The sequence below is a fragment of the Balaenoptera ricei genome, chromosome 12, assembly GCF_028023285.1.
Source record: "Balaenoptera ricei isolate mBalRic1 chromosome 12, mBalRic1.hap2, whole genome shotgun sequence".
NCBI lineage: Eukaryota > Metazoa > Chordata > Mammalia > Artiodactyla > Balaenopteridae > Balaenoptera > Balaenoptera ricei.
In genome coordinates this window covers 44,692,390-44,751,209 of record NC_082650.1, presented here as the reverse complement: position 1 = coordinate 44,751,209, position 58,820 = coordinate 44,692,390, and the positions used below count along the sequence as shown (strand labels likewise).

The 58,820-nt window shown below is 38.9% G+C and overlaps 3 protein-coding genes across 3 annotated transcripts; 2 read left to right on the top strand and 1 right to left on the bottom strand.

Moving 5' to 3' along the window:
- Window positions 1-694: 694 nt before the first annotated feature.
- Window positions 695-28,265, bottom strand: TRAPPC3L (trafficking protein particle complex subunit 3L). The gene is given in 5 exon segments (XM_059941625.1): window positions 695-814; window positions 3,676-3,861; window positions 10,762-10,783; window positions 23,883-23,980; window positions 28,224-28,265. Coding segments are annotated over 5 exon segments (468 nt in total).
- On the top strand, window positions 6,095-11,251 carry CALHM5 (calcium homeostasis modulator family member 5). Its single transcript, XM_059941980.1, has 2 exons — window positions 6,095-6,634; window positions 10,100-11,251. The coding sequence occupies exons 1-2, from the start codon at window positions 6,095-6,097 to the stop codon at window positions 10,505-10,507; spliced, it is 948 nt and encodes a 315-aa protein (XP_059797963.1). The 3' UTR covers window positions 10,508-11,251.
- Window positions 28,266-37,437: 9,172 nt separating the features above from the next.
- CALHM4 (calcium homeostasis modulator family member 4) lies at window positions 37,438-40,891 on the top strand. The gene is made up of 3 exons (XM_059941979.1): window positions 37,438-37,521; window positions 37,819-38,289; window positions 40,505-40,891. The coding sequence occupies exons 1-3, from the start codon at window positions 37,438-37,440 to the stop codon at window positions 40,889-40,891; spliced, it is 942 nt and encodes a 313-aa protein (XP_059797962.1).
- The last annotated feature ends 17,929 nt before the right edge of the window (window positions 40,892-58,820 follow it).

The window sequence follows — 58,820 nt, the reverse complement described above, 5'->3', positions numbered from 1 at the left end:
CCTGACCATCAGTAATATTTCCTGAGAAAAGGAAGGAATTTGGTTATTACCAGCTATCTAAAAATTAAATGAATTAAAATTAAATGCTACTTTAAAATATTTCAGAATTAGCATTCAAATAAATAGCTTGCCTTGATGATTACAAATCAAGAGTGGCTTCAGGAGGCCGAAGCTATAACCCAAGCCTATATATGAGAAAAGTCATATCTACAGCTTCTCAAAAATATGGAAAATTGTTACAAATGGTACTGTTCCTATAGAGAATGCAATATACAGTATCTAGAAACTGTCTTTATATAGTGACATTGATATTGTATAATTTCATCCATTTTTCCAGTAAGAAGGGATAAGTACAGCAACTGTGTAGGTCGTATACTTTTTTTCATTACCATAAGAAAATGAAAAAAACAGACTCTCTTAGGATGGATTATGAAATATGTAGAATTCATGCTTACTATTTTACAAGGAGTTATTTGTATATGAAATCTTGCGGACTCGAGATTGAAAACGTGTGATTTACAAGCAAAGAAAAAAACAGCTTTAAATCTTAGTGCCCTGCATTTCAAATTTCTGGCTGATTTATAAGTCTTTTAAATCCCATGCTATTAAACAATTCAAAACTCTTATGGCTATATATGTTTAGCTAATATTAACCGCTCAACCAGCCAGCCCGTGGCATTTTGCATGCTATTCTTCATTTTTTCCGTCTGTATTTTTCCTCATCCAGCTTTTTCAGAAATGTTATTCCTATTCCTGTCACACTGTCGCCTTTTAGTCTGTCTTGCAAGAATGTAACATCAGCAGCCAAATGAACCTAGGAAAGACAAAAAGAAAAAAAAACAAAACAGGCCTGAGTCATTCAGGTTTTAAAAAAAACAACCTCTAATTTTTTCTGTCTTTATTTTCAGTTTGATTTACCCCATAAAGAGCTGACTTTCCTTACAAAATGATAAAAAAAGAGCTTTTTCTGTGGATGAAGGGCCCTTTACTGTGTGTCCTCCGTTGATGATCTGGCTGTGGTCAGCTCTGTGTGTGAGTCTGCAAAGAGAGGGGTGGTCCTGGACATGCTCAACCTGGTTGATTCTGGGGCAAGCCCAGGATGTGGGCCCCTTTTTACTCACAGTACAGGTCTAAAGTAAGGCTCCATCTCAGGAAGAATACAAATTCCCAACTCAAAGATAGCCTTGACTCAATGTGCCTTGCCAAGCAGAACTTCCAAGGATAAATGGCTTCTTAAAATGATTCTTCTCCAATTGACTTGCTATACATCCCTCTGTCATTAGCTCAGTAACATAATCACTTGTCCTAACAACATTTAGCAATTACTTATGGCTTTGAGAGCTGTGAAAAAACACCAGCTAAATAAATTATAAGTATAAAATTAAAAATCGAAATTATAGACATGACTATTTGATACCCAGGCCTTCTTTTCCACGATAAAGCATTTCTCATTTCCCAGACATTGAAGCAAACCCTAGGGCTTGCTTCTCTCTTCATTAAAATATACTCACACAAGAGCAGCATATTGCTGACCTACCCTCAATAGAGTACCTGTTCAGCTATTTTAAGTTACTGGGATAAATAAGATATAAGCAAAAGTACCTAGTAAAAAATACCTAGTAGTTAAATTATGACAAAGACACAAAAGATTTTATGGGGAAAAAATGAGAGTGAATTTAGCTTCCATATTTCAAAGTGCACTGTACATATGAACTACCATATGACCCAGCAATCCCACTACTGGGCATATACCCTGAGAAAACCATAATTCAAAAAGAGTCATGTACCACAATGTTCATTGCAGCTCTATTTACAATAGCCAGGACGTGGAAGCAACCTAAGTGTCCATCGAAAGATGAATGGATAAAGAAGATGTGACACATATATAAAATGGAATATTACTCAGCCATAAAAAGAAACGAAATTGAGTTATTTGTAGTGAGGTGGATGGGCCTAGAGTCTGTCATACAGAGTGAAGTAAGTCAGAAAGAGAAAAACAAATACACTATGCTAACATATATATATGGAATCTAAAAAAAAAAAAAAAAAAAAAGGTTCCAAAGAACCTAGGGGCAGGACAGGAATAGAGAAGCAGATGTAGAGAATGGACTTGAGGACACAGGGAGGAGAAAAGGTAAGCTGGGACGAGTGAGAGAGTGGCATGGACCTATATACACTACCAAATGTAAAATAGATAGCTAGTGGGAAGCAGCCGCATAGCACAGGGAGATCAGCTCAGTGCTTTGGGGCCACCTAGAGGGGTGAGATAGGGAGAGTGGGAGGGAGACGCAAGAGGGAGGGAATATGGGGATATATGTATATGTATAGCTGATTATACAGCAGCAACTAACACAACGATGTAAAGCAATTATACTCCAATAAAAATGTTAAAAAAAATACCTAGTAAAAGCAAATAATAAGTGAAAAGGCCTCGGTCTAGTAGGCAGTTAATTAATATTTATTGAGTCTTATCTGACTCACTCCCCTCTCTCACTAAGAATTCCCTGGCCAACCAGCCTGCATTTGTTAAACCGAAGACTTTGGTGCACCAAGTTATCTGCTCCTGTAGCATGCAAAAGCCATGCTTTTGTGATGCTCACCATCCAATAGAAGGATGTACAGTGCACTTTGAAATATGGAAGCTAAATTCACTCTCATTTTTTCCCCATAAGATCTTTTTTGTCTTTGTCATAATTTAACTGAAAATCAGTTAAAATAACAAAAAGACTACATTGAAATTATTTGGATATTTGGGACCACATGAAGTCTGATACATATTTGTCATTCAGCACATATAATCAACTGTTACCCATGAAAGCTGGAGACTTCTTTATCCTATTTCGGACCTGATTTTTTTTTCCCAATCTACATGTGAATCACACTGAACTAATTCAACTTCCTTGTCCCTTGAACGAAATATTATTTTTGTGCCTTTGGACAAGGTCCTCCTTTTACCTGGAATATTATTTTCCCCTTACCCCAAGACCTTCACCTAACTGCTTTTTATCTTTCAGATGTCAGCTCAGAGTTTCCCTAGGAAAGCTTCCCTGCCCACCTCCCACCCCACTCCACCCCACCCCACCCCACCCCAGGTCCTCCCGTGGCCCTAAGTCATTTGACTTCTCTACTGGACAGAAGATTCTTGAAGGGCGATAACTGTGTTTCGTTCATCTGTGTGTGCTCAGTGCCTCTTAACAGATGCCGATCACTGTCTTAGATAAATCAATGAATAATTCAGGTGTGGAAGCCAGCCTCCAAAATGGCCCACAGTGACCCCGCCTCCTATCATTCAGGTAGTCCCCTCCAGCGTTGCCCCAGAGTTGACAGCACCTGTTGTGATTAGATCTACAAAGAGACCTATGCGGCAAAGAACTTCATGAAGCCTCTAACCGACTGCGAGAAAGACACTGAAGCCACGTGAGTGAGCTTGGAAGTAGATTCCCAGCCTTAGTCAAGCCTTCAGAGACTGTAGCCCTGACCAACCGCTTGATTGCATGTGCATTAAGCTGTGAAAGGCTTTGAATCACAGCCACCTAGCAAAGCTGCTACCAGATTTCTGATCCTCAGAAACTGTGTGAGATAATAAATATTTGTTGTTTTAAGAGGCTACATTTGGGGGTAGTTACACAGCACTAGATAATGAATATACCTGGCAAAATAGAGTCTGTGCCTTACCATTTCCAGGGTCCCTCTGATAATCCCACAGAGTAAATTGCAGTAGCACAGAGAAGATCGCCCAGCAGGGAGCTCTTCCACCAACTCCACCAGAGGATTCTTGTCTGGAATCAGGGAAAATTCATTTCTGCTTGAATTGTTACAGGTCACACTTGGTGTAATTCCCAAGTACATCTTGAAAGCAACCTAGTAAACAGGAAAAAATTTACAAAACTTGGTCTAGAACAAAGAACTGTTAGTAACACACCCAAATACCTTTTCCCAGGCACAATGGTTAAGCTCGTGGAGTTTGGAGTCAGAAAGCCTGGGTTCACACTCAGCTTTGAAATTTACTGACCCTCTGACTTGTGCAAGTCTTCAACCCTTTTATTTTCATGGAGTATCCTAAAGGACAAGTTTTCTGTGGAAACAATATGGTTTATGAAACTCAGAGTTAAGGCATCATTTTTGAAAAAATCTTTTTCAAAAGTGAATATCCTTTAGGAGGGTAAGAAATAAAAATATTACTAATCACCAGCATACTAGCGTAATGTTTGTCACATGAGCCTAGTAAAGGATAAGATCCTGAATTAGAAGGGACCCAAGACACACCTGCCACAACAGGAAGGCGACAGAGCAGAGGGCAGAGGGTGCCATGGGAAGATTAAACCCAAGGGTGTGTTTTGGGAAGTGGAGGGAGCTGTGACACCAAGGATGACAAGTCTCTGAGAAGGAACAAGGGTTAGTGGTGGGAGGCACATAAGTGAGTCATAAAGCAGCTTCTCAAAAAAGTCTGCTGTTTTAAAGAGCTGAAAGAAATCTACAATGTAGAGACAGAGGAAGCCTTGGAGACTGTTTCTTGCATACCTCCAGTTTCTCAAATGAGTAAACTGGGACTCAGAGAAGTAAAATGACATGGTTAAGGTTACATTGTAACTTAGTTCCCTGGCTTCTAGTGCAAGGGACTTCCTTGTCACAACACATACAGGCCTGGAATCTGAAGTTCATTCATGGAAATTTGTCAGCTTGACTGTTGTTGTCTTTCAAGTGCCTTAATTAATTTAATTTTAAAATTAAAAGCAATGTAGGACAGATATGGAGACAATTTCCTTAAATTATTTATAATTAGAAGTACTAAAAGTTTCACCATTCATTCATTCATTCAATAGTACTCACTGAGCACTGCCTGTCTAGTACAGCGCCTGGCACACTGTGGAGTGGAGTGTGGCGTTCGATAACTATTTGAAAAAAGAATTATTGAGTAAGCATCCGTTCTGTGTTTGACATCATATTTATGCCCAGAATACAAAATGCAATAAGATGTAGTTCCTGTTTTATAAGAGCTCACAGTTAAAGAGGAGCTATAGATATTAAAAAAATAACTGCAATACTATGATAAGCTCTGCAAGTACAATGTTATATATTAGGTAGCCACTCTTGAAATAGTCACAGAATAAGAAGTTTCTACCCTGTTTATGAATATTGAGTGAAAGTTTGCCAGGGGAACAAGGTCAGGTGTGTGTGTGTGTGTGTGTGTGTGTGCGTGTGGGATATTCCAGATAGAAGGAACATGTCAAGGGCATGAAATACCATGGTGAGGTTCAGCGGAAGTTGGCATCTATCAATTTGTGGGCAACAGGGAGCCCCAAAGGTGTGAGTAGGCTAGGGAGGAACTGGTTTTCTGTTTTAGAGGGATCTCCTTCATGTCAGCATAGAGGATGGATTTAGGGTTGAGAATGGGGGTGGGCATGAGGTCACAGGCAGAGATACCAATCAAGAGGTTACTATGAAAGTCTAGGAAAGAAATGATTAGGACCCTTCTCACTTTGTCTTTCATTCAAAACTCAAACTCTCCCTGAACTTTTCCATGTAAATTTCAAATAGCCCAACTCCTAAAATTTGTCAATGTCATTTGTCACTAGTCAGTTAAAGAGGATGTAAAATGAATCTTCCAGATCTGAAGTCAAAGTGCAAAAGTCTTAAGTAACCAGAGAAAAATACCATCATGAAACTCTAGGCTAGGAGGCTTGATTTGGCTCCCAATCAATTGGCTGACACCCTATTTCTGCTAATGTTGATTCCTCTGGTTGGAAAATTCCTAGACTATTATTATCTGTGGAGTTGCAATTTCTTTCTGAGTCTCAATCCAAGCCACATGGAAATAACATAAAAATTGAGGCTGTTCACTTTGAATTTACTCTAATTCTCTGTGTTTTGGCTCTAGTTTCATGGCCTAATATCCACCAGTAGGAGGCATTATCTGAACGCTGTTGGGGAATATTCATTCCTAGGGAATGACATTGTTTCCTTATCTGGCTGAATTCAGTCTGAGAAGGAGGACTGTTGCTTCTGACGAAGAAAGAGCTCCACCCTCGGCCACTGCCACAGCTGCTCTGCCAATAAATAAGAGCAAAACGTTTTCCCTTTGTGTATCTCCAACATGGATGCTTTTCAGGGGATTTTAAAATTCATCCTCAACCAGAAAACTGTTATTGGCTACAGCTTTTTGGCTCTGCTGACTGTGGGAGGTGAGCGTCTCTTTTCACTCGTGGCTTTTAAGTGTCCCTGCAGCACTGAGAATGTGGTGTACGGATTGGTTTTCCTTTTTGCTCCCGCCTGGGTGTTACTGATCCTGGGATTCTTTCTGAACAACAGGTCATGGAGACTCTTCACAGGCTGCTGTGTGAATCCCAGGAAAATCTTCCCCAGGGGCCACAGCTGCCGCTTCTTCTACGTCCTCGGTCAGATCACTCTGAGTTCATTGGTGGCTCCAGTGATGTGGCTTTCTGTGGCTTTGCTCAATGGGACTTTTTATGAATGTGCCATGAGTGGGACCAAAAGTTCAAGACTCCTGGGGCTGATTTGCAAGGGCAAGCCCAAAGAGTGCTGGGATGAACTTCACAAAGTACCTTGCGGCAAAATCAGCATGACCCCTACGGACAACGAAGAACTGAAACTGTCCCTGCAAGCCCAGTCTCAGGTAAGAAAGGACAAACATGACTTTTTTCTTTTTTTCCCCAGAGTGAGCTTGAAGTATTCTCTCTGTACTCTGTTGAGCCAGGGCTGAGTCTGAATCCTCCTAAAACATTTTGAAACTAAGTGGAAATTGGAACACGGGGCAGCATTAAGACAATCTGAGGAAAAGCTTTTCAGTGGTTGCTTGACTAGTAAAATTGCTGATTGGAGTGTCTTTTTCATTGCTGAAAAGAAATTCTCCTCTGAGTTATACATATGTAAATACTTATGTACTTTAAAACAATCTCTCTGGGTTGATTTTGTAAATAATGCATGACACTAACTCATAATAGAGTGTTAATGGCAGAGTAATTAGAAATGACTGCCGTCTATTAATTATTTTCAAACTGGTTTCTCAGAAAAACACACACGTCTATTGAAATACAGCTGAACGAAATGAGATAATACTTTTCAAAGTTGCACATAATATAATTAGTGTAGAGATTCCCTTGCATGATTTCTGGCAACTGCTATCTCTATGTATAAATACTGTCAAGATGGAGAAGAAAGAACTTCCTGTATAAAGTGGGTGTTGGCAGTCTCTAAATAGCCTTCAGTGAAACGGGACCATATTCTCCAGGGAGGTTTCGTCCTGTACTCTGTGCTCTACAGCTAAAAAAGTTCTTACATTACTTTAGAAGCTCAAGATTTGGGGCACTGTTTTATTTAACAGCAGGAAATTGTAGCTTTACCTAACTGACGCAAGGAAGTAGCTTGTCATCCTTCCAGGTACGTGAGCACGAATCCAGATGTGAGCCTGGCCCTGGCCTCAGGAAAAGACTGAATTCCTACTTGTGAGGAGCAGGAATGACATTCCCCAAATCAAAACAAGCAATAAGAGTAGATAAACAGATCCACACTTTGTCAGGAATGCTATTTGTTTAAGAATAAATGTGCTGAAAATAGTGTAATTTTACTTTTTTTCAGCATAGACTCGCCTTTTCAACAACACATGAAGGCAAAATCTTTTTCTAAAATCATACTTTCCAAAACCGCTTGGCAATATAGTCATACTCTCTTCATAAACTGATAAGCCTGAATATGCTCCCCAAACAAAATCTTTTGTTTCATGCATAAAGTGCATCTTAGATAAAAACACGCCAGGCTCCCAAACGTCTTCCTTCTTTGGTTGAAGGAAGGTATTAACTACAAGTGTTATGATACAATGAGTGATTTATGATTTGTGTCCTCAGGCACCAGGCTCCATTCAGGTAGATCCAAACACTTGTCGCTGTGTGAACTTTTCTTCTCTAAACAGAGGCATAAGGAAATCATGCACATCCTCCCATAGCTTAGCCTGGGCACGCTGACCTGTTTACTTTTCAGAGGAATGAGAAGGGCCTGGGGCTGATTCCTAGGAGAAGAGGCATAAGAGATGTGGACAAAGGGAGCTGTGTCACAGCAGGTGCTGACCACAGTGTTTCCCACAGGCAGGAGCGACAAAGAGTCCAGACCAACAGCTGGGTATGCGGCTGGGGGTAAAAGGCGCCGCGTCCATGGGTGCAGCAGAGAGACGGAATCCAGCTGGGTGGCTTGCTATTCTTCGGGAAGGTAGGGTAGAGCAGTGGCAAGAACTCCGTCTTGGAGTTCGCTCTCCTTGGGTTTGAGTACTGATTCTACCACTTACCAGCTATGCGGCCCAGAGCTACTGGTTTGACCCCTCAGAGTCCCAGTTTCCTCATAGTTTCCTCCTGCCTTGGAGGGGTGCTGGAAGGTCTAGTAGGTGATGGACGTAAATGGATATAAAGCTGCTGGCACGGAGTAAGTGTTCTAAACTTAGCAGAAAAACGCCAGGGTTTGAGGGAGGAGACTCGTGCAGAATGGGACATCTTGAGGGCTGGGGTGGGAGCATCCACCATGTCTAGGTAGACCCCGGGTACCATGAATTAGGGAAGAACAGAGGGCTCAGCGCTCAGGGCTCAGCGCTCAGGTGAGAGCGAGTGGAAGGTAAGGTCATGCAATGGGGGGAGGGGGAGTCTGAAGCTGATCAAACAGCTGATGACACGGCAGAATTGGTTCAGATACTGAGGTGAGATGGCCTACTGGCCTACAGGAGAACCGGCTGTGTGGACAAAGAAAGGTAGAGGTTAAAGAAAAGAGGAAGATCCGACCACAAGTGACTAAAGTAAATGTGAGGACTTTCACACGATGGGAGCTGTGCTTCATTTGTTAAATCACGTCAGAAAGATATCCTGTGTTCAGCAATGCTTTTACATAGACATGGATACGTTTGAAAAATAGCAGCATGTGACAATGGCTGATACTTTCTGAGTCACGTGTATCTCTACATCATCTCATTTTAATGCCCCAAATTACCCTCTGAGGTAGGTAAGCCCCACTTTACAACTGAGAAACCTGAGGCATGGAGAATAGCCACAGAAAGGAGAAAGCTGAGATTTAAACCCAACTAGTGGCAACCCAGAGTTAGCATTCATATGAGGTCTGAGACCCTGTACAATGACCTCCATAGTCTGGAGTTGGAATTTGGGAAACACTGGTTTAAAGCATTGGAGCATATCTGTGGTTCTGTTACGGTCTGAATGGGTTCATTTGCAGATTGTTTCTGTGTTCAAATAGGTCCATCCGCTGAGAAATACTAAGGGCCATTTAACTAAAATGTCAAGAGAAACTTTGAAAGAGCTTTGTTAGCTGTCCACATATGAAATTAATTCCAATTGTGAAAAATATAATTAGAACAACAAAAAGTTTAGAAGATAAGTTGAGCTGCTTAGACTTCTGTTTTTAAAGTTCAGGAAAAACCCCCAGCAGAACCAGTTCGTATTCAGAGAGGAATTTGTTTTTTCCAATTACCAAAATTCAGAACCAGCAAATCCTGAAGGTTTGCAATGACTCTATTTTTTTTTCTTGGCTTTTATGCAGGCTTCCGATTCTTAGAGCTTCAGTTTCCTTATTGTGTTACGTTTGTCTCACTTTATCCTGGATAATGAGCGATGATACTTCTCTCAGGGAGGGTCTGCTGCTCTCTGCAAACAATGTAACAAGGGAAAAATCAGTCACGGGCCATGAAGATGCACGTATCAACGCCTGAAAGCACTCCGCTAAGGAGCTGGTCATTTGCTCAAATGACCACGTTTACTCATGTACAGAATTCTTTCCTCTAATAGCTAGTACTATTTGAGGGCTTGGTTTTTCCAGTTCTTGGATAATCTATATTTTTGCTCATTTCCATTTGCCTGCCTTCTGGGTCTTTCTTTGCATACCAGCAATGGTGGGTAGGATAGAGAATAGAGGTTAGGTAAACCCTAACTTTATTTGACTGTAAAAAAAAAACCCTGTCGTTAGTAATTGAGATGAAGGATTTCAACTGAGGTCTGGTATTAAATTAGCCATACACTTCCCAATAACACTACCCCGGCTCCCTGAGAAGTGGCTTTGCTTTTGAGGTCCTCAGTATCTCTTTCTTTCTAAGATTCTAGGATGGTTCCTGATTTGTTCAGCATCTTTCTTCTCTCTGCTCACCACTTGTTATGCTCGCTGCCGATCAAAAGTTAGCTACCTTCAGCTGAGTTTTTGGAAGACGTATGCACAAAAGGAGAAGGAGCAGTTGGAAAATACATTCCTGGACTATGCCAAAAGGCTGAGTGAGAGGAACCTGAAATGCTTCTTCGAAAACAAGAGGCCAGAGGTCTTCTCCATGCCTACCTTTGCGGCCTGGGAGTCTGCTTCAGAGCTGCATTCTTTCCACCCAAACCAGCAACACTACAGCGTCCTCCACAGGGTGGTGGAGGATGGTCTGGAACTTCGCCCTGAGGATGATGAGACTACAATGGTGCTTGCGGATGCTGTTCAAAATGTGCAGCTCGCCCACCATCACTGACTCGTGGCGTCTAGACATCTTCCTACTGCGTCAACAGCTACCCGAGCATCTCTGCGTTTTCTCACATTTAGTGTTTCTTTATAAGACAATAACACAAAGGGAAGCAGCTTTGCAGCTCCCAGCTACAGACAGTGTCATGTGCTCAAACTGATGCTGAGTGACCGGCCAAGGATGGTGACAGAGGTGCTGTCGCATTTGTTGGGGGTTGGGCTCAGGGGCTTCAAGTTCTAAGATTTTAAGATCGACAGTGAGACTCATGCAAGAAGGTCTGCCACTCTGTGTAAATATGGTCATGGCATCCGGGGGTAGCAGTGGTGACTTGTGAGTGAGTGTGGTACTCTTAACAGACTTCTGTACAGTGGGATCTGCAGTGTAGTTGGTAGAAATCCTCACTCAGTAAATCTATCCTACTGCCTTTCAAGGATGTGTGAAATTCTATCATTTGAAATTCATTTCCTTGGAATCTGAAGACACCGGTTCTCAAAATAACACATTAAAAGAATATGATGCCTAAAATTCAGAGCTCTTCACATGTTTCCACTCTGCACTGAAAGTAGACCCTTACGGTCAGGGCTGTATTATGACTTTTGTGGGCTCTAGGCACTTTTACCTTCATGAACCCATTTCTACATTAAAAAATACACATGTACACATACACACAAGCACACATATACATATATATATATATATATTTATGACTGTATTGTTATAGACATATATTAATATTACATGTTAAAACTTTTTTTCAACCTTGAAGTTCATTTATTTCCTTGTGACTTTATAAGAAATTAAAAACACTTTTGTGGGCATTTACAGAATGCAAATTTTGCATTCTATTATGTAATATATCCACATTAGTTTAACTATATAGGTATATTAATTCCCTCTAAATCTCTGAGTGGGATTGATATTTAAGGGAGAGGCACCATGTTTTACGCTGTGGCTCACATCTTATACCACAGAGAGTCCTTGCCTCCTAGCTGGAGAATCCTGGGGATGAACTCCTTATTACCATGGAACATTATCCCAAATTGGGGAAAGGATCCTATAGGTATAAGACCTGAAACATAACCTTGGGAACTTGGAGGTGCAGAGCCAGGTTGTGTGTGTGTGTTTGTGTGTGTGTAGATGGGAGAGTGGGAGGTGGGGGCTGTGATGTTGCAATATTTGAAATATTGTTTGGGTTTTAGACATGGTCTGTGATAAATGTTTAACAACTGGCTCTCAAAAAAAAAAACAAACCCTGATTTGAGGTGTTTGCCAATTTCTATGATGCAATTTCAATTACCAAGGTGATGTCACTGAAAGCAGAGTTAGGAAGAGATGCTAACCATGGGCTCTATGAGCCGGAACTTTCTAAGAAGTTTTTATAGCTAGTTTTTTTTTTGTTTTTTGTTTTGCATTTACTTTGATTCTAGCCAGACCATCTCCTGTGCAACTTTGGTGCATCTGAGTTTCACCGTAATAAAACCTAACCATGGGAAATTAAACTTGGCTCAGTGGCTCCAACTGAGAGATGGAGTCTCTTTCTCTTCTTGATTCTGACCTTAATGAACCAATAGAATGTAGCAGAAGTGAATCCAGACTGCAGAATTGTTGCAGCTTATGCCTTGGTCTCCAGCAATGCTCAGCGTGGTAAAAGCCAGCCACCGTGTAAGAAGTCCAATTACCCAGAGAGCACCAAGCTCTGAAGAAAGCCAAGCTAGCCAAAGGGAGAGAGAGAGAGAAAGAGAGAGGAAGAGAGAGAGAGAGAGAGATTAAAAAGAGTTAGTTGGCTAACTCCAACTCTTTGAGTCATTTTATTGATAGGTAAAGTACCAGGCATCTGAGTGAAGAAGTCATTTTGGACATTCCAGCCTCAGCAGACAAGACATGGAGAAGAGCCAGGGAACCCAACCGACAGCCAGAAAAAAGGTCCCAGGTCTATGGTCTGAGTGAAGTCATTCCAGCCATCAGACTTTCGAGCCACACCATCTGAGGCTGCAGACATTACAAAGGGGTCCCCACTATGTCCTGTCCAAATCCCCGATCCAGAAAATCATGAGCTTAAAAAAATATTTGTTGTTTTAAGCCATCAGATTTGGGGGCACTATGAAGTAAGATAGCCTGAACACTAATATGTGAAAATCAGAATTTATTAAAAGAGAGAAATTAGAGGCAAATTGAATTTATACATAGATTTATACAAAAATTCTCCCTATGCATAGGTGTTTCCTTAATAATTTTTTCCTCTTGATTTCAGTAAGCAGTATATCCTCTATGGAATGATTTGATAGATGCTGAATAGGTACCTCTCTAAACTAGCTCCACCAAAGCCTGACATTCATTTTTAATGATTTTTGGTTAAATTTTGGTTTTCTTTAAAATATTTCAGCACAATAAAAGGGGGAGCTGATAGTTGAAACAAGATGGGCAAAGTACTGATACTTATTGAAGCTGGATAGTAGGTACTTGGGACTTACTACATATTCTCTTTATATTTGTGTAGGTTTGAAATTTTTCATAACAGTTATATAATGAAATAAACTATGTGCTCTGTTCTTTTTGCTGAAGTTTTGTCAATCAACTCCTGCTTGCCTGGAGTTTACCCTCTAGTATTATTCTCAGAAAAAGTTCTCAGGAATCCTATTCCCCGAATTTTTACATATTCAAGTTATTGGCCTATTCTATACTTGAAGGACAGTTTAGCTCGTTCACACTTTCTTTACTTGAGTATATTTTAAGTGTTACTCCACTGTCTTGTCATTGAATTCTGTTAAGGAAACATCTGATGCCATCCTAATTTATTATTATCATGATGTTTTTAACCTATATTCTCACAAAATTCTTTCTTCATCTTTAAAGTCCAAAAACAGTACCAAATATGCTTTCAGATAGGTCTTTTGGATCAATTTTCCCTGCTACAATTTATACTCTTTCATTATGGAGAAATATTTTCTCTTGTTTCAAGAAAATAGAGTTTGTGAGTTTCCCATTATTCTCCTTGTTGCTCTATATGATTTTTAAGAAACCTTATGGTTTTAGATTCAGAACTAAGCCACTGCTATGTTCCTATTGGAATCTCATTAATTTAATAATAATTTTAAAAAGCTAAGTTATTTTGTATAACCCATTCCTACCCTCTCCTTCTCCTTTGCCCATTCATGCAACCAGAATAAAGTCAATACTTGCAGCCCCTCACCTATGAGGTGAATAGCAAGGAGCAGTGGATCTGTACATGCACCTTTTATATGGCAGCTGCAAGGATGAAGACTTTTCTCGTTTGTGTGGTTGCTGCCTTGATTGTTATCATGTATTCAACCAATCCCATCATTGCCCAAAGTTCCCAGGGGAACCTAGATTGCCCTGAGGAGCTGACACAAGGAAGGATCTGTCTCCAGTTCTAATCATTTATAGCAGTGGCTTCTGACTAAACCTAAATGAAGCCCCAAATGTGTACTGGGAAATAATGAGACTTTAGAAGAGGTAGAAGGGCAAGCTGAGCTACTGAGGCTGGACTTGAGCATGGAGCGTAACCCCAGAAGGAGGCCTGGGGTTACTAGTAGGCAAGGCAAGTGTCAGTGGCTTTGTACTTATACCTATTGGAGTAGGGTTTTGGTCAAGAGCATTAAGTTAGTTTAATCCCTTTTGGAGGTTGGAAGATTCTTTTTTTTTTTTTTACTTAAAAAACAATTATATTTATTTATTTATTTTTGGCTGCATTGGGTCTTCGTTGCTGCGTGTGGGCTGTCTCTAGTTGTGACGAGCGGGGGCTACTCTTCATTGCGGTGCGTGGGCTTCTCATTGTGGTGGCTTCTCTTGTTGTGAGTCTAGGCACACGGGCTTCAGTAGTTGTGGCATGTGGGCTTCAGTAGTTGTGGCTTGCGGGCTCTAGAGCGCAGGCTCAGTAGCTGTGGCTCACGGGCTTAGTTGCTCTGCGGCATGTGGGATCTTCCTGGACCAGGGCTCAAACCCGTGTCCCCTGCAATGGCAGGTGGATTCTTAACCACTGCGCCACCAGGGAGCTCAGAAGATTCTTATTACAAACATAAAATGTCATATTTGAGTCTGGAAGAAAACTGCTTTTAGGTTGCTTCAAATAATATTTTCAAAGTTCAGTAGTTTGTTAGAATTGAGTTATGCCGAAAGAATACTTGCCCAGCTGTGCGAGAGATCATATTCTAAATTTTGCTATTCCATCGAAGAGGAAAGGCAGAATTAAAATTTATTAGCAAACTATTATGTGCTGGATACTTTACATAAGATTTATATTTAAAATTTCACAAGCACACTCGGAAGGATTATTGTTTCCATTTTTTATGAATAACGCTAAATTTCAAAAAGGTTAAGTTTAAGCCACAGGTAAGAGATAGAGCTTAAATTTGGACCTGAATTAGTCTGATTCCTAACCTCCATCACATAAACGCTGCCTCATGTTGGTATATTCTCAAGTGTTCATTTAATCTTTTGAAGCAAGTTTTCTCACTTGTAATATTAGAGTGTTGGATCAGAATTTCTTTCAATTCTGTCGTCCTAAATCTTAAGGCCAGTAGCACATGAATTCCCAGTCAGTTGGCTTCTTGATGTACTCCTGGGAATTGATGCCTATCTCCAAGTTTCTTGGCCTCCGTCTGGGTCCCTGGCCTCTTTCTCTTTCAGCACAGCTTTTCCACCTTGGGTTTCTAGATATTTGAGACAATTATGCTCTAACTATGTTTCTAGTTCTCTATATTGATGAGGTCAACTTCTCATTTTATTTCCTTAGGTAAAAATGACAATTGATAAAGAAGGAATTTTCAGCAAGGGAAAGTTCATAAAAGATTTAGAATAGTCCCCAAACTTTAACTTTTATACCTTTTAGAGCACATCTTTCTGTCTGTGTGAACAGCTCTCTCTTCACAGTTTCAAATTTCCTGACCCTACAGCTACACCAATGCCAGAGAAAAATCTTTAGACGTTTTAAATTGTATTGAAAACTGAGATTCAATTGGGAAAAATGAATTAATCAATTTACCTAATCACATTCTCTAGATCATTTCAAGGAATAGGATAAAGTAAGAAAAGTTATCAACTCAGGTGACTATTGAATAATTTTGCTTTAGAAAATACCTCAGAATATATGCATCCTTTGGCAGAATACATAACCTATAAAATGATTACTAGTTGCATTGTAACAACATTTTATTCTTAGATTTTAACATAAAAGATGTGCTTCTGCAATAATAATAATTGCTGATGATATCAACAGATCAAGATGATTCTCCCAGGAGTTTTGTTGGTATTTGTGCCATGAGAGGAAACACGAGGGATAGTGCTTTTAAAACGCTTGCTTCCTTAAACAATTGGCTAACTATGAGTGAGTTTCACTGACCCTATATAGGAAGTAAAGTGGATAAAGAAATATGCAGACAAATATAGAGTTACAGACCGGTGTCTGATCAATATCCATCTTCTTTGGAGTGAAGGTCCTGGGAGACAAAACTTCTCTCCCTACCTCCTCTGCGAGAGATAAGCTAGTTATCCCAACCGCTGGTGGGCTTTGTTTTAATCGAGACTATCCTTGATTACATCTCTCTAATGTTTTCCACTTTTTTTCCAATGACATTTTATTTTATTTGAAACACTTAAAGGAGACAAAATGAGTGGTAACTCTGGAAGAATTTGGACTGAGTGACGAGATGGGTAGCAGTCATCACATGCCACCTTGCCTCTGCAGTGATCACCCTAGAGCACCGAGGAACGCAGTTTGAAAACCCCTGCTCTAGGGCACTGGATGCCCATTAAGATCACCTGGGGAGCATTAAAAAAGTTCTGATGCCTGAGTCTTATTCCCAGAGAGTGTGAGTTAATTGGTCAAAATCAGGGCCTGGGCATCAGGATTTTGGGGGGAAAGTTCCAGGAGATTCTATGGGGGAGTCAGGATTGATAACCATTACCCTGGAGCCTCACTGAGAGGTCAGGGCAAGTCTGGACAAAATCTTACTTCTGACACAAACTAAGAGTCACACCAAGCAGGGCTGACCAAGAGCGTGGCTGGCCTTCCATGTGTCTCTGAGTGTGGCTGGCCTTCCCCATGTGTTTCTGAATGTTTAGGCTCAGATAAAGGTTGCTTGAGCCTTGGGGGTTTTGTTTCCCAGAGTATTTCCTCAACTGTTTTCATCTCCCGGTAAGGAATTTCACTGTAAATAGTTACATTAATGAAACGTTCCCCATGCGATTGCTATTTTCAATCCACACACTTAGGTTTGTTTCATAAGTCAGTCTCTCATGAGTTTCTTCCAAATAAGTTAAGCAATAGGAATAAAAACAAGAATCTCCAATGGAAACTTAGGACAGCCTAGATTTTCATGGGCTGAGATATCTGGAAGAATGAAAACTTCCTTCTGGAACATCTTTGGTAATAGTGCTAAGGAGACAAGATGCCTAGAGAAAGCCAGTTTGCTTGTGAGACTGGATCATGAACAGGAGTGGAAGATGGACATTCATAAGTAAGGGGAGATAACTTGCAGAATTTACTGAGAATTGAGCCTTAAGAGATACTTTTCTGTGACTGAAAGAAAAATAATGTTACACAAACGTAGTCACAATAAAAGTTTAAGCGTAATTTTCCTGCAGATGCCTTGCCTTCATATTGGGAATCTGCCCTAAGTAATTGATGCAGTCTTCTGGGTTACACCTAATCAGTCTGCAGAATCCACAGAACTTGTGGTTATGCACACAAGCTTGTCCACAAATGAAAACTTCCTACGCTTTTCTTCTTTCTCCTCTCCCAGAGGTACAAAGGGGAACAGAGCAAGTGTGTGGGTGTTTATATAAGGCAGTTCTTGCTTACTCAGAGGGGACAATTAAGCCTAAATGGTTATGTTTGTTTAAACAAATTTCTTATCTTTAATAATTCCTCCGCCATATTTCTGGACCAAATGGTAAGAATTTTCAAAATATTTTGTGTGTTCCTTTTGCTGTTAATATTCACCATTTTTAAATATTGAGAATTTTATGACTATAAAGGGTTTTTCTTTCCTTTTAATTTTTTCCACTCCCGTCTTCCTTGCTCAAAAATGTTACTAAGAAGGAAAATGGCCTGACATTCAGCTAACTGTGAGGCCATCCTTCTCTGGAATGCTGTGTGGTGCTGTGCTGTGACTTCTATGGAATTCAATCCCTGTTTACCAAGGGCTCCCACTTATTTTAATATCATATGTTGGAAAAAGTAAAGTAATTCAATAGACCTCTACCACTAAATTGTGAGTTAGCCTTTGAAAAATAGTAAGTAATAGCAAAGAAAGATGTTCTATTTAGGCTTAATCTGATTAGCTTCCATTGCTTGATGGAGGGATGAAAGGAAGCAGTAACTCCAGGAAGGGGTTGGGAATTAGGCACACACGGTGCATTAACCCTGGGACCCACCTCTGCCTGCGCTGTGCTAAGAACTGCCCTCTGACCTCGTCTCCAGTCCACCCTGTTGGTTGTGAATCTGTCCCTCCAGGGCTGCCCAGACTCTTGTGATGAGTGACCGAGTCTGTCACTTGGCTTCTTCCCACCCTTCAGCTCCCTGTATGAGTCACAGGTAAGGAACGCCTGGCTCCCGAATGCAACATAGACTCTGAGGACCTCAGTTTCCCACTTCAATCTTTTGGGTGGGGTTAGGGGCCCATGACATCATGGCTAAATACTCAATCTTCTATTTACAAATTATTCTAGTATAAAACAGTGGCAAGATACCTAAATGTTTTAGGATTGGGGAATCTTTGCGACAGAGTCACAATTCCTGGCTGTCTGATGGAGGTGAAATTAGTGGTAGCCACCCTGCACCCTCTCCCCCTTCCCACGCTACACTGATGAGATTCCTGGCAGGTTATCTTTGAGTTGCCTGACGTGGATAGATTTGAGCTGAGTGGAAGTTGGCCTCCAGTAGTATGTGTGTGGGGAGCACATGTTCCAGAAGAAGGAAGGCTGAGCCAGGGCATATTATCCTCTGGCGATGCTGACCACTAGGCAGAGGCAATGACATGCTCCCAGCCCTGATACGGTAAAAGCAAAATACATCACGGCAAAATACAGTCCTCCACATCAGTGAGAGATTTCAACAAAGGGCAGGCATTGCCTAGCAATAAAAATGTTCCAAGTCTCCCTCTATTTTATGCCATTCAGGCTGCATTTCTTCATCTATCCCTTTAAGTAAGTGGTGTGTAAAAGGAAGGGGTATGTGTCTGTCTATGTGTGTCTGCGTGTTGGGTGGGAGGGTGGTGTGGGAATGGAGGTAACTTTAAAATTGAGATTTAAATTTTCATCCTGGTAAAAGAAAGGAAAAAAAAAAACATTCAAAGCACAGAAAAGAGCCTCTCCATTTTGTGCACAGAATTATGATGTCAACATAATCCTGCGTGTTGTGCGTGGTACTGGGTGCGTTCCATTTAGGCTTATACTCAGAATTGTGAAATATGGTAATTTTCAGGGAAAGTACTTCTTTTAAAAATGTACATTGTTTAGAAAATGAAAGAAGCCAAATATCAGGGGGAAAAAAGGAGAGAAAGTAAAATACAGAAACATAAGGAACAAAACTGTTTGTTTTGTTTTTAAGAGAAAAAAATATATCCTAAGATATGCTGATGTCTCTGACTTGAATGGCCTGGTTCAAGTTCACTTCACCTGGGCAGTTTTTCTATTCACATAAAAAATCAGGTCATCTCTGGTAACATTCTCTGAAAAAACACAGACTGCCAAGAGAAAGGACTGCAAGGGATTTAGAAAAAGAGAAACAAAAGCAAAAGCCCCATAGGATTAGAGAACCAGAACTTTTCTGATTGGTTCCTTTATAAGAAATTCAAAAGAAAAACCTAATACTATCTACTGTAGTACAACATCATTTTTCTTAGGAGAACCTGGTTGTCTCCCTTCCACCAAAGCATTCCTCTGAGTTCACCGTTCTAAGAAACGTCTGCCCCATTCTTGCTAATGGTCTAAAATATTTACTTTCAACTAACAATGTGGTATCACTTGGACTGCCTCATGGGGGAAGTATTTTTTTTTTTGGCGAAAGGTTTGCTTACTTGATTATTATCTCCAAAATGCATAACAATGACAATTCCCTACTTTGATACCTTATAGTTAGCATGCTAAATGGAGCCTGCAACACTATTCTATACAGGACTTCTAGCTTCTGGAACAAAGGAAAACAAACACCAGCATCAGTAAGGTGAATAAAGTGAGCAGAGCATTCATAGGTAAAGTAAGACCCATAAATTACTGCTACTAATTTCCTAGACAGGAAGAACAAGTTCTTTGCCAATTACTTTTCCCCATTTGGGGAAAACTCAGGATGTTTTTCATAACCAAATACCCTTCCTTAGGGGTTCCCTACGATGGCCATGCTTTGTGTCTCATTACCCTGTTGTTTTGGCCACAGATAATGGACAAGGATGGGCATTTGAGAACCCGGACTGTCAGTGCATAGTTTGGCTATAGGCCTGGAAGTGGTTTAGCATGGAAACTCTACCCAGCAGAGGGCTAGTGATTGGCTGCACAGGCTAGAGACTCTTTTTGGGACTTTGAATGTGAGACACACAGAGAGAGTCACAGTTTGGATGATTGGGCAGAAGACAAAAAATGCCTGGGGAGAAGAGAGTAAGCAGAAACCAAGAGGCAGCAGAATCACTGAGATGGAGAGAAGATATAGAAGAATAGAATGATATCAGTAGGTAGCTGCAAGAACATAATAACCAGAGAGTAGCTGAGTCGCCAAAATGGCAGAAGACTGAAGTAGGGAACCATAAATGTCTGCTACTGAGACCACAAGACAGACTGAATTTCTGTTCTTCCATGAGGCCTAGCTGTCGTGTCCCAGAATATCCTCACAATAAACCCCTATTACCTGACAACCCAAATGCCAGCAACATAAAGAAGCCTACCTAACACAATTTGGCTCCATGATGAGTTTTAGGATACATTTCAAATATTTTCCACAATAAATGGGAATGATTTATTTAAATGATCATTTTTGTCTCCAGCATCTCCTGATAATAAAACTGACCATAAGTATGTTTGGAAAGCATGAGATATATTTTTGGGTAACTAAAGAGATGTTTTTTAGATCTTAGACCAGAGAAATGTACAATTGTATTTTCTATTTGCCCTTATAATAAACTGGAAGAGATATGAGCCCATTAAGTAAGTTAAGTGAAATATAATATCTACTGATTTGATTACCTCTTTAATGTTTGCATTTTGTAATCACAATTGACATCAATGTAGCAAGAATGAATCTTGTCCCGAAACTTTCTACACTCATATAAATCATGGAAAAAATAAACGTTTCTATAAAATTATCAAGATGAGTTTACTGTCTATTCTTTAATGACAGTCAGTTATTTTCCTGTCCAGGATCCTATTGTAATTCAAATCTTGTTATTGTGAGCAACCAGACATTTTTGGAGGATTGAATTTTCACCATAGTAAATATTGCTTGAACTAAGGGGGCTTTTGCCAGTAGTGAGAGTTAGGGTAGGAGGGGAAGGGATAGGAAAGAGTCTTTAATTTGGAGATGGATGTGGCCCACTGCCCTCTTCTGGACAGAATAGGAGGAGCAACAGTGTGTAGATGTGTGAAAAAAAAAATCTTCAAATATTTTGTAAATTCACTTCTATATTTAATGAATGTCTACAATGTGCTGGTTTGCCATGGCGTGGTGGGCCAAACCCCAAGAATGTCTGAAATTTCCCTTCCTTTGGAAAAGCTTACAGACGTGATGGGGAAATTAATTTCCCAGAAATGAACCGTAACTTCACTGGATAATCTAAGAAAGTATCAAGTCAAATTTTATGTCTATTAACATAACTCGAGAAAACTTCATATTATTTTCATTCTTTGTAAAACATTTTTGCTCTAGTTGGATGGAGAATAGGAATATATACAAAAGAAGCTGGCCAGCAACAAGTTCTTAGAAGATCAACAGGCACAAAATACAGTAAAACTGTGTGTCACATACTGATTAAAACATTAAACTAAAAGGCAGATTTATACTGCTCTATTTTCATAATAAAGATGTTCTCAGTAAAGTTGATCATGAGTTCCCTTACCTTTCCAAGGTTTCAACTTATACTATTCAAAGGAAAAGATCTCATTTTTGCTTTCCAGAATTTCTAACAAGCACAATATATGGAGTTCCAATTTTTCAACCTAAGGATCAGAATTTCAAGTTTTATAAGTCTGTTTCTATTTTTTATATATTTTATATCATACTTTTCTCTTTTTAAAAATTTCATCTTACTGTGACAACCAATGATGTGATGTGACCAAACATCACATCATGTGACCAATGATGTGATGTTTTTACTGAAAAATCATAAATTCCCTCTATACCCTTCAGAACAACCATCATAATGACATTGACCTGACAGTAAAAAGCTTTCCCAGCTTTGATGAACAGAGTTTGCACCAGGCCAAGTATTTGTAAACACTATCAGTAACTAGAAGGCCCGGATGCTCTAAGGGGGGCTTTGGAAGCTACAATCAGCACACTCATCTATTTATGATCTAGTTCTGTGTCCAGAGTTTAGCTAGGGAAAGCAATACCTGAAAATCAGGAGAACTACAGCTGGAAGAGGTCTCACCTGACGGATGAGGAAAATGAGGTTTGGACAGGCTAAATGACTTGCTCAGGGTCACACAGTGGGAATGTGGATGAGCAGGATATGTACTCATATTTAATCTCCATTACATTGGACTCGGTTAGACCACCGCTCTGAATCTGATGAGGATCAGAGCTCCTCATGTTTAACTCGTAATGGCAACATCATAATATTTCTTGTCAAGCCTATCCTTTACGATTATCTTGATTTAAATGATCAAGTTTATCTCTGATTAGCTTCTCCTAATAATAAAACTTTTATGGTAAATGTGTTTGGAAACCATGAAATATATTTTTGTGTAACTAAGGAGCTTTCTTTTAGACCTTAGACTGGAGAAAAGTACAACTTTATTTTCGGCTTGCTCTTATAATAAACACAGGGATATATGCCTGTTAAGTTAAAACCGTGTAATATTTCATTACTACAAGTAAAATCAACTATGGTAACTCTACTGTAAATTCCACATTTTCATTTTTCTCAGAATGATGATCATAATAGGAGAAAATCTTCAAAGCTCTATTTTATATTTTATTTTTTTATTGAAGTATAGTTGATTTACAATGTTGTGTTAGTTTCCAGTGTACAGCAAAGCGATTCAGTTGTGTGTATATATATATATATACATATTCTATTCAAAGGTATATTTTAAAGAAACAATTAATTTTTGGAAAAAGCACTAGAATAAAGTCAGAAGAATTAAATTCTAAGCTGGCTTTTTTTTCTCTGAAAACCATAAATTTTAAAAATTGAAGTACAGTTGACTTACAATACTGTATTTGTTTTAGGTGTATAACACAGTGATTTGATATTTTTATAGATTACACACCATACAAAGTTATTAAAAATATTGTCTATATTCCTTGTGCTGCACATTACATCCCTGTTACTTGTTTATTTTATAGCTGGTAGTTTGTACCTCTTAATCCCCTTCAACTATTTCACCCCTCCTCCCATCCCTGCTCTGGCAACCACTAGTTTGTTCTCTGTATCTGAGTCTGTTTCTGTTTTGTTATGTCTGTTCATTTGTTTTGCTTTTTAGATTCCACGTATAAGTAAAGTCATACAGTCTTTGTCTTTCTCTGTCTGACTTATCTCACTTAGCATAATACCCCCTAGGTCCATCCATGTTATTGCAAATGGCAAGATTTTGTTCTTTTTTTAAATGGCTGAGTAGTATTCCATTTTATATATATATATGTGTTCCACATCTTCTTTATCCATTCATCTATTGAGGGGCACTTAGATTGCTTCCATATCTTGACTATCATAAACAATGCTGCAATGAACATAGAGGTGCATATATCTTTTCTTTAATTAGTGTTTTTGTTTTCTTCAAGTAAATACCCAGGAGTGGAATTGCTGGATCCTATGATAGTTCTACTTTTAATTTTTTTTTTTAGGAATCTCCATAGTAGCTGTACCAATTTACATCCCCACGAAAAGTTAAACTGGCTTTTCTTACTTTTCTTACTGTGTGGTCGTGGTGACATCATCTAAGTCTTAATTACAGCATCAGTAAAATGAGGCTAATGACAGATGCCCTTTTTACTTCACAAGTAAAAGAAAACGTTGCATGATTGATATTCATGGAATAAATGTCCCTTCCTATTATTTTATGCTTTATAGCAACCTGATGGCAATTGTCAGAAATAACGTTCAGCTCTAGAATGCGATTTGTTGAAATAGAAGAAGAGCTGGTATATTGGAGCAAGAGAAGCCAAAAGAGGAAGACCAACTACATTCCACAAGAATGAAAGACTTCTACTCACATTGTATCTAAATATTTATTCACATCTTCATCTTTTTCATAATCCTTACAGAGTTGGGCAACCAGAACTCCATAGGTGAGGACAAAGAGATCTTTGTTCTGGGGAAAAAAGGATAGTTTTATGTTACAGGCAAAGTTACGAACAATATATTACTCTTTCTTTTCACAAAATTTTCCAGTTGGAAGCAGCCTTTGAGATCATCTGTTCATTTCTTCCACCCCACCCCTACCCCCATAAAAACTGCAACAATTTTCACTTTTGAGAACAAATTGTACCCATATTTGGATACAATGCTGGGTGAAAAGAGCTGTGAAATAAATTTCTTAACATGAGAACGTCTTTCTGTGCATTTGCTTATATTATCTAACTTCCAATGTGTTTTCATGGAGGAAGTTTTTTTAAATACTAATTGATAATATAAATTCTTATTGCTCTAGAATGGCCTTTGCCACATGCTGACCAAGTTTGCAGTTGGAAGGAATAATTGGGTGAGACTCCTCATGAGTCTGCACAATCCCTAATGGGTTCCAGGTCTGCCAAGGAGACCGTCGGGCTGAACCCAACCAATTTGTGAGTGTTTTCCTTTATACTTAGAGAAGAAGGAGAACTTGCACTTTCCTTATAGATCTCCAAAATATGTACTGTTTTTCAGAGTAAATTAAAAATGAAAAATAAAACTGAGGATAACTTGGGTTTAGTTTATCAAAGATGTGTTGAAAGTATGGAAAAAAGAAAACGCAAAGCTCAATCAATCCCTTTTAAAAAGTCTCTCTGCTTTGCATCTGCTATTGAGTACGAAGAAAGAGGATATTGGAGATAATTTGTTCCAATTCTCTGTCTTACAGAGGAGGGAAGGAGGCCTCAGGAGGAATGAGCGACTTGCCCAACTAGCCAGCAATGGGCAGAGCCAGGGTGGAGTCTGAGACTGCAGGCGGGATAGGGAGGGTGGGAAGGAGACGCAAGAGGGAGGGGATATGGGGATCTATGTATACATATAGCTGATTCACTTTGTTATACAGCAGAAGCTAACACAACACTGTAAAGCAACTATACTCCAATAAAGATGTTAAAAAAAAAAAAAAAAGAAAGAACTGGTTGGGGTAGGGGTGAATGGGAGAGGGAGGTAGGAAGGGGTACCACTGTTGAACATAATCTTATTTTGTGCAGAATCTTGTATTTTCATGAAAGGTCAAATACGGATTCCAGGTTAGAAGAGGTGCCTTTACCTCCATGCCCAGGTATCTTGTGTAGCATAACGTGGAGAGAAAGATAAGGCCTGATAATATGTATTCAATTGTTTAGTCTTAAATCATGGGCAGAAATGGCTCAGAAAACCAATAAAATAGTTTATTCAACAAAGTGGCTTCTATGAAATGCTATATAATTTTGATCCAAATACTTCCAAAATTGGCCCAATACCATGAATGTCCATTCCCTTATGTATAGGTTTATATCATGACAAATATGTTTCTTTAATTGGGTAGAATATTTATTGTAACTAAATACATTTTAAATAAAAAGAATCTAAATAGTATATGGCACATGTGGACATAATTTATGTTGAAAAGATAAATCACAATGTCATAAATGTATGCAGAATATACATTAAATACATTAACATTACATTAAGAACACTAATGTACACAATTCAGGTATAAGAAAATAATGAGTACGTTAATATTTCTATTAGGAAACCAGGGATGTAAAGCAAGTGATTTAAACAAAAATGTTGTTAAACAAATCACTGAAGGGCCATCATGTATTCAGTTTTAATTCTGTTCTTATTTAAATCTTCTAAGAACCTAATCATAAATCACAAGAATAAGAACTGCCTATAAATTACACACGAAGTATCGCCTAACATATAACAAGCCACAGCAGAAGATAAATTACTGTTGTATGCCAATACCACAGCAAAAGAATAAGCAAAGGTGAAGGGGGGGGGGAGAGAGAAATGAATGAATGTGGTTGTTACCACTAGCAGTAAAACAGAAGAATTTGAAAAAAGAGAGAAAAGGAGCTAAAATTAGACCTACTTATATGCCGTAGCTTCAACATTGTGCCCATTTATAATTAAGGCTAAACTGAAAAAATGGCATTTCCTTTTCTTTCCTCTCTCTGGTGGGTGGGTACTAACTATAATTTACTTCCAGCTGAGTTTCAAGCTCAATGCCCATAAAGGCCAGTGTTCTTCATTTTGCTTCATGGCCAAAGGCTGTATCTTGAAGTACATGTCCAGTAGGGTCTCAAATTGATCACAAGAGAGATCAACATAAATTTGTCTTCACAGTTTTAAAAACAGTAAAAAGCAATCATTTCATATATGAAAAATAGAACACCATTAATTATTTCAGAAGGTTTTGGATATATCAGGATAAAAATGTGTTTTAACTGATACATAAATCAAGTGATTTAGGTGCAATATTAACCACGTATAATATATTTTTAGCATTTTAGAGCCCCACAAAAAAAGAAATAAAGTTCCAGAATGCCAGAAGGGGCATCTGCCGGCGCTCCCAGCTGGGGTGTGCGTGGGTTAGTCATACAATTCTAAGTATCCACGCCTGAAATTACTTAGTTGTATGCAATGCCCATCAGTCTACTGCAATAATTAACAGAGCTTTAAACTGATGAGTTTTCATATCTGTAACTTCTGAATGCCTCTAAACTATAATAAAAGAGGATTAAAGGATAATGTTTATCCAATCTATCCTCAAATTAGTTTTAAAAATAACTCTGAACTTGGAATATACAGAAAAGATAATAGCACACACCAAATCACAATAATAATCACTTACATTTAAGTCTAGAAAATATGTTTTCAAAGGCAATCTTTTAATACTGAGTTTTTGATGACCTATTCCTACTTAATTTAATATATAATCACCTATTTTGTATACATTTTGTTTCCTATTTCATGAAGTATGAAATACAACAAATTACAAGTAGGAAATACAAAGAATTGCTTACTCTTTTCACATTTTCTGTTAGAGACAAAAGAAAAATTTGACACTTTTGTAGATCTAATTAGTCAGAAAAGAAGACCTTAAAATATGTATAAAGAATCGATTAAGACCTACTAGAAAATGGACTTGAGGATATGGGGAGGGGGTGGGGTGAGATGTGACAGGGTAAGAGAGTGTCATGGACGTATATACACTACCAAATGTAAAATAGATAGCTAGTGGGAAGCAGCCGCATAGCACAGGGAGATCAGCTCGGTGCTTTGTGACCACCTAGAGGGGTGGGATGGGGAGGGCGGGAGGGAGGGAGATGCAAGAGGGAAGAGATATGGGAACATATTGTATACGTATAACTGATTCACTTTGTTATAAAGCAGAAGCTAACACACCATTGTAAGGCAATTATACTTCAATAAAGATGTTTAAAAAAAAAAAAAAGAAAGCAAGACTTTCCAGTAGCTGCCCAGAAGACTCCCCTACAGATTCCCAAGTAGCCTCACTGGCCAGAGTCCCCCCCAACCCCAACCCTGCCCCCAGTGCAGCTGCATGGGAGATAGAGAGTAATGTGTTTGTTTTTTTTAAAAAAACTGGGCATGCTGCCATCCCAAACAAAACTGATGTTCTGGTAATAACGAAAGAAGGACGAATGGATATGAGACAGGAACTAGCAATATCCACCATGCCAGTTGTTTTCAGTGTGAATTACAGAGACACTTGAGTGTATGATGCAGAGAAGGAACATGCCGAGTGGTGATAAGAACAATTGGAGGAAGACGCTAGAAGGGTTTAGTGGAGGTTACTACCCCTTCAGGCAGCCTCTTGGGGTTGTTATAAGATTTCAAGGTAGAACCATGTATGTAAAGTCGCCTTTATAATTGTGATGAAGTTGGTAAACTTTATGTACCGTGTATTTTAAATTCCCCCAAGTGTGCACAAGGAGCTATATCCAAGAAGGTTCATTCCAGAATTATTTGTAACAGCCAAAATTTGGAAAAAACCTAAATGTCCAACAACAGAAGAATAAATTTTGGTTTATAAAAGTATGAAATACTTTACAACAGTTAAAATAAATAAAATTTGACAAAAAAAAAAAAGAATCGATTATTCTCTCACAGTATGGAAGAGATCATTGTAACTATTCCCAGAAATGTCATTTATTTATTTATTTATTTATTTATTTATTTATTTAAACATCTTTATTGAAGTATAATCCAGAAATGTCATTTATGATTCTCTCCACTAAACACTTCCTTGCTCCACTGAAAAAGTCTACTTAATAGCATCCCCTTGCAAAATAATTCAGAAATCACTCAAGAAAACAATTTCTCTGAAGTAGAAAAAAAATCTCTTTGAGAATATGTTTATAAAAAGATCTTACTATTTTATGGTATTCTGGTCTTCCGTGTGCAGGACGAGACATTTTGCCTGGCAGGTGAAGAAAGTGTATCAATCTTTGTCCTTTTGTGTTGTTTTTGCAAGTTCCTCCTTGCTCTGAGACACGGGTGCTACTTCTGCACTACTGCTTTTGCTCTCTGCTGAGCTGAAGAGGAAAAGAATTGTAAATAGGACTGTTTTATAGCTGTGTACATTGCCAATGATCAAATACTGCTTCACTTGTGGGGATGAGTTGTAATCTAAAGGCATAAAAGCTGATAGTGAAAAGTCAGACCAGAAGCACCAGCTACTGAAAATTCTTCTGCCCAAAAGAATATGAGCGGTGTTTTGCTCTCATGCCAAGGCATTGTTTTAAAATCACAAACAGAAAGCTTCACAAACCAAGACAAATCTAAATGTTAGTGTTATTCAGTCTTTGTATTGATTGTTGTGTGAATTCGAGACAGGATCAGCAATCTATAGGCACTAAATCCTGGATTCAAGGTATCATGTTATCCCCCAAATAACAGGTATCACAGATACCCATCTTGTGTGATTACAAAATTCAAGTATATCTGGTAACGTTTTTTCTTCATAATTAGCAATTTTAAGGTATGATAGAATTTGGTTGGTAATATTTTCTTACAAAACTGTTGCTCAAAACGCATGTTCTACAGTTTAATAATGTATAATGATTCTGTCAGAGAAAGCAAGCCCTTAGCTTTCTTTTGAAAGTACCTGAGATGTTAGCTATTGAAGGCTGTCTTTATTTATGCAGAAGTATAAATACATCACGTTAAAACAAGAAACCTTCTCATCGTGACAACTGCAGGGCTCAGAGGATCAAAACTGTTCCAGAAATAGAAGCATAAAACTCAATTTGAGAAAGTAGTTTCCTATTTCTTACAGCTTGAGTCATTTAGCCTATGTGTGCTGGAAAATTCTTGCTCTAAAGTGACAGACTACTGACTACTTTGAAGAAGAGTGTGGTGTAGTTCAAAGAGCCTAGGAGGATTTGGTAGGCTCAGGCTCAGCTGCATTTCTACCATTTACTGGCCAAGTCACCTTGGACAAGCCATTATATTGCTCTTTGCTGCATCTGGAAAATGGCAATAATAATATCCACCCCACAGAATAATTGTGAGTATCAGAGATAATGTGTGCTATAAAACACATTATAATGTACTATATAAACACTAATTACTATAGATGATTTTTGTACTGAATATACTGAATGGAATTCTACAATATTTAAGACATTTCCATTAGTGCCTATGTGACTAATTATCAGGAAAATCAGTGTTACTGGCATGGGGGCGCTTTGCAGCGGCAGATTAATAACACCTTACGTTTATACAAACTTTACAGTTTACAACATGTTTTTCATTCTCTTTATCTCATTGTAATTCAGCTACAACCTGTGAAGTAGTCAGTACTGTAATCATGACCATTTTAAAGGATAGGAATCTAAAAGTCAGAGGTTAAGAAATTTGTTCAAGGTTAGCTGGATAGTAGACAACAAAGAGTGATTTGGGCTCAATTTGCTGACTGCGAATCAAGAATGTTATTTTTTCTACTGCACACACTCTAATTATGTTAGAGCAAAGTATTTTAGAGGTAGATTCGCAAAAGCTAATCAGGTATGCTGACAGCATGTTGCTGTGCCCAATCTGGGGGCAATTGTTGGTTCTGGATCAGACATCCAGAGAACAACAGATAAGGCCTGTGTACTCGGTGGGAGGGGTATGATGATACAGGAATCGATTTCACTGAACTCTAATGCTATGGTGACATCAGGGCCGCTATGAGAATTCAGGACATCATGGGTTCATTAGAAAAAGCCAGCCCTTCCTCCAGACGGATGGGTCTCCCCCCTTTCCGCACCCCGGCAGCCAGGACCACAGCGCTTAAGGAAGGAGCCCCTGCCAGGCGCTTCCATGCAGAACCACAGCCTGCACAAGCCTAGCTGCAGGCACTGGCTGGGTCACTGCTTTGCTGTGGTTCAGACTATGAAACCTGCTTACCTTCAGCGGCTCTTCTGATCAAAGCGAGCCTTGTGTTCCCCAGGCTCCTTTTTATGTAAAACCGCCCTTCACTTTAATAGAGGAAAGCACAGAGGTTATGTTTCGAACAGGTAGATGATCTATAATTTCTGCCCCGGCAGCAAACTAGGAAGAAGAGTCATTTCAAAATAATGCAGAAGATAAATTTTTCCTCTTTTATCAAGGGTTCATTCTGTAGCCGAGGACTGAATTTGGAGCCGGTGTTGGGAGAATGACGCATTCTTCAATCTCATCGTATCTGCGCTGCAGCCAATCAACACAAGTAAGTGGTGAGCTGGGCCACTCCCCTATACTGGTCCTGTAGGAAGTACCAGGGCAGCTGAGTAGAGAATTGGGGAGATGCTAAAAGAGGAGGACATCTACACATCTGTCAGCATTATGTTTACCATCATAACAGTAAACATAATGGTGATCATCCACAAACTCTCAGACAATGCAAAGCCACTTCCAGTTACTATAACGTCTGGTCCAGGGGCTTGTTATCTTTTTGCAACTTCTTTTTCTGTTTAAGTCTGCTTTTGGTGTTTAAGTGAATTTCTTTACGTAAAATCAGTGTTAATTCGCTCAGCACCCCTACCCCTCTGAAGACAGCTCTAGCCGGCAGACCTGATTTCCCGTACCCATGTACAAACACCAGCATGTGCTCAGTGAATGAGTTGGCGGATCCCTGCTGAGGGGTAGACATTTTACATGTTGGCTAGACAGGCAACAGCAAACTATCTTTAACAAGGAGACTATTTGGCTATAAAGCCCCAAAGAAAATGATTACTCATGGATGCAACCATTCACAATCATTGACAAGGTACATGCTAGTACTGCAGACAACGTCAGTTCTTTCAACGGTAAATGACAATAAAAACTTAAGAATTTGTCATCAACAAACTCCCTTACAACAAGACTTTGACTCCTCAATAACGACTTCTAATCAATGTTCCCTGAAAGAATGGTCTACAATTTCCTTCTCCACTTCCTTACTTCCCATATACTCTACTAAACGTATTTTTAAAATATGAAATTATAAACATAAGGAAGATGTAGTACTTACTACCAAGCTCTACTGAACAAATTTCTATCCATACTTCAGGCTTTGTTTTAAACATTACAGCAGTACTGATACAGTTGAGATATCCTGTACCCTCCTTAATCTTATTCTTTCTTCCTCACCACTACCCAGAACTTGATATTTATTGTTTCTATATATATTTCTAAATTCTGCAGATGTCAGTAACCATAAAGAATACATAATATTATTTTATTTTAAAACTTTACATAAGGTATCATACTGCAGGTATCCTACAGCTTGCCTTTTTCTTCCAAAATTATTTAAGATTTATCTATATCCATACCTGTCATTCTAGTTAATTTATTTTTCACAGCTTTGTAATAGGGGGTCAGCAAACTTTTTGTATAAAGGGCTGGATTATTTTAGGCTTTAAGGCCATACAGACTCTGTCACAACTACTCAACTCTGCTGTGGTGGTGGGAAGGAACCATAGACAGTTTAGGAACAGGTGTGGTTATATGACCATAAAACTTCATTTATACACACTCAGATTTGGATTTCATGTAATTCTCACATGTCACAAAATATTTAAAAAAACTTTCAAACCATTTTAAAATGTAAAAATCATTCTTGGCTTAAAAGTCATACAAAACAGGCAGTGGGTCAGTTTGGTCCCTGAACTATAGATTGCCAACCCCTACTCTATGGCATTCTATTACCCTGGTTTTTCAATCTGTTTCCTTGTTATTAGATGTTAATGCTGAAATTTTCTTTGTGATCTTGTACATGATCAGTATGTTTTGGCAAATGATTTATGGGGAACTTATAAAAATGCTTATTCTCGATTTTTAGAGTATGGAACACTACATCTTAGACAAAGCTTGCTAATTTTGTTCTTTCATATCTTTTATATCCTTTCAATGTTTACTATCTAATGTTTTCCTGATCATTTCTAACATGTTAAAAATCTCTATGATTATAAGAATTTCTCCTTATAAGTTGATTTTTTGCTTTATATATTTCAGTTATACAGTCATAGACATACAAGTTCATGACTGTCATATCTCATAATGGATTGTTCCTTTTATTATGATTGTGTTCAAAATTAGCCCTTTTGACCCTTTTTGCCTTTAGCTCACTTTTGCCTTATATTAATATTATTATTTCCAGTCATGCGTATTTCAATACCTTTATTTTTCAAGCTTTGTGTGTGGTCTAGTTTTAGGTGTGTCACTTGTAAGTGGAACGACTCTATTTTTTAATCACTCTGTAGGTGAGTTTACACCAGCTCTTAAAAGCATGTGCCAGACCACCTGGGTCCTAGTCCTGGCCCTTTCACTCATCTCTGTGTGGCCCTTTGCAATTTCCTTTATCTCTCCATACCACAATTTTCTCATCTGTAAAAAAGCTGAGGATAGTATTAGTACCTCATCATAGGATTATTGTGGGAATTAAGTAAGATAAAGTTCTTGAACAGTGCCTGGTATGTAGTGAGCACTCAGTAATTGTTAGCTATTTAAAATTTTTGTATGTGTGATTATTGATGTGTTTGGTCTCATGTCTACCATTATTTTGTGTTTTCTTTTTACCATCCTTTTTCCTTTGTTTACTATCTCTTTTCTTATCATTATTCTCTTTTTATTTCCCCTGTTTCTGAATGATCTATGCACTGTATTTCTATTATTTAGTAATTATACTTAAGATTTTTACTGCTCTATTGAAATATAAGTGATTTACAGTTTGATAAGTTTTGACATATGTGTACGCCCCTGAAGCCATCAAATTAAGCAACATAATTAATATTTCCATCACTCCTGTTTTGTAACTGTGTTTTCTTTGATTCTTTGTCTATTTTGTATCCATTAACTACAGGACCAAACCAACAGCCAAAGTAGTTTGTATCTCTTGTGTGATCCGGAATCCATATTCTGACCCACTCTCTTGTCTAACTCTCATACACCAAGCCAAAAATTCCTCTGCTCTAAATCAACCCAGGACCAGGTACCAGACAAGTAGCAACAGCCCCCATGCCCTGAAGCCCACCAGAATTATTTGAATTAGCCAACCCTAAGCTGTTTCCCCTGTCCTGCCTTGCCTTTCCCACAGAAACCCCACTAAAAGCTCTGGCCTAGGCTTTCCCTCCTCCTTTCTGCCTCCTGACCAAACCTGGCACTTCCCCATGTGGCCCTGAGTGGCCTGGCACGCCCCCTTCTCTTGGTAAATGTAAGTAATAAATTTTTCTTTCAGTGGCATTGACGTCTCTGTGTCATCATTCAGTCACTTCCGTAAATTAAAATCCCATGGTTCAAATTGATACATTCTGCCACAAGTTGTCCCATGACCCTGGTAATTCCTCTCTTCTTATTCCTCCTCCCCTACTCCCTAGGCAAGCACTGGTTTGTTTTCTGTCAGGAGAGATTAATTTACATTTTTAAAGAATTTTATGTAAATAGTCATACATTATGTATTCCTGTGCCTGAATTCTTTCTTTCAGAAAATTATTTTGAATTCATTCTTGTTATTGTATATATCAAAAGATTATTCCCTTTATTTTGCTGAGTAGTTTTCCCTTACATGGATATATAACAGTTTGTTGATTCACTCACCTGTTGATGGACATTTGTGTTGTTTCCAGTTTGCAGCTATTATAAATAAAATTGCTCTGTCATTCATGTACAAGTTTTCATGTGGACATATGCTTTCATTTCTCTTGAGTAAATAACTAGGAGACAAGTGCCTGTGTTTTATGGCAGGTATATATAGGTAACTTTTAAGGAAACTGACAATTTTCCAAAGTGGTTGTTTCATTTTGCGTTCCCAACATCAGTATATAAGAGTTACAGTTGCTCTGCAATCCTCACCAACATTTGGTATGGCGTGTCTTTTTAATTTTTGCCATTTTAGGAGCTATGCAGTGATATCTTATTATAACCATGGATTACCTTAGTTGTATCTTTTAAAATAAAAAGTAGTTATTTGTAGAAATAACTAATAATTAAATAAAGGAACATTAAAAATATATTTGCACTCATCATTAATTTTTGCTCCCATGTCTTTCCTCAGCCTTTATTTTTCTCCTTGCTGAAATATATCCTTTAATAATCCTCTTAATGAGGTTCTGTGGGTGGTAAATTCCCTTAGTCTGTATGTGTCTTTATTTTGCTCTGTCTCGAATGATGGTTTAGCTGGTACAAAGCACTTTGAATATCATCTTCTGGTCTCTGTTGTTACTGATGAGAAGTGTACTGTCAGTCTATTGTCATTTTTTTGTAGGTTATCTGTCTTTTCTTTCTGACAGCTTTTAAGCTTTTAAGCTTTTATAAGCTTTTTTATTTTTCACAATCTGCAGTTTTACTATGATGTGTCCAGATGTGAATTTATCTTTAGTGACACTGTTCAGAATAGATAACACTCTTCTGATGTAAGAACTTTCTTTGATTCTGCAAAATTCTCAGTTATTTCTCTTCAAATATTGCTTTTCTGTCTGCTCCTTCATTTTTTCCTCGAGAACTCCTATTAGACAGAACATGGAGTTGCTTAATCTGTTTTCTATTTCCTTTAACTGCTTTTTTTTTTTTTTACATCTTTATTGGAGTATAATTGCTTTACAATGTTGTGATAGTTTCTGCTGTATAACAAAGTGAATCAGCTATATGTATACATATATCCCCATATCCCCTCCCTCTTGCGTCTCCCTCCCACCCTCCCTATCCCACCCCTCTAGGTGGTCACAAAGCACTGAGCTGATCTCCCTGTGCTATGCGGCTGCTTCCCACTAGCTATCTATTTTACATTTGGTAGTGTATATATGTCCATGACACTCTCTCACTTTGTCCCAGTTTACCCTTCCCCCTCCCCGTGTCCTCAAGTCCATTCTCTATGTCTGTGTCTTTATTCCTGTCCCACCCTTAGGTTCTTCAGAACCTTTTTTTTTTTTTTTAGATTCCATATGTATGTGTTAGCATATGGTATTTGTTTTTCTCTTTCTGACATACTTCACTCTGTATGACAGACTCTAGGTCCATCTACCTCACTACAAATAACTCAATTTCATTTCTTTTTATGGCTGAGTAATATTCCATTGTATATATGTGCCACATCTTCTTTACCCATTCACCTGTCAATGGACACTTAAGTTGCTTCCATGTCCTGGCTATTGTAAATAGTGCTGCAATGAACATTGTGGTACATGTCTCTCTTTTTTTTTTAATCAGTCATCAATTTTATACACATCAGTGTATACGTGTCAATCCCGATCGCCCAATTCAGCACATCACCATCCACACCCCACATCTCTCCATCTGTTTGTATCATCTTTAATTTCTTTCATCAGTGTCTTATAGTTTTTTGCATACAGGTCTTTTGTCTCCTTAGGTAGGTTTAGTCCTAGGTATTTTATTCTTTTTGTTGCAGTGGTAAATGGGAGTATTTCCTTAATTTCTCTTTCAGATTTTTCATCGTTAGTGTATAGGAATGCAAGAGATTTCTGTGCAATAATTTTGTATCCTGCAACTTTACCAAATTCATTGATTAGCTCTAGTAGTTTTCTGGTGGCATCTTTAGGATTCTCTATGTATAGTATCATGTCATCTGCAAACAGTGACAGTTTTACTTCTTCTTTCCCAATTTGGATTCATTTTATTTCTTTTTCTTCTCTGATTGCTGTGGTTAGGACTTCCAAAACTGTGATGAATAATAGTGGTGAGAGTGGGCAACCTTGTCTTGTTCCTGATCTTAGAGGAAATGGTTTCAGTTTTTCACCATTGCGAATGATGTTGGCTGTGCGTTTGTCATATATGGCCTTTATTATGTTGAGGTAGGTTCCCTCTATGCCCACTTTCTGGAGAGTTTTTATCATAAATGGGTGCTGAATTTTGTCAAAAGCTTTTTCTACATCTATTGAGATGATCATATGGTTTTTATCCTTTAATTTGTTAATATGGTATATCACATTGATTGATTTGCCTACATTGAAGAATCCTGGCATGCCTGGGACAAACCCCACTTGATCTTTGTTGAGGATTTTTTCATCTATGTTCATCAGTATTATTGGCCTGTAGTTTTCTTTTTTTGTGATATCTTTGTCTGGTTTTGGTATTAGGGTGATGGTGGCCTTGTGGAATGAGTTTGGGAGTGTTCCTCCCTCCTTTAACTACTTTTTAAGATACATTATTTTATTTCTTTGTCTTTTTGTACTGCACTTTGGGTCAGTTCCTCAGCATTATGTTTCAATTCACTGATTATGTACTTAACCAAGGCCAGCTGAGATTTATTTGAGAAGAGAAATTTATATCTTATTCATTTTTTTTGAGACAAGGCAAGCCTACACCAGGGCCTTTTATATAGAAATTATACAAAAACATTTGATGATTAAATAAATATAGATAACATTTTACATGTTTGATCACTAAATTCTTGTCTATATATATAACTTTATTAATTAACCAAATATTATATTTTCATATAACAAAAAGATACCTTATTAACAAATTTGCAACTTAACTTTTAAACAACACATTATTATATTATGTTCTGTCAATACAAACACATTTTTATGCAAAGGTAGAATTTTTTTGTTGTGATTTGGTTTTATGGGTACCCAAGTCTTTTTCTTCTCTTTTGGGAAAGCTTTTGGGATCTTCTGGAAAAACTCTGAAGTTATGGATGCTCCACACAGCCCTAAATTTAGATTGCTCTAGTATTAGGTAATTTCCATTATTCTTTATGCCATAATTTTATGGTAACACAGTCCTGGACCAGTAAGAATGTTCTATGTATTTCTTCCAATGCTCTTCTGCTAGTGTTGAGCATTTTGTGTCACACAAAGCAGCACATAGAAAGATGGCAGCAGTTTGTTTTGCAAGCAAGTCATCTTCTTTTTAGTAGAAAGATACACTGAAGAAATTTCCCCCATCATTCAGACCAGATAAATCTCTCCCTCAGGTCCCTCCAGCTGTACTGTGAAGTGCATTTATTAGCTCAGGATTCACAAAGTACACAAGGAAAGATGCTAGAATCCTTTAAACATGTAAGGATGTTGGGTCACTTGACACAACCAGTTAAACCAGTAAGATCCCATAAAGTGGTTATAGCTGGTGGAGTCTAATGATCAGAAAGGGCTACAAGCTGATTTGTGTAAGGACTTCCCAACGATGAGCCCAGCTCTCAACAATACTGTATCTTCTCTGCAGAGGAGTGGAACATTTATCAATTCTTTTTTTTTTTTAATTTATTTATTTATGGCTGTGTTGGGTCTTCGTTTCTGTGTGAGGGCTTTCTCTAGTTGCGGCAAGCAGGGGCCACTCTTCATCGCGGTGCGCAGGCCTCTCACTATCGCGGCCTCTCCTGATGCGGAGCACAGGCTCCAGACGCGCAGGCTCAGTAGTTGTGGCTCACGGGCCCAGCTGCTCCGCTGCATGTGGGATCTTCCCAGACCAGGGCTCGAACCTGTGTCCCCTGCATTGGCAGGCAGATTCCCAACCACTGCGCCACCAGGGAAGCCCTAGCAATTCTTTAATTGCTGCTTTGACTATGGTGGGCAACAAATCTCCTCTTTCACATTCAGATGTCCCTGTCAGGTTGGGAAAAACTTCTATTATGGTTCTACTTTTCTAGTCATTCCTGCCTTAATCCTTCTGGTTGCTGGCTTTGCTCTGAGAAGCCAGATGTGGACAATTCCCAATGAATACTGCTGCAGCTGTACCCCTCCGGCCCGGAGAATCAGCTTCCTGGAGAGCAAGCTGGCTTGCCTTCGCTTTTTCAGCATCACTGGGAGGGCACTTGTTCTTCCATTAACGTGGCTGGCGGTGACCCTGCTGACAGGCACGTACTACGAATGCTCAGCAAGTGAATTCGCATCTGTGGATCATTATCGAGTGTTTGATAATGTCAGTGCCAGCAAACGGGAAGAGATCTTAGCTGGGTTTCCATGCTGCAAATCAGCTCCATCCGACATGATCCTGGTCAGAGATGAAGTCGCTTTTCTGCACAGATACCAGTCACAAGTAAGTTCTTGATTTTTTATTTGGTGCTCTGCTATCCCATATTAACTACAATCACTGGAAACATTTCCCATACCTGCTGCTTCTCATATTGTCTGATTATAGAACACAAACTAGATGCCACTCATCAATTTGATTTTTACTGAGCGGCTATGTAAATATAGTTAGGATGTTGGGCTTTGGAGTCAGCAGACCTGCGTTTGTCTTGCTTTGCCATTTATTAACCTGCAAAACCTTAAGCAAGTTGTATAACTCATCCATGCTTCACTTTTCTCAGCTGTAAAATGGGGACATTATTAATAGGATCTATCACATAGGGTTGGAGTGAGTAATAAATAAACTAATACATCTAAAGTGCTCAGTACTGTGTTCAGAATCTATATTAAAACAATTAATTTCAGATATTCATATTAAAATTATTATTGCTATATTACTAAATTCCATCTTTCTGCATCTATATTCTTAAATATGCATTCTTATATATTAAAATCTCATCTAAAATTACAGGAAGCTGAATTATGATTAAAAATAAACACCAGTGATAGTTCTAAATTTAGTGTCCTTAGATAGGTTTGTGTGAGGGGGTGGAGTGAAGTGAGGAGAAGACCTAAACCTACTGGGTTTATGGGTTAAATTTAAAGATGTACAAGTACATTTTTGTCATTACAGAAAGAATCATTGGTTTTTATCAGTTTCTCCAAGGGATTTGGGGAAAAAACACATTTCAAATCACTGCAATTCAGTAAGAACACATTAATTTTTTTAACTTAATTTTTATTTTAGATTAGAGTATAGTTGATTTACAATGTTGTGTTAGTTTCAGGTGTACAGCAAAGTGATTCAGTTATACATATACTTATATCCATTCTTTTTCAGATTCTTTTCCCTTCCCTATAGGTTATTACTGAATATTGAGAAAAACACATTAATTTTAAGCTACTTATTGCAAAGCCATTTTTTGACCTGTCGCTTTTCAGTTATTAAATTTTAAAAATACTAATGCTATTTAGTTGAAAAAATTGCTCTCAACACAGAATATTTCTAGGCTTTATATTTTGTCTCCCTCCTTAGGCATAAAGACTTGGAAAGAATGAACGTATCTAAATTCACATGTGAGTCCCAATAACCAAGCGCCATGCACAGCACATGGTGGGAGGTCAGCCTTGGGCTCAGTAAATGATAGCTGATGAATTAATGGGCATCCAAGATGACCTTTCCTCTGCTGTGCTGGCCTCAGTATCACTTTGTAGGTTTCAGCCTCTCTAGACTGAAGCTATCCTGCTCTGCACACACTGGTAATACCAGGCCTGTTAGTGAATCACAAGCTGTGGAAGACACCTTCACCTCCCAGACTATGGCTGCATACTGCTGGCTTCCCTAAATGTGTGGAATCTGTCTCTCTCAATCTACATAACCACCACTAAATATTGAAAAAAAGAATAATGAAAAGGAAAAAAAGGAATCTAAATATAGAAAAGAGCTACTTATGTCAGTCTTTAAAAATGGAAACTAAATAGTTGCAAATAAAATCTAGTTCATTTTCCTTTCAAAGTATATTTCAAAAATCAATCATAAAACTGGTCAGCAAATGCTTATTTGAAAGGAGAGGAAAATGAAAAGGAAAACAATAGGTGCTACACATTTAAGGACATGAGAGTCTGCTCACTGACTTTCTTTGGTCACAGAAAAATAAAAGGAAAGAGCAATTCAAGAAGAAATGTCAACAAATACTTGCTGGTACATCATTGAAGACACCTTACGAAGCTACCATTATTATCTATTATATCATCATTTTCATCACTATCATTATCAAATATTTATTAAGTGTCCAAAGAATGCATGGCCCTATACCTGATGGTTGAGCTAAAATCAAAGTATGTATTTTATGTCCATTATGCAAAGGTAATTGGTAGGTTATCATGTCTGCCACTTCAAGGACAGTACTTAGAATCCATTTCAAAATCCTTTGGAAATCCCCCAAGTCCAAAAATCCTTTGTAATCCCAAAACCAAGTTGAAATGGTTGGGCCTATATCCTCTGTCACACCTGCATCTGGGATCAAATGAATAACACCTGCTAATATGCTAAAGACTAGAAAAGCAAATTTCTTACCCACATTTTAGCTCTCCGTTTTGTAGGAATCCCTCCTGCCATGGTTGTTTCTTAAATATTTGATATATTGATGTTTTCTGTTTTTCTTTTGAATAATTATATGAAGATGCTGGGCTGGATTTTGATCACCTTGGCAACCATCGCTGTCCTAGTCTCCTGCTCTTTGGCGAGGTGCTGCTCACCCCTCACCTCTCCGCGGCATCGCTACTGGACCAACCACCTCTACAATGAGAGGGAGCTCTTTGAACAAGCTGCAGCACAGCACTCACGGTTCCTCATCGTGCAGCATATAAAGAAGCTATTTGGCTTCATTCCTGGAAATGAAGATGTCCAACACATCCGTATTCCCTCATGTCACGACTGGAGAGATATTTCAGTACCCAGCTTTCTCTGCATGGGTAATGACATGCAAGGTCACTACAGCTTCCTTGGAGACAGGTTGGATGAGGATAATGAGGAAAGCAAATCAGGAGGTACTGAATTAAAACCTTAATCATAGCACATTTCACATTTCAGGTTGCTTAACAGATATTTTATTTTTGTGGTGAGGGAGTTTCAGTGTAATCTCTTCATCTTTTTTTCTCTCTTCTGATATTTGTTTACAGAAGTCCATCCTAAATGCTATTTCCAAAATCAGTTTATCTGATCATTGTGCCAGCTTCGCTTTTTGAAATTTCACTGATGGTCTGGTAGTGGCTATATTGGTCTAATTTTTTAAAATGTGGGGGCTTCCCTGGTGGCGCAGTGGTTGAGAATCTGCCTGCCAATGCAGGGGACACGGGTTCGAGCCCTGGCCTGGGAAGATCCCACATGCCGCGGAGCGACTAGGCCCGTGTGTCACAATTACTGAGCCTGTGCGTCTGGAGCCTGTGCTCCGCAATAAGAGAAGCCGCGATAGTGAGAGGCCTGCGCACCGCGATGAAGAGTGGCCCCCACTTGCCGCAACTGGAGAAAGCCCTCGCACAGAAACAAAGACCCAACACAGCCATAAATAAATAAAATTTAAAAAAATAATAAAAATAAGATAAAATAAAAATAAAAAATGTGAAAATTGTAGTCACATCAAACTTTAAAAAATTTTTTTAAATTAATTAATTAATTTATTTATTTTTGGCTGTGTTGGATCTTCGTTTCTGTGCGAGGGCTTTCTCTAGTTGTGGCGAGCGGGGACCACTCCTCATCGCGGTGCGCGGGCCTCTCACTATCGCGGCCTCTCTTGTTGCGGAGCACAGGCTCCAGACGCGCAGGCTCAGTAGTTGTGGCTCACGGGCCCAGCCGCTCCGCGACATGTGAGATCCTCCCAGACCAGGGCTCGAACCCGTGTCCCCTGCATCGGCAGGCAGACTCTCAACCACTGCGCCACCAGGGAAGCCCCGTAGTCACATCAAACTTTGAATCCTAGTTTTGTTACCTAGTAGCTACGCAGAAATTAATATCTTTGAGAGCCATTTTGTTATCTGCGCATAGTAGTTACCTCAGAGCTACTGTGAGGATATATGTGACAATTAAATGTGATAATATAAGCTAAGTACTCAGCACAGTGCCTTTCATAAAACAAGTGGTAATAAATGTTACTGTCACCCTCCCTCTTTGCATTCCGTGTCTTCTACCATTATTTTCCCTGTCTCTAATTTCTGTTGTTAAAAATTTCTACCTCTATATAATATCCAGCAACTTTTCACTGCTTCTTCCTCTTTCTTCAAGCTTAAATATCTGACCTTTTGGGAATCAGGATAAAAAGCCCTTTCTAAAGTGTTAACATGTAAGGGAGAAGCCCATGCAAGAAGGTCTTGAGTCATCGTGCCGTAACCAAGGAAAGATGACATATTGTATCCTCACTGGTGTCATAAATGTTATTTGTAGCACCTCCATACCAGAAGTATTTTTACAGCTATGATATAGAAAGTTTATCCTAGAAAGTTTCCCCTGTGTTCCACTACGATGACACCTTCGGTACCTTTCCATTATCAAATTGCACCTTTGCACTCATAATCCGTATTAGAAAGCAAGACTGCAACCTATATTTGTATATCCGTTATCTAGAACTCTAAAAAGGAAGACCTACCTACCTTTTCACTTCTAATATTTGACAGTTTTCTATTTTATTTTGATTATTTCTGATATATACAGTGTCTCATGCCTGATTTTTGCCACATTCACTTCAACTGGTTCATTGGCCAAAATAAGCAAAGCGAGGGTTTTTCTTTATCTTTTAAACCAAAATAGTGGCTGCTTATTGGACAATGGACCAACTGCCAAAAGTCAAGCTGACTTTCAGGATTCACTTTCAAGGAGACCGGAGAATTTGACTATCTAAAAAACAATCACTCACTTGGTAATCTACTTTTACACAGTCGTGGAAGAGTCTATTTTGTGTGAAATTATGGGTCCCTCAAACTTAACAGAAACAAATAAAAAATGAGTTCTAAGAAGACTATCCTTTTTTAACCAATAGGAGACACATAGTATGGTAGTTTGCTAGGACAGGAGACCTGTTCCTCCCTCTCCACTACTCACTGGGCAAGTTGGTTAGTCTCTCTGGGACTCAGTTGTTGCATCTGTAAAGTAGGGATGATGATACCTGCTGGAGGGGAAGGAACTGAACCAAATGAATTCTTGAGGTCCCTTCTAAATCTAATAAGATGTTTATGTTTATATATATACAGATGAATGAGTATACAATCTTCTGGAGTGCTAGTAGCTCAGGTTGTTTTTATTGGAAGGAAAATATCACTGAGTTTGATTCTGAGCTTTCTCTACAGACATTCGCTGGCATTCCACATTTAAAAGAATGTTTGTGTACTGATTTTTTCAAGTGGCCAAGGAGGGTCATTCCACTTTGTCATCTAATTCGATATACAGTTCTGATATGACATTACAAGAGGGATCTTTAAAAAATAGAAGTAAGTATGGAAGTAGGGTCTTTGTCTGCTGTGATATGAGCTGTGTAATTATGAAAGGCCCCTTCCACTTTGTTCTCTACCGTCTTCTCCAGCTCCAAATTCTATGGCCCTATTTATCTGAGAATCTTTGAAGTTCCTCTGTATTGGGACACACTAGTTAAATCAACATTTTATATCATGATCAGAATTATTTTATTAGTTTTCAGGGAGTATACTCTGATATATAGAATAATATACAGAAATTAGAAAAAACACTTTTCAGTAAGATTTTTCTGTCAGCAAAGTCAGAGTGTATGAAGTTAAAGCATTATATTATCAGAAAGAATAGCTGTTCATATACTGACACCAGGAAACTTTCTTTCCACTATATTCTAGAAGCGCTTTCTATACCAAACTCTTTCAGAGTATTACATACAGTTTATCTTTTGAACCACTTAATCATGACCTATCACTGTAGTTTTCTATCAAAAGACTAAGTATTTTTTGGCTCCTCTGCATGGCTTCAAAGGGCTTTATAGCATCTATATGAATACTTAAAGGGTAGTACACAACCTTGAGTTTTATTGTATATTATCTATTTCAAATTAAATTGCCAAGTTTTTTTGGTTTTGTCCAGCATATTCTTCTGTTCCATAGCCAGTTAGATGAAACGTTTCCATTAAGAACATTGTACTTCCTCCCCTTTATGCTTAATGGATTTATGTAATTTTAAAACATATGATTAAAATCAATTATGTGCTAATACTACCTTATATTTTGCTACCAAATGGTTTTGGAACCTACATCAAATGCTGTGGCTTGGCATAAATACAGACTTGGTCATTTCTTAACTTCATCAGCTCCCCCATCTGCCTGCCACAATCCAAGCTGCCTCCTTCCCGGGAGACAAATACAATCCCAATGTTTAGACATGTTTTACTCAGCTTTCTAAATGTTCTCCAAAGCTGAGTTGCAGAATCATACTTATACTCATCATCTTCTTTGTCTTCTTTCTGTTCTCAGTCTCCAATTCCATTAAAAAAATCCTAATGCATGATTGTAATAAGAAACAACAATGTGATTTTATTTATTTATTTTTGGCTGTGTTGGGTCTTCGTTTCTGTGCGAGGGCTTTCTCTCGTTGCGGCAAGCGGGGGCCACTCTTCATCACAGTGCGCAGGCCTCTCACTGTCGCGGCCTCTTTTGTTACGGAGCACAGGCTCCAGACGCGCAGGCTCAGTAGTTGTGGCTCACGGGCTTAGTTGCTCCGCGGCATGTGGGATCCTCCCAGACCAGGGCTCGAACCCGTGTCCCCTGAATTAGCAGGCAGATTCTCAACCACTGCGCCACCAGGGAAGCCCCAGCAATGTGATTTTAAAAAGTGCTTTCTTGCATTCTGTTTGTAGCGCAAAGGGAAATCACATTAACCTTAAAACTTTGAAATATTACGGCCAACCAAAGGCCTTCTAAATGCAAGACTCAGCAGCTATTTGTTACCTCAAAATATATAGTTTAGAGATACAATTTTAGCTTCTAAATAAATCTACCAAAATTTGGCACTGGTCACTAAAGAATAGATGTTGGCAGGCTGTCCTCAGAGTAGACAGCTACACAATTGGCTCCCTGAGCTGTGGGGTACACATCTATAAGTGTGACCTCTGGACCAAGGAGCAAAGATGGTACTTCCAGAGAGACAAATTACGTTATTCCCGACCCGAATTATTCCTCTGTGCTAACCAAGTACAATGAAACTCTAATCTCAGTACATCAGAACTTCAGAAAGAAATGGATTTTATTTTGTTTCCTCTGCTGCTCCCCAGTGGTCTAGACAGATGGCTGCACGCAAGTGTAGTGGTGACACAGTTGTGGTAAAAATAATTCGTAGTGTTTCCATATTATGCAGCTACTTTAAACAAATTATTCCATTCACTCTTTACAGCAAAATGGTAAACGGAGTCACATATTAGAAAATGAATTGCTGAAATGCTATTAAATGACATAGAGAATGTGAAAGTATTTTGTATAAAGTCCTATAAGAATAAAATGCTTTCTCATTGATATAATTATTATATTAGATAACTGGTGAATCATGATTCATAATTGGAATCCAGGCCTATCTGACTCTAATAAAATGAGTTCCCCCATTTTATCGATGAGGTAAACTGAGATACAGAGAAGTCAAGCACTTTGCCAGTGTTCCCACACCTATAAGTGATGGAGCCAGAATCTAGCCCTGGTAGTCTGACTTCTCACACTGCACTCCACAGCACTGAATACAGCAACAGGAGGCATATCACAAACCTTCCAGGGCCTTGCAGGTGTTAGGAGGATTCTCCTCCTACTCCTGTCCGTGAATAACTAAAACATCCTGAGTTCCAACAATAAGATGCCATATCACACCTGAGTCCCTCTCTTTCCACTTCCACTGTACCAGCATATATAACGGCTCACTTTCAGGGCACTGCTCTTCTTAGCAAACTGACTTGTCCACTCTCACTTTGGACCTGAGCTACCCAACAGCCAGCAGCACTGATCTTGTTAGCTATAGACTAACTGCAAGCTTGCCCAGGAATCTCTGGTATTCTCTTTCTCATGCAGGAAGTGGCAGTCACTGCTCTAATCTGTCAATTTGTTTTCAATAGGCCATAGTTATGAAGGGTCAAAGTGAGGTGCAGGGAAACACACTCTCTCATGATTCATAGGGTCTTGTACAAGTCAATCTCTCTAGGACTAATTTCCCTCCTAAGAGATGGGGGCGGGTGATCAAATTGTGGGAATAAGTGTTTAAACTACTTTGAGTCACAGACCCCTTTGAAGAGCCATTCTGGGAAATGTGAGTGTTACTTTATACTTTGGCAAAAGAGCCATTGCAGATGTGATCAAGTTAAGGATCTTGAGATGAGGATACTGGATTATCCTGGTGGACTCACTGTAATCACAAGGGTTCTTACAAGAGGAGGAATCAAAGTCAGAGAAAGGCAAAGTGGCAACGAAAGAGGAGTGTCATGGAGTATCAGAGTGATGCCTGAGAAATGAGCTATTTGTTGGCTTTAAAGAGGATGAGGGTCATGAGCCAACGAATGCAGGCAGCCTCTAGAAGCTGGAAAGGCAGGGAAATGGATTCTCCCCTAGGGCCTCCAGAAGGAACACAGTCCTGCTGACACCTTGATTTTAGCCCACTGAGACCTGTGCCTGACTTGTTTCAGACAGTAAGAAATATATACCGTTCTTACAGTTACAGAACTATAGATAATAAATTTGCATTGTCTTAAGTCACTAAGTTTGTGGTAATTGGCTAAGCAGAGATAGGAAAGAAATACACATACCACCACATTTCAGGAGTTTATGAACCCACAAGCCTGTCATGAGTGACATGCTCTGGATTAAGACCTCTTCAAGGTAAGTTCGCATAAGCATTCTACGATTCTACATGCATTGATGCTCTGCCCTAGGCAAAACTGTTGTTCCTGGAAAACAAATAAATATATCTATAATATAATACTTTATAAATATATAAAATACAATGTGTTCTAATGTTTTAAGGTGTTCTAAAGTGCAGAAAGAACAGCTGAATATACATTTTATATGTTTCTATAGATGTTTCCGTCTAAACAAATAAAAATTTTTAAAACACATTTTTATTCTGTAGTTGCCCTTTAATGACATCAACAGAACCATATTGTATAAGCTATTACATATTGTGGACATAATTCAGCATTTGAAATGTGGGAAAACAAATGCCAAAGGTAAAAAAACTAATCCGGATCCATGTGGTGCTTTAATTATATAAATTTCATAAATCAAGAATACTTGGCTTATTATTGATAAGTTCATGCTTGCCATTCTTTCACTTTGAGATAACTTGAATTTGAGAAAGCTGCCTACAAATTAAGCATCTTCACTCCATTAATGATTTAACAGATCCTGAGTACTGTGAGAAAGGTCTATATTTTGCCGGGAAGATAAAGCCAAAAGCAAAAACCATCCAAGTTATTACTGGCAGAGCTAGAATAATATTATAAAATGTAGTAAGTATGGGGCTTCCCTGGTGGCGCAGTGGTTGAGAATCTGCCTGCTAATGCAGGGGACATGGGTTCGAGCCCTGGTCTGGGAAGATCCCACATGCTGCGGAGCAACTGGGCCCGTGAGCCACAACTACTGAGCCTGCGCGTCTGGAGCCTGTGCTCCGCAACAAGAGAGGCCGCGATAGTGAGAGGCCCGCGCACCGCGATGAAGGGTGGCCCCCCCGCTCGCCGCAGCTAGAGGAAGCCCTCGCACAGAAACGAAGACCCAACACAGCCAAAAAAATAAATAAATAAACAATAATTAAAGGTGCTAATAATTAAAAAAAAAAAAATGTAGTAAGTATGCAGTTCCGTACTGCCTGTGGTCAGGGCGCTCTGCGTTTTGAGCTCATTCTTGGAAATCTTCTGGGGCCCCACCGCTTGGGCCGGTTTCTTTCCTTCCATGAGCTCCCCGACCTTCTTCCCCGAGTTTTGGGGGCCCACGGTATTCCGACCAGAGGTGCCAGCTTCCGGCTGCAGCATCCGAGCCGGCGGGGTGGCAGCAGGTCCCTTATTCACTGCGCAGCACCGCTGACACCCAGGGTGGGCTGCCCGCCTCTGACCAGGCAGCGCGCAGTGGGCGGGGCAGCAAGTCCTCCTTACGACGCGCCCTTCCGATCGCTGTCCTCTCTGGCTGCTGATCTTGCGGTTACGCTGTGCCTGGCTGGGTGGGTCAAGTGCATTCCTTGCACGCAAAGGGGACCGCTCTTCTGGCTCCGCTGCAGGTCTCTGGCTGGTCCTCCCAGCTGATGGCCATGTGTGGAAGGTAGCGTGCAGCCAACACCAAAAGAGATCCCGGTCCAAGGATGCAGTGATTATGGCCCAAAGAAATCAATAAAATACATTTTTGGAAGATAGTAAATTTAAGGTGACTAGGAAACAAATGATCATTCACATTTTCCGGCATACTTTGGGTAAGAAATGTATTTGTGGACATCATCTAGAGAGTACATTCTTTGAGAAAAATCATTGGAAGCCAGCGTTCAAGAGCAGCATGCTGATGATGGAGTTAATGATGTCACCAGCATTACATAAATGGTATTAGGATACTGCAGAGGCAAGAACTATATTGTCTCAATAGAAATTACAGAGAGCCATGGCATTGAGAGTAGTAACAGCACTGCTACTTTTTTTGAAAGTCATTGTAGCACATACGAAATTAGATGGGGACAGTGCATTTGGCAATAAAGAACAGGAAGAGATGGTTCTTCAACCTGAGCAGGAGGAGATGGTGCATGGACACCGTGGAGAATCGTCATTCACACTGATTAACAGTAAACTAATGTGTAAGTGCCTCTCTTTATTATTCTACATCTACATCAGTTAACCACTATATATTACATGAGCCCATGAATTTTAAAAACACATCTTTTAATACAATTGCTTATTATATAGACAAGGACCCCACAAAAATGTTTTCCCAGGACCCTGCACACCCTTAGGGGCATCCCTGACTCAACCTTCACTATATTTTCTCTCAGGAAGCCAAAAAGGGTGATTTGACTTAAATTTTAATTTTCCATTTTAACTCTCAAGTTTATTTTCCTTCCCTACATTAAAAAAAAATCATACTGCATTTCACTAACCTTATCTTCTTCCATACCTCTTTTGCTCCTTCATTTTCTCTCTTTCCCTCTCAGTCCCTTTCAAATCCAAAGCAAAAGTAAGTACATGCACGCGTGCATGTGTGTGTGTGTGTGTGTGTGTGTGTGTGAGAGAGAGAGAGAGAGAGAGAGATGGGGCGGAGAGGAGAAGAGGGAGGAGGAGGAAGAGAAGGAGAGAAAAAGTCAAAGAGAACAAATGATCAAAATGGTCATTACTAGGGTGGGAGAAAAGGAACATGTACAGATGCTATTTCTTGTCTGTCTACCTTATACTTCATCCTTACGTGCAAAGTAATGTTGGAAGTGTAGCCCACTTAAAACTCATGTTGTCCCTACTTTGTTGTTCTTCACAATTGAGGTCCCCATCTTGTCACTTGGTTCAAGAACATTAGCGTCAAGGCTGTTAGGGGAATAACAACTCCACCCACAGATACCATTCTTGTGGCCATGACACCTTGGGTCAGAGATATTAACCACTAACTGTGAAGTCTGGTTTCACACACCTATCTTCAATATATGCATGATCTCGAGGAATCATAGATACTTACATCTGGAAAGTATTTCAAAGATCATTTTTGTCCAACTCCCCCATTTCATAGATGGGGAAACTGAGCCCCAGAGAGGGTGTGTCTTGTCCAAATACATATAGTAAGTCAATTGTAAAGAAGGGCTATAAACTAGTTTTATAATTCCCTGGTCCAGTGCTTTTAGAACCATACCATGTTACGACTCCATGTGATTCACTCATTCAGAGAATATATTTTTGAGTGCCTATTCTGTGTCAGGCACTACCCTATATACTAAAGTACCACAGTATATAAAATCCCTGACTTTACAGAACTTATGTTCTAGTAAAGAGAGAAAGAGAATAAACATCATACATAATTCTAATGTAATTTTAAAGTGTCATGAGAAAAATACAATAGGATAAAGGGAATCGATAGTACTGAGAAGGGAGTGGTTGTAATTTTAAGTAGAGTGATTGAGTAGCCTCATTGAAAAACTTACATTTGAGGAAGACTTCAAGGAGATGAAGGAGGGAGGACCTTCAAGACGGCAGAGGAGTAAGATGTGGAGATCACCTTCCTCTCCAAAATACATCAAAAATAAATCTACATGTGGAACAACTCCTACAGAATGCTGGCAGAAGACCTCAGACTTCCCAAAAGGCAAGAAACTCCCCATGTACCTGGCTGTGTGGCTGACAGCGTCTTGGTGCTCCGGCCAGGTGTCAGGCCTGAGCCTCTGAGGTGGAGAGCCGAGTTCAGGACATTGGTCCACCAGAGACCTCCCAGCCCTTCGTAATATCAATCGGTGAGAGCTCGTCCAGAGATCACCATCTCAATGCTAAGACCCAGCTCCACTCAACGACCAGCAAGCTCCAGTGCTGGACACCCTATGCCAAACAACTAGCAAGACAGGAACATAACCCCACCCATTAGCAGAGAGGCTGCCTAAAATCATACTAAGGTCACAGATACCCCCAAACACACCACTGGACCTCCAAAAAGACAAGATCCAGCCTCATCCATCAGAATGCAGGCACCAGTCCCCTCCACCAGGAAGCCTACACAACCCACTGAAGCAATCTTACCCACTCAGGGCAGACACCAAAAACAGTGGGAACTATGAACCTGCAGCCTGTGAGAAGGAGACCCCAAAAGGACAAGTGACCTGGAAGATAAAATAATGGAAATAACTACCACAGAGCAGAATAAAGGAAAAAGAATGAAAAGAATTGAGGACAATTTCAGAGACCTCTGGAAAACATTAAATGTACCAACATTCGAATTATAGCGGTCCCAGAAGAAGAGAAAAAGAAAGGGACTGAGAAAATATTTGAAGAGATTATAGTTGAAAACTTCCCTAATATGGGAAAGAAAATAGTCAGTCAAGTCCAGGAAACACAGAGAGTCCCATACAGGATAAATCCAAGGAGAAATATGCCAAGACACATATTATTCAAACTATCAAAAATTATATACAGAGGAAAAATATTAAAAGGAGCAAGGGAAAAGCAACAAATAACATACAAAGGAATCCCCATAAGGTTAACAGCTGATCTTTCAGCAGAAACTCTGAAGCCAGAAGGGAATAGCAGGACATATTTAAAGTGATGAAAGGGCAAAACCTACAGCCAAGATTATTCTACCCAGCAAGGATCTCATTCAGATGCGAAGGAGAAATTCAAAGCTTTACAGACAAGCACAAGTTAAGAGAATTCAGCACCACCAAACCAGGTTTACAACAAATGCTAAAGGAACTTCTCAAGGCAGGAAACACAAGAGAAGGAAAAAACCTACAATAGCAAACCCAAAACAATTAAGACAATGGTAATAGGAACATACATATTGATAATTACCTTAAATGTAAATGGATTAAATGCTCCAACCAAAAGACATAGACTGGCTGAATGGATACAAAAACAAGACCCATATATGTGCTGTCTACAAGAGATCCACTTCAGACCTAGGGACACGTAAAGACTGAAAGTGAGGGGATGGAAAAAGATATTCCATGCAAATGGAAATCAAAAGAAAGCTGGAGTAGCAATTCTCATATCAGACAGAATAGACTTTAAAATAAAGACTATTACAAGAGGCAAAGAAGGACACTGCATAATGATCAAGGGATTAATCCAAGAAGAAGATAAAACAATTGTAAATATTTATGCACCCAAAATAGGAGCACCTCAATACATAAGGCAAATGCTAACAGCCATAAAATGGGAAATTGACAGTAACATGATAAAAGTTGGGGACTTTAACACCCCACTTTCTCCAATGGACAGATCATCCAAAATGAAAATAAATAAGGAAACACAAACTTTAAATGAAACATTAAACAAGATGGACTTAATTGATATTTATAGGACATTCTATCCAAAAACAACATAATACACTTTCTTCTCAAGGGCTCATGGAACATTCTCCAGGATAGATCATATCTTGGGTCACAAATCAAGCGTTGGTAAATTTAAGAAAATGGAAATTGTATCAAGTATCTTTTCTGACCACAATGCTATAAAACTAGATATCAATTACAGGAAAAACACTGTAAAAAATACAAACACATGGAGGTTAAACAATACACTACTTAATAACCAAGAGATCACTGAAGAAATAAAAAAGGAAATCAAAAAATACCTAGAAATAAATGACAATGAAAACACAACCCAAAACCTATGGGATGCAGCAAAAGCAGTTCTAAAAGGGAAGTTTATAGCAACACAATCTTACCTCAGGAAACAAGAAACATCTCAAATAAACAACCTAACCTTACACCTAAAGCAATTAGAGAAAGAAGAACAAAAAACCCCAAAGTTAGCAGAAAGAAAGTAATCATAAAGATCAGATCAGAAATAAATGAAAAAGAAATGAAGGAAACAATAGCAAAGATCAATAAAATTAAAAGCTGGTTCTTTGACAAGATAAAATTGATAAACCATTAGCCAGACTTATCAAGAAAAAAAGGGAGAAGACTCAAATCAATAGAATTAGAAATGAAAAAGGAGAAGTAACCACTGACACTGCAGAAATACAAAGGATCATGAGAGATTACTACAAGCAACTACATGCCAATAAAATGGACAACCTGGAAGAAATGGACAAATTCTTCGAAAAGCACAACCTTCCAAGGCTGAACCAGGAAGAAATAGAAAATGTAAACAGACCAATCACAAGCACTGAAATTGAAATTGTGATTAAAAATTTTCCAACAAACGAAAGCTCAGCACCAGATGGCTTCACAGGCGAGTTCTATCAAACATTTAGAGAAGAGCTAACACCTATCCTTCTCAAACTCTTCCAAAATATAGCAGAGGGAGAAACACTCCCAAACTCATTCTATGAGGCCACTATCACCCTGACACCAAAACCAGACAAAGATGTCACAAAAAAAGAAAACTAGAGGCCAATATCACTGATGAACATCGATGCAAAAATCCTCAAGAAAATACTAGCAAACAGAATCCAACAGCACATTAAAAGGATCATACACCATGATCAAGTGGGGTTTATCGCAGGAATGCAAGGATTTTTCAATATATGCAAATCAATCAATGTGATAAATCATAATAACAATTTGAAGGAGAAAAACCATATGATCATCTCAATAGATGCAGAAAAAGCTTTTGACAAAATTCAACACCCATTTATGATAAAAACCCTCCAGAAAGTAGGCATAGAGGGAAGTTACCTCAACATAATAAGGGCTGTATATGACAAACCCACAGTCAACATTGTTCTCAATGGTGAAAAACTGAAAACATTTCCTCTAAGATCAGGAACAAGACAACGTTGCCCACTCTCACCACTATTATTCAACATAGTTTTGGAAGTTTTAGCCACAGAAATCAGAGAAGAAAAAGAAATAAAGGGAATCCAAATTGGAAAAGAAGAAGTAAAACTGTCACTGTTTGCAGATGACATGATACCATGCATAGACGATCCTAAAGATGCTACCAGAAAACTCCTAGAGCTGATCAATGAATTTGGTAAAGTTGCAGGATACAAAACTAATGCACAGAAATCTCTTTCATTCCTATACACTAACAGTGAAAAACCTGAAAGAGAAATTAAGGAAATACTCCCATTTACCACTGCAACAAAAAGAATAAAATTCCTAGAACTAAACCTACCTAAGGAGACAAAAGACCTGTATGCAGAAAACTATAAGACACTGATGAAAGAAATTAAAGATGATACAAACAGATGGAGAGATATATTATGTTTTTGGATTGGAAGAATCAACATTGTGAAAATGACTATACTACCCAAAGCAATCTACAGATTCAATGCAATCCCTATCAAACTACCAATGGCGTTTTTCACAGAACTAGAATAAAAAATTTCACAGTTTGTATGGAAACACAAAAGACCCCGAATAGCCAAAGCAATCTTGAGAAAGAAAAACGGAGCTGGAGGAATCAGGCTCCCGGACTTCAGACTACAAAGCTGCAGTAATCAAGACAGTATGGTATTGGCACAAAAACAGAAATATAGATCAACGGAACAGGATAGAAAGCCCAGAGATAAATCCACGCACATATGGTCACCTTACCTTTGACAAAGGAGGCAAGAATGTACAATGGAGAAAAGACTCTTCAATAAGTGGTGTTGGGAAAACTGGACAGCTACATGTAAAAGAATGAAATTAGAACACTCCCTTACACCATACACAAAAATAAACTCAAAATGGATTAAAGACCTAAATGTAAGACCAGACACTATAAAACTCTTAGAGGAAAACATAGGCAGAACACTCTATGACATTAATCACAGCAAGATCCTTTTTGACCCACCTCCTCGAATAATGGAAATAAAAACAAAAATAAACAAATGGGACTAATGAAACTTAAAAGCTTTTGCACTGCAAAGGAAACCATAAACAAGACAAAAAGATAACCCTCAGAATGGGAGAAAATATTTGCAGACGAAGCAACTGACAAAGGGTTAATCTCCAAAGTATGCAAGCAGCTCGTGCAGCTCAATATCAAAAAAACAAACAACCCAATCCAAAAGTGGACAGAAGACCTAAACAGACATTTCTCCAAAGAAGATAGACAGATTGCCAACAAACACATGAAAGGATGCTCAACATCACTAATAATTAGCAAAATGCAAATCAAAACCACAATGAGGTATCACCTCACACTGGTCAGACTGGCCATCATTAAAAAATCTACAAACAATAAATACTGGAGAGGGTGTGGAGAAAAGGGAACCTTCTTGCCCTGTTGGTCGGAATGTAAATTGATACAGCCACTATGGAGAACAGTAAGGAGGTTCCTTAAAAAACTAAAAATAGAACTACCATATGACCCAGCAATCCCACTACTGGGCATATACCCTGAGAAAATCATAATTCAAAGAGTCATGTGCCACAATGTTCATTGCAGCTGTATTTACAATAGCCAGGACATGGAAGCAACCTAAGTGTCCATCGACAGATGAATGGATAAAGAAGATGTGGCACATATATACAATGGAGTATAACTCAGCCATAAAAAGAAACGAAATTGAGTTATTTGTAGTGAGGTGGATGGACCTAGAGTCTGTCATACAGAGTGAAGTAAGCCAGAAAGAGAAAAACAAATACCGTATGCTAAGACATATATATGGAATCAAAAAAAAAAATTGGTTATGAAGAAACTAGGGGCAGGACAGTAATAAAGATGCAGACTAGAGAATGGACTTGAGGACATGGGGAGGGGGAAGGGTCAGCTGGGACGAAGTGAGAGAGTGGCATGGACATATGTACACTACCAAATGTAAAACAGCTAGCTAGTGGGAAATAGCCACATAGCACTGGGAGATCAGCTCGGTGCTTTGTGACCACCTAGAAGGGTGGGATAGGGAGGGTGAGAGGGAGATGCAAGAGGGAGGGGATATGGGGATATATGTATATGTATAGCTGATTCACTTTGTTATACAGCAGAAACTTACACACCATTTTAAAGCAATTATACTGCAATAAAGATGTTAAAAAAAAAGGCAAAAAAAAAAAAAAGTTGGGACAGAAGATTTTCAATAGGAGGAAATCAGAGGGCCTAGATTTTGTTATAGAGGAGATGGTGGACTTCAATGTTAGAAGACAACTAATCAATAGAAATCATGGAATAACATAATTTCCAGATGAAATTAGTGCATGTACTCTTTAGAAACAAGTTCAATACCCACTGAGAAGTTGGTGAGTCTGCTCAGAGCAGAAAGGGAATTTTATTTGTATTGCATACATATTATAAAGCCTGTAGCTTGTTTTTAGGAGTGACAATATAATTGGCCTCACTTTGGGAGAAATTCCACAAATAAAGAAATACTAATCTAATAAAAAAAAATGGAGATGAGGGAGTAGGCCATTTGGGCATGGGAGAAAGAGCATTCCAGAAGGAGGGAACAGCAAGTCCCTCCTTAGGAGGAGAACTTGCCTTGTGGGTTTGAGGAACAGCAAGGAGTCTAGTGTGGCTGAAGCACAGAATAGGTGGCAGAGCAATAGGAGATAAGGTTAAAGAGGTCACAAGAGCTGCAGGTGATGGCCAGGGAGCCAGATTCTATAGAGTTTAGGCTGTAAATACATGGGCCTTTAATATGAGATGGGGAGGGGGCAGTTCTGAGCAAAAGAGTAACATGACCTAATTTCCATTGTAGCAGGGTCAATCTGGCTGCTGTGTTGAGTCAGTCAGGGAGATCAGTTAGGCTAGAAGAAGTGATACTGAAATTCACTACCCTTCAAAGGAACTCACAGAATTAGAATTTCATATGGCTGTTTGTATTTGTGACTGGTGATGAGTTCTTGAGACACCTGACTAAATAAAACATTAGCCACATGAACTGTGTTTGAGAAGATTAACCTTTAAATAGGGAATTCTCAATTCTGCACCTCTGAGAGAGGCGAGATTGCCTAGAAAACTCATAAGGACAGAAAAGCAAAAATCAACGCCAAAACACACTTTAAAGACTGCTAATATTAGGAAGCAGCAACTGTGACTTTGCATTATCTGTAGAAAAAAACTTAAATACAAATGAGTAAGATGAATCTCTCAGGGACATTTTTCTTTAGCAATGAAGATGAACAGAGAAGAGGGAGAACAGAACTGCTTCAGAGGAATATATATATGTGTATGTATATGTATTACTAATTACTAATAACACTGATATCCTATTTGAGAATTTGCAGTGTGCTTTCACATACATTATTTCATGTTATTCGAATGATCTTGTAAGTTTACATAACCTGTAAATGGCTAAGGCTGGGCTTCTCACTTTTGGCTCCAGACCCCATGATGGTTATTCCCACTACATCATTTACATCCCTGCAGAGCTTGAAACACACTTATCCTATAACATCTTTAACTACAAATTAAAAATGAGACACTGAAAGAAAGCCAATCTGCCTCATAAAAATTCTCCACTTTCAGGAAGTTAAGGACCTCCCTGTGTTCGCTGAAGTGTCTCTGTGTCAAAATGAAATTAGAGATCAAGCAAAAATGCTTAATGATGCCCATGTAGGTGTGACAAAGATTTGGAGGTGTGTTCTCTTGCTTACATTAGCATTGGAAGTCTCTTAGAAAGTTATCTCTAGTATTAAAAAACTAAAGAACAACTCTTGAGCATTCTGAAATATGAAGGCTTTACAGTGGATATACAACAGGTTTGAAAAGGATGTTTTACCAAAAACTCTGTTAATAAGAGTAAAGCAAATAAAGGGGCACTCCATTTACCTAAACTTGTGACCAGTATTAACCTTCTCTTTCTAATATAAACCTTAAATTGGTTGCTTTGCTGCACCTATTTTGATGAGTTGTGTTTTTATGTTAGGAAATTAAAAACTTTTTTTACTTGATGCTTTTCTTTGATCCATGGATTAAAGTTGCTATCAACTTCCTTGCCAAACTCATTCTGTCTTCCTCACCTGTCACTGTGGTCAAAAGAACTTCATCCTTCCAGTTGTTCCAGCCAAAAATCACCCCTTACTTCTCCCTTTCTCACAACACATATCGAATCCTGACAGCTTCAAAATATATCCAGAATTCGTTCAGTCCTATAGCTTTGGTCCAAGTCATCGCTATTTTTTGCTTAGGTTATTGCCATGGACTAATTGGTCTCCACACTTTCAGACTTTGTCCCTCTAAAATTGTCACTCTTCCACCTAAACCCTCCAATGATCCTACATGATCTGGATTCCCACACCAGTTCACCGTGCACCAGCCACACTGGCTTCCAAAATACCAGGTGGGCTCTCACCTTAGGACCTTAGCACTGGCTGTTCCCTCTGCACAGAAGCTCCTTCTCCAATAACAAATCAGTGATTTCTCTAAGCTAAGGACATCCAGAATAAGAAGCACCTTGTATTTGCAAAGTTACTTCCTGTATTTTATTTGATTCTTACCATCATCAGAAGAGTTCCCACGTTTTTCCTGAAAGTTTAAAAGAATGCCCCAAATCAACCCTTAATACTGAAGATATGGAATCAGTACCAAAGTGTACCTGAATATGTTTGCTTTAAAGTATCCTTCTGCTATAAGTAGGCAACGATTCCCAACAAAACATCAAGATGCCTTCTGGTCCGTGGGACCATCATTTTAACACGAGAAAACTTTAGAGCCTTTATCATTAGGGAACTTCCTATTTAAAAACTGTTTCCCCCACTACACAAGTGAAACCAGCTTTAATACAAAAAACGAAACAAAGGAAAACACAAACGAATGTGAAAAATCTTTTAATGTTTGAATATTTTCTTACATTTTTTCTGCATTAAAAAAAAACTCAACATAAGCATGTTCCTTTATTATAAACATAAATGGTTCTTCAGCATTCATTTCATAAAAGTACCGTGTTTAGCCATTTTCTTAGCTTGTTGCCATATATGGCAACAAGTTATATACTTGTTGCCATTATATCTCTTTGTAACTGCTGCGATGAACTTGAAGATAACAGATGTATATATATATACATTAAGTACTATTATTTCCTCAGTTTCACTCTCCCAAATCAAAAATTCTGAATATTTTTCGGAGTATTTATACTTACTTTCACATTACTTATCAAAACTGTTACCCCAATTTACACCCCCTCCATCAGTTCATAGATTGCTATCACAGAAATATTTAGATCTGTATCCTGCCGCGTTCATTTTACAAATTCAAAAGTGAAGCCTGGAATCCGAATCTAGAACCCAGATCTCAGGACTTCCAGTTGATTTCTCCCCCGGATTCACTCTGGCTATTCTGCAGTTGGGCCGATCCTTCTGGACTCGCCCGATGCACTAACAGAGCTTCTGCTCCTCTGCCCACTGGATCTTACACTCTCCTGGGATGCCAAGAACTTGGAGGTTCCAGGAACGTAGAAATCACCTGGGACCCGCCATTAGCC

Excerpts from the sequence above, each read along its gene's own strand:
- CALHM4 (XM_059941979.1), top strand. The coding sequence starts at position 37,438 with ATGAGCCCAGCTCTCAACAATACTGTATCTTCTCTGCAGAGGAGTGGA. Across the intron at positions 37,522-37,818 it reads TTTTTTTTTTAATTTATTTA|GGTGGGCAACAAATCTCCTC; the intron begins TTTATGGCTGTG and ends TGCTTTGACTAT. Across the intron at positions 38,290-40,504 it reads TGCACAGATACCAGTCACAA|ATGCTGGGCTGGATTTTGAT; the intron begins GTAAGTTCTTGA and ends AATTATATGAAG.
- CALHM5 (XM_059941980.1), top strand. The coding sequence starts at position 6,095 with ATGGATGCTTTTCAGGGGATTTTAAAATTCATCCTCAACCAGAAAACT. Across the intron at positions 6,635-10,099 it reads CCCTGCAAGCCCAGTCTCAG|ATTCTAGGATGGTTCCTGAT; the intron begins GTAAGAAAGGAC and ends TTTCTTTCTAAG.